Here is a 72089-nt window from a genome sequence, read left to right as displayed (position 1 = left end):
ACTTTTAAAAATTTAAAAAGGCTATTTTATGCAGAGGCTCAATCATTTTAAAAATTTTAAAAGCTCTTTTAAGTAGAGACTTAACAACTTGAAAAAGTTTCTTTAAGCAAATGCTCAATAACTTTAAAACTTTCATCTTGGAAAAGCTCTTTTAAGTAGAGGCTCAATGACATTAAAAATTTTATTTTAAAAAAGCTCCTTTAAGCAGAGGCTTAACCACTTTAAAAATTTCTTCTTGGAAAAACTCTTCTAAGCAGAGACTCAACAACTTAAAAAAAAGTCTCATATTGAAAAAAGGCTTCTTTAGGTAGAGGCTAAACAACTTTAAAAATTTTATCTCAAAAAAATTCTTCGAAGCAGAAGCTCAACCACTTTAAAAATTTTTTTCTTGAAACAAGCTCCTCTAAGTTGAGACTCAACAATTTTAAAAAGTTTCATCTTGAGAAAGGTTCCTCTAGGTAAAGGCTCAACAACTTAAAACAAAAATCTTATATTTTTTCAAAATCAAGTTCTTATATTTGAATAAGTAAATTTCTCTCTTTTGAAATCTCTTGTTTGATTATTATTTTTACTAGAAAATCTTATTTTTATTAAGGAATGGTAAGTCCCTATCCTTGTAATAACTGTTAATGGATACATATACTGAGTGCTCTAGATACAATGTATATAATGCAATCAAAATCATTCATGTTCAATTGTGAAAAAAGGCTCTTTATAACTCTCGTCTTTTTATTTTTTTTTATTAGAATTTTCAACAATTTCCATAAGACCAATCTATTTTTAACCATTGTATTCTTTCTCAATAATATTTTTCTTTTTCAAAAGTTTACAACATCAATGTCTTGTCATGTTTTTCTCGTTATTCTTCATCTGCCTTTATCAACTTTTTTTTTTTAAAAAGTAATGCTGAAATACTCTGTGTTATTATTTTTCATCATTATAAGTTCAAGACAAACAAAATACAATCACACATTCCTCTTATTCATTTGTAAGGTGAACAAAGGTGACAAATTAAGATAAAAGAATGGGTAAGAATTAAAACATATTTCATTAAACTAATAATAAGTGCATGACAACAAAAGTGTTTAGTTAGGAACAAAGGTACCTAAGTAATGATTACAAAATAATCATGAACAAAATATTCTTGGTTTCTTTCTCAAAACTGAACCAATTGACCTTTTTTTATCCTTCAGAGCTCATCAAACCATGTTTATCCTTGTGTTATGAGGTCTTCTTATGATCCTGCATCTTTTTTATATCTAAGCTACCTTTTCAAGTTTTTAACTTAGACATTTTTTTTTTTAAGCAAAGTATTTTTTTACAGAATCTAAGTTTATTGGATTAGGCAAATCATTTTTGTCTATCTCTGCCAAAATCAATGCCCTATCACAAAAAGTTTTTATCACCGTATATGGATTTTCCCAATTTGGTGCCTATTTTTCTCAATTGTCATGTTAACTTGAAAGGATCATTTTCAACACTATGTCTTCTTATTGAAAGCAACGAGGGTAAATTTTCTTATCATGTGCTCTCATCATCCTTTTCTGATATAGTTGGCCATAGTAAAGTGCTGTAAGCCTCTTCTTTTCAATGAAGTTTAACTATTTATAGTGATTTCGAACCCATTTTGCTTCATCTAGCTCTACTTCTATTACAACTCTCAATGAAGGAATTTTCACTTCAATCAATAACATAACTTCCATTCCATAGACTAACGAAAATGGAATGGCCCAGTAGAGGTTCTGATTGATGTTCTGTATGTATGCAAGGCAAAAGGTAATTTCTCATGTCAATTTTTATAAGTATTAGTCATTTTTTCTAATATTATCTTGATATTTTTATTACAGCTTATACTACTCCATTCATCTTCGGACGATATGATGCCAAATTATGGTGATAGATTTTGAACTGAGTGCACACTTTTTTCATCATTTTGCTATTCAAGTTTTTGGCATTGTTAGAAACAATCCTCTTTAAAAACTTATATATGCCTTTTATTTCCTTTTTTATAAACTTACATACCATCAATCGGGTCACATTAGCATATGATGTGGCTTCTACACATTTTGTGAAATAATCAATTATCATAAAGATGAATCTATGCCCCATATAGAGAATGGCCATGAAGGAGCCAAAACGTGCAAAGCTGACAGAGGAGCATAAATCTTGTCAGCATAAATCTGACACTTATAACATCTTCTAGCATAATCAATACAATCACTTTCCATTGTGAATCAATAATAGCCAGTCCTTATAATTTGTTTAGCTATCATATGACCATATGCATGTGTCATACAAATCCAATCATGTATTTTTTAAAAATTTTTTTTGCTTCAACTGTATCTACTCTTTTTAGAAGTACTTGATCTCAATTTCTTTTGTAAAAGATATCTTCATCAAGGTAGAAACTCATATCCAACTTTCTGATAATCTTTTTATCATTTTTTATTGCATACTTCGGGTATTGCTAACTTTTGATATATTGAAGAATATCATGATACCATGACTTCCTATCAACTTTTTTTTCGACACCTATGCAATATGCTAGTGCATTTTTCACATCCAGCTTGATGGGTTAGATCTTGGTATTTGCATCTACTCTGATCATTGTAGGTAAAATAGCCAATCCATCATCAATCTGATTTTTCTCTATAAACAGATGCTCAAAGTGAACTTTTTTAAATTGCTTTACTGACTTAGATGTATATTTATGGTATTGGATCAACTTGAAATCTTTCATTTCCCATTCACTTTGTAACTGATTACTAGCATTGAATTTTCAAACACATTCAACACTTTGATTTTCCTTTTAACTGCTGCTTGCAAACTCATAACATAAGCCTTGTATTTAGCCACATTGTTTGTACAATTAAAATTCAATCTAGTCGTAATGGGATAATAGTGTCCGTTGGGAGATATTAAAATTGTCCCAATACCATAACCTAAAGCATTAGCAGCTCCATCAAAATACATCTTCTAAGACTTCTTAATAGGTTCATTTTCTTTAATGATTATCATATTTTCATCAAGAAAATTTAGCTTCATTGGTTCATAATTTTGGTTGCACGATCAGTAAAAAACTCAGCTATTACACTTCTTTTAATTACCTTTTGAGTTACATAGATAATATCATATTTTGAAAACATAACTAGCCATTGCATTATTCTCCCTGTCAATAAAGGCTTTTTAAAGATATACTTGATAGGATCTAACTTTTCTATAAGCTAAGAAGTGTGATAAAGCATGTATTGCCTGAGGTTTTGATTTATCCAAGCTAGTGCATAACATATCTTCTCTAATGGTGAATACTTGAACTCATAATCAATGAACTTTTTACTTAAATAGTAGATTGCTCGCTTTTCATGTTTATTTCATCTTTTTGCCCTAGTACACATCCCATTGAATTTTTATGTACTGTTAGGTATGAAATCAAAGGCTTTTCCAAAACAGACGGCACCAACAAAAGTGGATTTGACAAGTATTTTTTGACTTTATCAAAAGCTTTATGGCATTCATCATTCCATTATCATGGATCATATTTTCTAAGAAGTTTAAAAATTAGATCACACTTGTAGGTGGGTTGAGAGATGAAATGAGCAACAAAGTTCAATTTTCCCAAAAAACCTTGCCCTTCTTTTGGAGTACGAGGAAGGAATAAATTATGAATAGCTTGTATCTTATCTGAATCAATTTCAATTCTTTTTTCACTAATCACAAAGCCTAATAGTTTTTCTAATTTAGCACCGAATGTATATTTAGTAGGATTCAATTTTAGTTGAAATTTTTTCAACCTATCAAACAACTTTATGAGATTGACTACATGATTTTCTCTTTTGTGAGACTTTGCGATCATATCATCCACATATCTTCTATCTCTTTATTCATTATATCATGAAAGAAAGTCATTATTACTCTTTGATAAGTAGCACTAGTATTTTTTAACCTAAAAGGTATGACTTTGTAATAGAATGTTTCCCATATGGTCATAAATATTATTTTTTCCATATCCTTTCGAGCCATCTTAATCTAATTGTAGCTTGATAAGCCATCCATAAAGAAACATGCAGAATGCCTAGTAGTGTTATCTACTAAGATATTGATATGGGGTAGAGAAAAATTATCCTTGGGACTTACCTTATTAAGATCTTGATAATCGTCACACATTCTTATCTTTTCATCCTCTTTAAGAATAGGTACTATATTGGTTACCCATTCATGATATTTTACTACCTCAAAAAATCTAGCATCTATTTGCTTTTTCACTTCTTCTTTAATTTTTAGCAACATCTCTGGCTTTATGTACCTTAGCTTTTGTTATACTGATTTACATTTCAGTTTCAAAGGTAATTTATGCTCTAAAATATTAGTACTAAGTCTTAGCATATCTTGGTAAGCCCATGCGAACATATCAATGTATTCTTGGAGTAATTCTTTTAGCCTTTTCTTATCAGCTGGTGAAAGAGACATACCAATTTTAACTTTCTTCTATTTTCATCATCCTCTAAATTCACTAATTCGATAATTTCCTAGTGGGGCTCAATTGACATATCTTCATGTTTTATTAATTTTAACAAATTAAGAGGCAATGTGTAATTATCTGAATCTTTTTCATTATCAAGTTCATCAACATGAATTGGGTTTTTGAAATTAAATCCAAGATTATTGACATAATTATCATTGTGTTCATTACTTGAGACCCTGCAAAGGGTGAGATGAAGAGAATATTGGCATTTAAAAATGGAATGGCAAGAGAATGATAAAGGTATAATGAATGGATTAAATGAAAGTGAAAACAAATAGAAGAAATGCATATGTATTTTTTAAGTTTTTTATTAAAATGATAAACATAAATACACCACAAAAGATCTTTTAATGCTCATAGAGAGTAATTAGGGATTTAAAGTTTTATAGTACATTACTTTTTAAAAGTTTTAAAGACAACAGGCAGTTTTATGACATTTTAATTATTTAGCTTGAAGTCTAGAGGGTAAGGATGTACGGATAATTCTTCTTCTTGGATCTTTTTTTCCTCATCCACCATTTAAATGGTTAGCTCAAAAAAAGCTTCCATCAATTTTGCACTTGGGACTTCAAACGAATCTGGGTAAATATATCCTTTCGAATGAAAAAAAAATTTAAAGATACAAAATGACCATTGGCTCTGACTCTTGCTCATATCCTTTGAGATTAGTCATTCTCTTTTTTATTTTCTTGTTCACCATTTTCATTTTGTCTCGTTTTGTTGGTTTATAACCTAAATCAACCCTATCTTTTTTGTTATATAATTTTGGTGGCTTTATGATTCTTTATAGATTTTTCCTAAGTCTAGCTCCAGGTTACCATCCTATCTTTGTAAGTTGCTTGATGACCATTTTTGTGGTCGTAGATAGGTGGGATGAATATAGTTTTGATTTTTCAATCACATATGTTATGTTGGCAATCTCAAAAGATCTATAAAAGCATTCAAAGGCATCGTTTGCCACTTTTATATATAGAGTATTTATTGGTCTGATTATCAGTAAATCTTTTTCTCTGGCCACACATGTAAGTATTTCATCAACAATGAATTTGATTTTCTAGTGTAATAAGGATGGAACAGCACTTGCCATATGAATCCATGACTTACACAATAAGTAACTATATGAGGGAAAAATATCCATAACTTGAAATTCTACATTAAAAGTGCAAGGATCAATCTGTAATGGCATTTTTATATCTCTCAACACCTCTCTTTGGGTCCCATTAGAGGCTTGAACTATCATATGATTAGGTTTCATGTAAGATCCATCAATAGGTAGTTTTACCAAAGTAGTTATAGGCATAACATTGATCGATAAGCCATTGTCAATTAGAACCTTAGCCATTATATGACTCTTGTACTTTACAGTAATGTGAAGAGCTTTAGTACTTTCTCGTCTCTCAATAAAAATATTTTCATCATTGAAAGAGATGTAGTTTGAGATCATCAGATTACCCACAAGCTGTTTCACATACTTAACAGATATATTATAGGATACATATGCTCAATTAAGCACTTTTAGTCAAGTGTTATAGTGCGACTTTGAGCTTACCAATAATGATAATAGCGAAATTGTAACTGGCACTTGCTATATTTTATTAACTTTAAATATTCACAAGCTTCATTCTTAAAGACTAGATTTTAACATTCTTTATCAGGGACTGCCATAAGATTACTTTGAATTTTTTCTTATTTTTTGACCTTTACTTTTTCTTTCCTAACTTTGTTTAACATTTTTGGAGCGCAACATCTCCCACTCTGAGTCATACCTCTTACGTTCATTACGTTTATAGTATCTGGATTGACTATGACATCACAATTATACTTCTATAGTATTGCATTATCATTTTAATATAAAAAAGGGCTAGAGATTTTAATTATCACTACTGATCCGAAAATAGACTTTTTTGTCCTTAGAATTAGCTTTTTATCATAATAGATAGTTATCAGTCTACGTACAAACCTATTTTTGGAATCAATGTAGAGAAGGTAATTTAACTCGAAACTGGTGGATTCCAAATTGACCCGACATTTTAGGATTGATTTAAAAAAAAATCGAGTATCGGGTCAAGTCGGAGTCGGGTTTTAGGCAAATCCAACTCGATATATATAAATTATTTTTTAATTAATTATTTAATTTTATATATTTTTATATATATAATTTTTTATTTATATTAAAAAATAATATTTTATATTAAAAAAATATTTTATTAATTTCGGGTCGGGTCGGGTATAATTTTATACAATATCGGGTCGGGTCAGATTCGGGTATAAAAAAAATTGTCAGGTTGGGTCGGGTTCAGGGCGAGCAAAAACTCGCTCCGACTAGACCTGGTGCCATCACTAAATCAATGGTAGACATTTTAGCTTTTACTAAATTTTTTTTTTTGTAAAACTCTATTTGACCCATATCCATCAATTTCTATACCTCTTAATGGAATTGGTCACAACTCTTGATAGAATACCCTAAAATGCCTTTATGATAGTCACAGCTTTCAGCTGAGTTAATTGTTCTGGAGCATTTTTTAGGGTTTATTGACTTTAACATATCAGCCTCGACTAAGGCTTCAAACACTTTAACCATCAGAGTCTTGACTTCATCTATCCCTCTTTTCACATGACATGTTTGTCGATCAATCAATGCATTTATTGATGGTCTAGTATGATTTGATGAGGGATTTCTATTAATATTTGGAATCTTTCTTTGACTGGTATCAAAGTTTAACATATCTTCATTGATTAACCTTTACACTTTATGCTTCAAAGCAGTACAATTTTTCATAGAATGGCCTAAATTTCCATAATGATAATCACAGTATACGTTAAGTCATACCATTTGAAAAATGAAAGTTTTAATAGTTCAACAATAATAAGAGCCAGTAAATGTTTCTCAACAAGTCGAGGGTATAAATTTGTGTATATCATGGGGATAGGGTCGAAAATGATTTTTTTTTATGTTTCTTAAGGCTCTCAGATCACTACTTAGATTGGGTCTCCATTCTGATTTGGTAAGTGTAGCAAGATGGTTGTATGAATAGCTAGGTATCCAAAAGAATGGCTAAAAATTGGGTGGATAAGTTGGTCATTGTAATGGCTGAAATGATTGATATGGATGAGGGATGGATATAACATTATTTATGAAAGGATAATGGGTTTAGTAGACTAGTGCGGGGTATAGAGTGAAACCTTTGAATTGTTGCCCCACATAGTTCATTGGTTAAGTTTCATTTTTTTTCTTTTAGGCAGTCCACCTCTTTTTACGCCACTTGTCTCTCCTGCATCGAGCTTGTCATTTTTTATGGTATTTTCAATAATTTCGCCTAATATCACCATATCTGTAAAGTTTTTAGTTGCATTACCTATTAGTCTTTCATAATATGATGCTTTCAAAGTATTCATAAACAAGACGATTATCTCTTTTACAATGAAAGAAGTTTGTACTTATGCAACCATATATCTCCATCTCTATGTATACTCTTTAAAGTTTTTTATTGTCTTTTTCTTCATGCTCAGTAAATATAGATGATATGAGCTAGATCTATGGCATATCGATATTGTGTAAAGAATGCCCTTATGAGCTTTTATTAGAAATAAATATGAGTCTTGTCTAGTTGAACATATCATTTAGCTATAAAGCGTATAAGGTTATCCTAAAATATATGCATCAATATTTTTTCATCATGAGCATATACCGCTATCTTATAATAATACATGTGACATGAATGATTAGGCATTTTGTGCCATCATGCTTTTCAAATTCAGAGACCTTGAATTTAAGTGGAATGACCACGTCTGGAACCAAACAAAGCTTGGCTACATTCGTGGAGCCATAAAAGTCCATTCCCTCTATGGCCTTAAGTCTTTTTTCTAATAATTTCATCTTCTGTTGGGCATTGGTATCTTTTACTTTCTCAAATGTCTTCATCCCTAGCTTTTCTCTCTTTTTGGGATCATCCAAGTTAGGAACCAAGATTAGCTTGGATGGTTTTTTTATCATGATAGGATTAACAAAATTTTGAAACTATCTTGGAACAGGTGTGGATGTCATTGCAGGATAAGGATAAAAATATCCTCCGAGAGTAGGGATTTGCACTTTGACAATTTAAGAAGGTTGGGTTAGTTATGGCTCAAACCCTAAAGGATATATAAGATTCACTATGTCTGAAAATTGCTCTTGAAAGCTAAGATTTTTTTTCATTGTTTTTTTTTTTGTCAAGATTCTTGAGCATGTCCATTATCTTACTAAAATCTTTTTTTAGCTCCTATTGGGCCTTTTCAAGCCTTTCAAATTGACTAGCTTGTTCTTGTTTAATGATTTTTGTTTAAGCTCTGGTGTTGTATGAATGACGAATAGGTTGAGTCAAAATTTTTAGTGGACAAGCTATTCTTGAACATTTATTACCATAAATTCAAAAATAAAAATGCCATATGTTGAAAATTTTATTTTTTGCTTCTTTTTGTGGTTTTTTTGAAAAAAAATATGGTTATTAAAATAATGGTGCACATGATGCATGAATACAAGTGAGAGATATTTACTTTTAGATGAATTTCAACACTAAAATTTTTCATTGATTCCATACAACTTTTGTTACATGAGACTTATCATCCTAGAATTACATCCATAAATGAATTTGACTTGCTTATAATGATCATTAGCTTTATCTAAAAAGTTCACTAAGTGCTATCCATATTCTCCTACTGGATTGACTTCCCTTTTTAACACCTCTACCATCTTTCATAACTTCCTCACTGCCTTACAAAGTTGATTGGTTAGATGCTTTATGTGTTATTGCCTCTCTAAGCTTTTTACTCTCTATCTTATGTGGGCATCTCTTTCTGAATCATATGTGAAGATCTAATCTTTTTTCCTTCTCTATCATTTATCTATTATAGATGAAATATGATTTTTATGGTCTTACAGTTACAGCTTCAACCCTTGGATCACCTAGTGAAGTGATTTTTTTTTTGTTTAGTTCTTCAAGGTATTTTTTTCTCTCTCTTACGAGCACAGCCTTCAACTGTTTCTTTTTTTTTTTGGCATTTAACCAATCTTGCTAAAGCTATAGAGTATAATCCCTTCCAATTTTAATATTCTTGAGAAATTTTGGTGACCTCTTCTTACTTTTCTTGAGCTTTGCTTTTCTATTGATTTATTTCTTCTTGAAGCTTATCCATTTCACGTTTTCGACTAAAGTAGGACTTGGTGACTTTTTCAATCTTGAATTAGACTCGTAATCTTTTAATTTTTTAATATAGATATTGTTGGCCACATCTTCTTTTTTTATGACCTTCTTCAATTTGCTCCCTTATACTTCTGTTTCGTATTTCAACTATCTCATCTTTTCATGAAGTTTTAAATTTTCTCTTCTTATTTCTTTTTTTTTGTTTTTAATTATTTTTTAACAAGCTCAACTTTTGATAATTGTTTTTTTATTAAAAAGTTAACTGATTAATGTAAGCCATCATCAGGAGGGAGCAATATATCTTTGAGTTATTTCACTTTTCAAATTTGGTAATCAGGAGTGACTTCATCAATGAAAGGCCTTATTCTTATTCTTCGTGTTTTTTTCCATGCTTGGATTAACGTTTTTGATGTTTTTAGTGGATTGGTTTCCCCGTAAGTAAATTATACTTGAACCAGACCATGAATGGCAAAATGAACTGTTTTGTGCCGAATTGCCTCAATACCATCAACAGAGTGTAATTTACCACACCTTATAATCTTAATAATGGTATCTACGGTTCATTTCCTTCTTAATACAACATGGGCACATAGGGTATATATGGTGTCATCCATTTTATTTTATCCTCGATAAGCCTTCACAAGAATAATCCATTCTTCTTTAGTCTTCAATGTCGACCATTGGCTTTTGCAAAATTTTTTGATTGGTGTATTGTTTCAAATATATGACTTTGAGAATGCACTATTACCATACTTAGAATAACTTTTAACCCACGCATATAGTGGCGATGCACACCTTATGAACCATTTTTTTTCATTTTATCGACAAAAATTCAATGACCTAATGGTTTTAACTATGACTACTGGTACATGATTAATTGCTTGTGTTTTAATTTATTCAAAAAAGTCCACCAGCATTACCTTGATATAGCCCAAGGTCTTCAAGAAGATCACCATGCCATATAATGCTAAAGTAAACATAGCTATATCTTGGTCATCATCTAGATGCCCTTAAATAAAATTATGAAAGAAGTCTTAACAGATACTGAGATGTTCACCTTTTGGCTTTGCGGAAGAATCTATGGTTTCCACTTTAACCTTCATAAGCTTGGCTAACTTTTTACAATAACCTAATTTTGACTTTCGTGTTAACACTTTATTCGAATGTTATAGTTTTATCTCGAATAAAATTGAGTACTTCTTAATGGTTGGCACCAAATCTTCCTAATTAAAAGTGAAGCATCTATAGGATAGGTTCCAAAATTGTATAGTTGCTCTGACCAATTGTTCCTCAATTACTACTAAAATGAGGGATGTAATCTGCCCACACTTCTTACAAAAGCTTTCATTTTTTTTTTCACTTAATTGACCCTAAATGATGGCTAACTCTTCTAAATTATCCTATGTGAGATCCAAATGTACCTTTTTGGATAACTCAAACACATAACCAATGGGCAAATAATCTCTATTCTATTGTTGGGCTTTTTTTTACCAGATGTGTACTTCATTATACAACTCGCATTGGACATTAATAAAAGATGAATAAATCTATAGCTCTATGGGATCTATGAAAAACTTTTTAGAAGAAAGATGTTTTAAAGTAAATACCTTGATGCAAAACTATATGATATGATTTATGTAAAGAAAAAAAAAAGAAAAGAAACTGAGTTAGTGTAGGGATGTGGTTTGAGATTAAAAAATATTTTTTTGAGATTTTTGTTGAGATTTTTTGTTTTGTTTTGTTTTGTTTTGTTTTCAACTTTTATTTTTACACATTTTGGACTTTGGTATTTTCTAAAAAAAAGGTGAGCGAAACCCTACCTAAGGTTAGTTTCCTACAGCTTATTACATAATTGGTTTGGATTGATATACATCTAGAGATTCTTAAATTATCCCTCATTGTTGTCCATGCTGGAGTAGTAAGACACCCTGATCTTTATCCATTAGAAGCTACGAAAGGAAATGATTTAATTTGAGTGAAAGTATTTCGCTTGTCATTGCAAAGCTTATTACCTCACGAGAGTATAGGTACTTTACTTCCTCTTATAAGGGACGAAGCTCATGTATAGAGCTTATGCATGAAATACAACGCAGCTGCTGTACGAAACTCAAATCGATTTAGTTAAAAATTAAAAATTAAAAATATTATAATAATCATTTAAAAAAAAGAAAAAAGAAACAGAAAACAGAGGGCTGGTGTACGGCGCAGCTGCTACCCCTATCCAGCCCTTTGCCTGATCCAATCAAGTTAGCCACCCTATAACCCACTCTACTCCTACATCCAGTTACCCTGCAGCTACCCCCTACAGTCGCCATCTGCTCTACCCTTCATCACCACCTAACCTCTTATAAAGAACCTAACTCACTCCTCACACATCTCTCTCGAACACATTTTCGAAAGACCAGAGAACCTAAGGAGCTCTCCCTTCAGTCATACTACCTTCGAATACCCAGAGATCCTCACGTACCAAACACTCAAACTTTAAACCCATACCCAAACACCCAAATAGAAAAACAAAAACAAAAAAAGACAAACACAGTCTTCTCTGCAGGGAAGAACCCAGCATCAAGATACCTGCAAAAGTAAAAAAAATCACATTAGTCTCACTTCAAAAAAAAAAAACAGAAAACTTCAAGCCCCGATCTGTGACGATCGGGGTTGTTTCTGACAAAAAAAAAGTCAGATCTGAAAAGAGGACATTGAAGAGAGCTTTCAAAAAAATTTTGACATTTTTCGACAATCAAAAACCACTGGCAGTTACCGTCGGTGATGACCGAGAAGGCGATCGACGCAGTGGTCCAATGCCAGATTCTGGCCCAAGCTATAAAGGATTTCTGGAGCTCTGGACCTTTTTTTTTTTTTAAAGTGGTTTGAAATAAGCTAAAAAGAATTTTTGGTTTTACATAGAAAACTACAGCCCAAAACAACGTCGTTTAGGCCAAAGAGATCCGCGCGGTGACCCGGATCCAACCCGGGATCCACGCAACCTGACCCACGACCCGTTCCAGCCAACCTTGAACTGGTCCAGATGAACCGTTAGTGAGCCGGTCGAACTGGTTTGAACCTCTGGACCACCCAAACCGCTGATTGAACAGTCGAATCAATCAAACCGATCCAAACCAGCATTGATCGGACTGATCAAGTAAAAAAAACTTTTTTTTTAATTTTTTAATTTTTTATATATTATTATTTTTGGTGTTTTGAGTTTTTTTTTATATTCATGCATGATAAATTTTTAAATTTGTTAGAATAAAATATTTTATTATTTTTAATAAGAATAAAATGAAAATAAAATAGAATAAATATATTAAAAATGCTAACATAATAATAATAATAAACTAAAAATTATAATAAGAATAAAATAAATTTTTTATTTTTCCTACCTAGATGTTAGAGGGAATAAAAATATATTTTTAAAAATAATTTCACCTAAATGTTGGACAATTATTATATAAAAAATTAATTAAAATTAAAAAGTATAAAACATATTAAATAATAAATTACTATTATTTTAACAATAAATTTTCATTAAAAAAATATGAAAACTTTTAATTAATTTTTAAAATCATAAAAATCGAACTTGCTCCGAAACTCCGCCTAGATGTTGAGGATTTTTAGAGACATTCATGTTTTTCTAAAAGAAATTAAAAAATCTAAACCTTAAACCCTCTAAACATAAAATTCAAAACCTTAACCCTAAAATCCAAACATTTAAATTCAAAATCCTAAAATCCAAACCCCAAAACTTTCAAAACCAAAACCCAAAATTTTAAAACCCTAAAAATCCAAACCCTTAAATCCAAATCCTAAAATCCAAAACCTTAAAATCCAAAATTCTAAAAACCCCAAATTCAGTATGCATTCCCGAATCATTACCAAAAAATCATTCAAACTTTAAAACCTTGACCCATACCCAGGTTAAAAACCATCAAAAAATCCTAAAGACATGTGCGAAAATTTCACTTGGAGTAATTTATTCTCGAATGTCGCCTAGATAATAGGGTGTTTAAGAAACTTTATTTCATTAAGTTTTTCATACCTGTCTTTAATTCATTAATAATGGGATTAATAAATAAAAAGTATAATGGTATAATGGGATCTTAAATATAAAAAATTGCACCAAAGCTCCATCTAAATGTTGGAGAGTAAACGTGGTCTCATTATATTTAAGAATTCAATTTCAAATTTACACTTCATTATCATGCACAGCATTTATTGGCTTACATACATTTATTTGTTACTGTTTGCACTTGTTTGCATTTCTTTTTCTTTAATTGTTACTTGCTATATGATAATACCATCATTTTCTTTTTTGCATAAAAATGTTTTTTAATTTACTTACTTTTAAAATTATGATATTATAAAATAAAACAAAAATAACATTCTAAAGGAAATAATTCTTGATACTCTATCTAAATGTTGGAGAGTCACCAACAATTATCTTTCACAAAGAGTGTTATTTTCATTTTAAGGAGTATTTTGTTTAATCTTAAGAGAAAAGAGTTATTTTAAATTCTGTCTAGATGTTGAAGAATTTTAAGATAATTCTTCAACTAAAAGATTTCTTCAATATTCCTAAAAAAGAATTTTAACCAAATTTTTTTAAAAAAAGTGAAGAGAATTAGTGTTAAATTTCAAATTGAAACCATTTTTATCCAACACCAAAAATAACATGCAATTAAACGGTATCAATTTATGGGCGTTGTGGGGGTACTAATCCTTTCCCACACATAACCGACTCTCGGATCTAACATGATTTTCGTAGATCAAAATTTATCTTTTTGATAAAATTTAAATCCACTTTTATAGTTTTATTAAAAAGATAAATTTTTGGGTGGCCAATCATACCCTAACAAAAATTGGTGGTGGCTCTTCTAATTTTTTTTTCAATTTAAAAATTCTTTACGTCTCATTGTCCCAAAATCATTTTGGGCCTTTCTATCTTTTTTTTTTGCTACCATGAATCTTAACCTACGTTACAACTTTTGAAAGGTCCATATTAGATTAAGTATAAAGGCTTAAACTTGAAGAGTTTCTCTTGAAAAAATGAACATGAATATTTTGAGTTCTCTTTTATTACCTAATTTTCTGTTTGAACCGTTAAACCTCTTTTAGAAAAATTCTTTTCCTCTTTCGAATTAGGTTTGAATTTTTTTAAAGTGTATGGTGTGTAAAAAAAAATCAAAAAAAGAAAAAATAGAAATAAAAGCAGCTCTAAGGTGAAAATCCTCAAAAGGGTAGTCTAGAGCAAACCCTGAAAGGTCATTCTTAATGCTAAATATGATGGATGTTGAACAAAGGTAAAGCCAAACATTTTTGAAAGATCTAAAATATCAAAGCCATAGAAGTTTGAGATGGGTTGATTTTGAAAATCTCAATTTTTGTTCATTCCCAAATAACCTTTTAAAATCTCAAGCCCTTACAGCTGACCTTGATATATATCAAAATGTTACATTTGGAGACTAGGAAAAATGTTGAATATGTTTGATTTTCAAAGAATTCATGTTTTTAGAAAAGCTTATGTTTCATCTATGAACTTGCATGAAAAATTATATGCCTCTTCCATTCCCTCAAATGTTGGAACCTTTTGAATAAACATCTCTATCTACAGAACCATTACATCCATTTGGAAAGAAAATTCTCACCTTTTCATTTTTGATAAAGATTGTCAAATTCTAAAAAAAATATCAAGCCTAATTTAGCAGGCATCAATGAAGTCTTAAGCCCAGATGATTTGGCATCAATGAAGTTTAAGCCCAGTTTAGTTGGCACCAATGAAGTTTAAAGCCCAATGTAGCTGGCCCTCAATTTTAAGCCCAGTATTAGCTAGCCCTCAATTTTAAGCCCAGTTTACTTGACCATCAAAAAAGATTTAAGCCTAGTTTATCTTGCCATCAATAAAGTTTTAAATCCAGTTTAGCTGGCCCTTAAGGAAATCTTAAGCCCAGTTTAGCTGGCCCTTAAGAAAATCTTAAGTCCAGTTTATCTAGCCCCCCTAAGAAAATCTTATGCCCATTTTATTTGGCCTCTAATCTTTAAGCCCAATTTATTTGGCCTTCAAAAAAAATTTAAGCCCATTTTATCGAGTCATTAATGAAGTTTGAAGCCCAGTTTATCTAGTCCCAATTGAGGTTTTAAGCCTAGTTTAGCTGGCCCTTAATAAAATTAAAGCCCAATTTATCGACCTCAAAAAAGTTTTAGAGTTTCAAGGTTCTATCTAGAATAAAAAAAATATCTCGATGCAAAACCTTTTGAAAGATCTTGCAATTGCGTTACTTGTATCATGAGAAAGGCATTTGACTTGAAAAAAAAATAAAAAAGAGATATTCGAAGTTGCATCACCTATCTGTGTATCATGAAAGGGACATTTATATTTACATCACTTGTATCTGCACCACAAGAAGGACATTTGCATTTGCATCATTTGCATTTGTATCACAAGAAAGACATTCGTATTTGCATCACTTGCATTTGCACTTGTATAAGACATTTACATTCACACCATAAGAAGAATTTGCATTTACATTATGACATCTGCATCCTAAGAAAAGGTATTTGTAAGGGCATCTACATGAAAAGAACATTGTCATTTGTATTGTGAAAAAGTCAAATGTATTTGCATCAACCATTCGCATTCTTGCATTGGCATTGACATTTGCATCGACATTTTCATTAGCATCATTTGATGAGAATAGACATTTGTATCATGATTCCATTTATCAACTTTGTAAATATTAAAAACAAAAAAAGAAAAGAAAAAAGGGGCATGTTTTTAAAGTTTTAAAGTCTATGTTTAAGAGGAACCATTTTCAATCAAGATTTCAAAGCCTCTGTTTAAGAGGAACCAATTTCAATCAAGATTTCAAAGCCTCTGTTTAGAAGGAACCTTCTTCAGATAAGACCTTTAAAGTCTAAAAAAGCTCTGATTAGGCGAAAGCCATGTTTAAAAAGATTTTCAAATTTTTAAAGTTTCATTGCCTCTGATTAGAGGCGTATTCAAAGATTTTGAGATTCGTAAGGCCTCTGGGCATAATCTCTAAGACCTTCGAGATGATTTCTAAGACCTCCAGGCATGATTTCTAAGACTTTCAAGCATGATTTCTAAGACCTCTGAGCATAATCTCTAAAACCTTCGAGCATGATCTCTAAGAACTTCGAGCATAATTTCGACTAGCTGTTCAATCTCGATCTCTTTAATTCAAAATCGTGATTTAATCTCGATTGTTGTTATTCTTTGACTCATGGTTTAATCTCGATCTCCTTATTTTTTGACTTGTGATTTAATCCAAGTTAATGTTATTCTTTGACTTACGATTTAATCCCGATCTCTTATTCTCTGATTCACGATTTAATCTCGATCCTCAAAATTTCTCTAACTTGTGGTTTAATCCTGATCTTTTTATGTTTTGACTCACAGTTCAATCTCAATCTTTTTACTCTTAAATCACGGTTTAGTCTCGACTGTTGATATTTTTTGACTTACGATTTAATTCCGATCTTTTTATGTTTCAACTCGTGGTTCAATCCCGATCTCTTTACTCCTAATCACGATTTTGTCTCGATTGTTGTTATTCTCAGACTCGTGGTTTAATCTCAGTCTCTTCATTTTTTGACTTGTGATTCAATCCAAGTTAACATTTTCTCTGACTTGCGATTTAATCATGGTCTCTTTATTCTCTGATTCACGGTTTAATCTTGATCTTCATTCTTTCTCTGACTTACGGTTTAATGCCAGTCTCTTTTTTTTTTACTCACGATTTAATCTCAATCTTTTTAATTTAAAATCATGATTTAATCCCGATCGTTGTTATTCTCTGACTCGTGATTTAATCCTGATCTCTTTATTTTCTGACTTGTGATTCAATCCAAGTTAACGTTATTCTCTGACTTATGGTTTAATCTTGGTCTTTTATTCTCTGATTCGTGATTTATTTCCGATCTTCAGTATTTTTCTGACTTGTGATTTAATTTCAGTCTCTTTATGTTTCGACTCATGATTCAATCTCGATCTCTTTAATTCAAAATCGCAGTTTAATCCCAATTGTTGTTATTCTCTGACTCATGGTTTAATCCTGGTCTATTTATTTTTTAAGTCACAATTTAATCTCGATCTTCAGTATTTCTTTGACTTGCGGTTTAATCTCAATTTTTTTTTATTTTTTCTGACTCACGGTTCAATCTCGATCTCTTTACTTCTAAGTTACGATTTAATCCGATCATTGTTATTCTTTGACTCATGGTTTAATCTCGATCTCCTTATTTTTTTAACTTATGATTCAACTAAGTTCAATCCCGATCTTGTTATTCCTTGACTCGCGGTGTTATCTCGATCATTTTTTTTATTATTCAACTTACGTTGTTACCTTAATCGATTTTTTATTTTTTAACTCGCGATGTCATCTCGATCATTTTCTTTATCACCTGACCTATGGTTTAAAAAAAAAACTTTTGAAAAATCCACGATTTGCTTTCAGACAAAATCGTTGTCTTTGTTTTTGCCCTATTCTTGATTCTCAGTAATGTGCAAAGAGGGGTAACTATAGACACTGATTTTATCCGGGTCTACTATCTTTAGTTTTAGTTTAATATTAATAGTAATAATTTTAATAATAATATTAATAATAATATCGATTTAATTAAAAATTAAAAATATTATAATAATCATTTTAAAAAAGAAAAAAAAGGAAAAAGATAAAAGAAACAAAAAATAGAGGGCTGGTGTACGACGCAGCTGTCGCCCCTATCCAGCCCTCCGCCTGATCCCATCAAGCCAGCCACCCTACAGCCCACTTTACTCCTACATCCAACCACCCTGCAGCCACCCCCTATAGCTGCATCTGCTCTACCCTTCATCACCACCCAACCTCTTATAAAGAACCATGCTCTCTCCCCACACATCTCTCTCGGACACATCTTCAAAAGACCAGAGAATCCAAGGAGCTCTCCCCTTAGTCATACTACCATCGAAAACCCAGAGATCCCCACGCATCAAAAACTCAAACTTCAAACCCATACCCAAACACTCAAATAGAAAAACAGAAACAAAAAAAAAAGATAAACACAGTCTTCCCTGCAGGGAAAAGCTAGTGTCAAGCTACCTGTAAAAGCAAAAAAAAATCACATCAATCTCATTTCAAAAAAAGAAAAGGCAAAAAACTTCAAACTCTGATCTACGACGATCAGAGCTGTTTCTGGTGAAAAGAAAGCTAGATCTAGAAAGAGGACATTGAATAGAGCTTTCAAAAGAATTTTGACATTTTTTGACAATTGAAAACCACCAACAGCGACTGTCGGCTGTGACCCAGACGACAACCGATGCGATTGTCCGGCACCGGATTCTAGCCTAAGCTAGAGAGAATTTTGTGGAGCTCTAGACCCTTTTTTTTTTTTTTAAAGTGGTTTGAAATGAGCTAAAAAATTTTTTTTGGTTTTATATAGAAAGCTATAGTCCAAAACGACGTCGTTTAGGCCAAGGAGGATCCGAACGTTGACCCGGATCTGACCTAGGATCTGTGCAACCTGACCCACGACTCGCTCCAACTAGCCTTGAACCGGTTGAAACAAACCGCTAGTGAACCGGTCGAACCGGTTTGAACCTATGGACCACCCGAATCGCTGATTGAATAGTCAAACTGGTCTAGACCAGCGTTGATCAAACCATTGACCGATCTGGTTCAGATAAAAAAACTTTTTTTTATTTTTTTATTTTTATATATTATTATTTTTGTTATTTTAAGTTTTTTTTATATTCATGCATGATAAATTTTTAAATTTGTTAGAATAAATATTTGATTATTTTTAATAATAATAAATAAAAAATATTAAAATAAATATATATTAAAATAAATATATTAAAAATGCTAAAATAATAATAATAAAAAACTAAAAATTATAATAAGAATTAAATAATTTTTTTTATTTTTTCTACCTAGATGTTGGAGGGAATAAAAATATATTTTTAAAAATAATTTCACTTAGATGTTGCGAAATTATTATATAAAAAATTAATTAAAATTAAAAAGTATAAAAAGATATTAAATAATAAATTAATAATATTTTTAACAATAAATTTTCATTAAAAAAATATATGAAATCTTTTAATTAATTTTAAAATCATAAAAATTGAACTTGCTCTAAAAATTCTCCTAGATGTTAGGAATTTTTAAAGATATTCATTTTTTTAAAAAAAAAATTAAAAAATCTAAACCTTAAACCCTCCAAACCTAAAATTCAAAACCTTAACCCTAAAATCAAAACCTTTAAATTCAAAACCCTAAAATCCAAACTTCAAAACTTTTGAAATCTAAACCCAAAATTTTAAAACCCTAAAAATCCAAAACCTCTAAAATCCAAACCCCTAAATCCAAATCCTAAAATCTAAAACCTTAAAATCCAAAATTCTAAAAACCCTGAATCATTACCAAAAAATCATTCAAACTTTAAAACCTCAACCCATACCCAAGTTAAAAACCATCAAAAAATCTTAAAGACATGTGTAAAAATTTCACTTAAAGTAATTTATTCTCGAATACCGCCTAGATGATGAGTTGTTTAAGAAACTTTATTTCATTAAGCTTTTCATACTTGTCCTTAATTCATTAATAATGGGATTAATAATTAAAAAGTATAATGGTATAATGGGATCTTAAATATAAATAATCGCACCAAAGCTCCGCCTAGATGTTGGGGAGTCAAGGTGGTTTCATTATATTTAAGATTCAATTTTAAATTTGCACTTCATTATCATACACAACATTTATTGGCTTACATACATTTATTTGTTACTGTTTGCACTTGCTTGCATTTCTTTTTCTTTAATTGTTACTTGCTATCTGATAATACCATCATTTTCTTTTTTGCACAAAAATGTTTTTTAATTTACTTACTTTTTAAATTATGATATTATAAAATAAAACAAAAATAACATTCTAAAGAAAATAATTCTTGATACTTTGCCTAGATGTTGGAGAGTCACCAACAATTATCTTTCACAAAGAGTGTTATTTTTATTTTAAAGAGTATTTTGTTTAATTTTGAAAGAAAAGAGTTATTTTAAATTTTGCATAGATGTTGGAGAATTTTAAGATAATTCTTTAACTTAAAGATTTCTCCAATATTCCTAAAAAAGAATTTTAACCAATTTTTTTTTTTTTAAAAGTGAATGGAATTAGTGTTAAAATTCAAATTGAAATCATTTTTATCTAACACCGAAAATAGCACGTAATTAAATGGTACTAATTTATGAGCGTTGTGGGGGTGCTAATCTTTCTTCACACGTAACTGACTTTCGAACCTAACATAATTTTTATAGATCAAATTTTATCTTTTTGATAAACTATAAACTCATTTTTATAGTTTTATTAAAAAAATAAATTTTTGAGTGACCAATTATACCTTAACAAAGATTGATGATGACTCTTTTAATTTTTTTTTAATTTAAAAATTTTTTATGTTTGACGATCTCAAAACCGTTACGACATAATCCTACCTTAATTCAACTGACAAAAGCATCAGGGTTCAACTTCAACATTGATTAAGTGCAACTTCAACTAGAGATCTTAAAAATAAAATAGAAACAAAACGATGTAGTATAAAAAGTGCAAAGTTTCATCAATTTGACATGAATTGATTCAATTTCTGGAGACGGTGACCCCATATTTCTTGAGAATTTAAAACTCATAACAAAAGCACATGAAGTTCAATAACTCCATAGAAGTAGCAGAACAGCTGCACAGAGCCATTGGGAATTGAAAATTGAATCGCACTCTTTGTTCAAAGCAGAAAGGTAAGAATTTAATCATGGCGTGTTAACCCTGGGAGCTCTCTCATCTCTGAGTTTCCAACAGTCTATCAATTCCGAAGTTTCAAAGGCATCGATAGACAGAACAGAAACATAAAACCAGTGAACAAAATCATCACAAAATGATTGCAAAAAAGAACCCATCTTTTCAAAATTTTAATAATATTATCTCTTTTAGTATTTTAGTGAGTAATTTTTGGTTTTTCCTTTTTTTTTTTTTTTTGTTCAATGTCATGATTATCACCCCTCACGTGAAATATTAATCTTGGTTTCTTCACTGCTTTGCGTTCTCTAGATACTTCAATAGTCTACTGATATTTTTTCGCGAGTTGGTATAATAATATCCTTGAACAGACAACTATTGGAGATTTAAACTTTTTTTTTTTTTTTTTTTTGCCTTTTTTTCTACTTTCACTTAAATATTCAATTTGCAGAACCATTTCTCATGTTCCTTTGCTAATAACAAGTTTTATGTTTCTATATATAAGATGATTTATTTATCCATTGATAATAGATTTTTTAAACTTCATAAGCAGGATTAATAAATTGACATATATTTTTAAAATATATTTAAAAAATAAAAAATTAGTTTAAAAATAAGACATGTATTAATTTTTAATCTCACTTATAAAATTAAAAAATTACATCATAATATAAATGCTAATTCATATATATTTAAGAGCAAAATGGCTGAGTCATGTGCAGCTTTTGCTTCTGTCTAATGCTTGTGTGCATCAGCTTCTATTTTTTTTTTGACAATGGCTTGAGTCGTTTGACAATGGCTGGATTTGAAATTTTGATGCTATTAACCGTCCAAGTAAACTAAATATAGTATTTTGCTAGTGTTTTTAGAATAATATTTAGGATTAATTTATTATTTATAATAATAACTTAGATTCATAATTTCAATGTATTGTATTGCATAAAGATATTATCAATTTTAAAAAATATCTTAAAAATGCTGGTCCGCAAAATCCTTATATATATTTATTTATTTTCTTTTATAGTAAACAAAAGTTATCATTATAATTAAACAGTTGCACTAGCAATTATGACAAGGATTATTTATTTAGGTCTAACCAGCCACAGTTCTGTGCACCGAAATTCAGAAAATCTGTTCAGCATTTCCATCCAAATTGAAAACAAATGAGAAAATTGAGGCGTTTAAAGATTTTAACGTTATATTTTAAAGCTGGTATATTTTAAGTTCAATGAATCCCAATTTAAACAATTTGCTACTTAAAAAGAAATTTCCCTTTCTTTTTTTTTTTTTCACTGGGTGAGACCTTTAAGGTAAAGTAAATAAGAAAAGGTTTGATAAAATACAAAGGGCAAAGTACATATAATGAATGGTTTTTGTCTGATATGCAAATGGCCACATGAAAATGCAATCTCTGAATTCTCTCTCCTCTCTATTTTTCTCCTTTTTTATGCCAAAAGATAGGGAAAAAAAATACAATGTAATAATCTGTAGACACTGATGCTGATCCTTTGCCAGAGAAATTAACGAAAACTATAAAATTAAATAAGCAAGAGAAAACAGAAATGAGTGGTTGAGGCAAGAGCCACTTGTACCTATGGATTGATACGGCCAAAAGGAGGGTAGGGATCGCGACGGTGCCGCTGTGCCAGGCTGCCTATCAGAGACCCAAGACAGCTCAGAAGTGATTTTTCAGTTCACTACACGCACAACCAACTTGCATCTGCATATGTATAATGTAATCTAATATTTGTAGGCTGAAATTATATGACTTAATGAACAGCGACAACGGCTAGCTGCGCATGTACGACCCTTCTTTTTTATCAATTGCTCAGATTGCCTATCTGCCCTCTTTTCAAGATGCTTTTGGTCCCTTCCTCTCCCATTTACTTGAACATGTCACTACCAGCTGATGCTCCCTCCATGCATGAACTTCCCAATTATTTCTGCCTCTGGTATCCTTGCTTCGATTCCTATAAACCTCGATGCATGCTGGGCCTTGAGTCAGCCTTACGTTTGAGAGATTTGCCGAAAGTTGCGTTGACAATTGACCGGTGGGATTAATATGGCTCATAGTCACACTACTCATTTTGATGCAAAATCTTCTCATGATGATTAATTTAATACACTAATCATAACCTTTTAGTTCAACGATCTTGTCAATGCTCCACAAGTCAAATATCGAACAGTGACCATGGATGGGACCACAAAATCAATATGATGGCCTGAGCCCATGCTCATGACAACTAAATTAGACTTGGGGGCATTGTGATTGAGGTGGGTCCTGACACCAAACGATGAAAAAGGGCCCAATACACGAACAGGTAATGAACATGTGAAATTTGTATGGGACCTCTGGTGACCACTCTGTTTAAATAATAATGATATCCTATGAGATCCAATTAGTTATTGGCCTTTCGATATGACTGTATAATTAAGGGCCGTTAGATTTTAAATTTTTTTTAACTTTCTTTTAATTAGTTATGATCATGGCGGCTAACTTTCAATAATTTAGATTTATTACCCTGTTTAAAAATCTCTCCTACTTTTTCAAATCATCCCCGTCGATTGCCCATAGGATCTAGTCAAGGCAGATTCACCTTTCGAAGTAAAATGTTTATTTATATTCTTAAAGATTAAAAGATAATAAAATTTAAATTAAGTGTTTTGAATTTTTAAATATTTTAATATTTTTTATTAATAAAATTGATAAAATCCTCTGTAAGGTTATCACCGTTGACCACAATGAACTTTTTTGTTGTAGTTATTAATAAGGTTATAAATAATACATTAATATTCATAAATTATTCGAATTCAATTCAAATAAAATTTAAATTTAATTTAATTATTATCGAGTTGAGTTCAATTAATTTGACTTATTGATCAAGTTAAGTTTAAGTATTTTTATATTTAATTTAAGTAACTGTGAACCTAATCAAATTTTTATATTTAAATATATTTTTATTATTTTAATTAATAAAATATTTTAAACTCGAATTCGAGTTTTAACACAAATAATTAAACTTTTATCGAATATAAAAATTAAATTTATTTTTATATGTTAATCAAGCAAGCTTGAATAACTCGTTTTTTTATCTCGAATCAAGTTTGAATTAAAAAAATAAAATTCGATCGAATTCGAATTAAATTTTGAACCTCAAATTTTAAATTGAATTCGAATTTAAATTTGATATTATATTAACTCAAATTCGATCTATTACACCTCTAATCGTTAGGACGTTGCCTAAATTGCGGTCCCATCAAGTTTTTGTTTTCTTCTTCTTATTATTATATCCACGTGGCTATAATGATCAAGTCTCAACTGGACCAATCATGAGAAACGTGGCATTGACACATTCAATGATACTAATATTTACCTACACCAGACCACAAGGGTTGCAGAGGGTCACTCGTTCAGACCCATAAGAGAAAAGAAAATCAATGGCATCAAAGTGTTTGGTCATACCTTTCACGTCCCGACAATAATAAGGTTATGGCTGGGAAATTTGACAATCTTATAAAGTTGAAATAAAAGGGGATGTTTGCAATTAGCAGCTACATTTACCCATTGAGTTGATATTTTGATTTTATTATCTTTGTTTTGGCTTGCATGTGAGAACCCTATAAGTTTCAAATGAAGAATAATTTCTTTCTTCCAGTCTAACTAACTAATGAAGTACTACAGACAATGACATGGATTTTGTTTCCATATGTTTAAATAAATGAAAAAAATAAGATAGAAAATTTTTAAAAAGAAAAAATCTCTATGCTCTAGTGTGGATTGTGATAATTCACGTTTTAAAAAAGTTTTTGATCCAAGCTTTTTGAAACTTTTAACAAAATCAAACTTTGACCAGCATAAACTAACTTTTATCTCATGCTAATGTGGGAATAGGTTTTTTTTTTTTATTGAATTTGTCAAATTTTAAATTTTGATTATCAAAATTAAAAGTTGAAGATTAGCTGTTGATTGAAATAATAGACTTATATATATATATATATATATAAATTAGCTAAGTATAAAGATTTATTTAAATAAATTAATAAAGTTTAAATTTTTTATTATTTTAGCTTTTTTTTTCAATTTACTTTTTGTAAGTCTAAATTGACCTATTACCTCAAATTGGTTTGACATTTTGGCACCGAAAACACAGGATCTCATGTCCCACCTCAGATTATACAAAGATTACAAAGAGGAAGCAGAGTTAGACAAAAAAAAAGAAGGATGTTTTCATCTTGTCTTCTAATCCTCCAAATGGGAAAATCCGTTTAATTTGTGCTTTAAATGGAGCTTTTGAGTCATTCATCCAATAAGAAGTCAAAGAAAGTGTTTAGATGCAGCTGCTGCAAATTATAGGGTTAATCATGTGTTCAAACTTTAACTTTATGGGGTTTCTGCCAACTAAAAGCTTCATCGAAAGCCCTAAACGAAGCTAAACTTTCCGACATTCTTTGCAATGATGGTTTTGTAATTTGTCATCATTCTTCCATTACGTGACGAAACGTCTTCTTTTTATTTTTATTTTCCTGTTTAATCTTTTATAGACATTTTCCCCGTAATGGAGTGGGAATGAATCTTTTATATTGGAATTGAATTGGATAAAATATTCATAGAATACTTCACCTCAAGCAAATCCAACACTAAAGGCCAATGGCCGTGGGGAACATACCAACTTTCTTTTATTACCTTTGTTGGAATTAAAGAGGGAAAAGATTAAAAAAACAAGTTAGAAAGAAATATCTGAAACATGAAAAGCATGCTGACCAGATATTGAAACCTGGCCCATGAATTAGTGTCAGATTGATCTTAGTATGCTGAAGAGATTATGGTGCAGGTCGTTGGGCTGACAATTGACTCAAACAAGCTCTGACAAGTGGGAAGAAAGAAGACTAGAAAAATATAATAAAAGAAAAGAAATGGAGAAAAGAAAACTTTTAGCAAGCCTGGGTGGGGATGAGAATTGAGAATTTGAGATGGTGATTCAAGGTTGCTGGGCCAAAGAAAAGCCAGACTTGCTGGGTAAATTTTATATGGGTCTTTACAATGACAACTGGTCGCCCATCAACAATCAATTTGTCATTAAAAAAAAGTTTTTTCTGGACCCAGACCACTGGCATTTAAGACAGTTGGGCCAACAACTACTATGGGTCATTACTCATAGTAATTAGTAAATAGAAAGTGAAGTAAGTTGGCAAAAATCAAACAATTCTAAAATATTTTTAAGCTTTCTTTGGTAGGATAGATAAAAAAATGTAAAGATTAAAAATTAAAAGAGAAAAAATAAAAAGTTGAAAAATATATATTTTTATTGGTGTGTTAGATTGGAAGGTTGAAATTTTGAAAAAAAAAAATTTTATTTCCATTCATTACTTGATAAAGTCAAAAAATAAAAAGAAAAAAATATAAATTTATATAAATTTATTATTACAACCTTTATTAAATTACGATAAATTTTTTTTTTTTAAATTTATATATGATAGACAACCTTATAAATATACAATTTTACTCAAATCACTCATTTTCTTTCTTCTTATCTCCAAATAAAATTTTTTTGTATTTCATAAATAAATAAATAAATAATATTTTTTCATTTTTTATTCTCTCACTTTTTTTTCTTATCAAACCTGTCCAAATTTTATTTTTAATTTTTCATTCTTCCCTATTCATCCTTCACCAAGCATTTAATGTCTTGTCACTTTACCGTAAATTTAATTAAGACGAAGACCATTAACCTTAGGACAACAAAATACGAAATCCACTACTGTCATTAGATATTCCAGGATCTAAAAGACCATTAGAACTCAACGCTGTCTATAAGAAATTGGTCAGAAATATTTGCCAAAACATTACCAAAGGTTGCAAAGATTTCCAATAATTTCAGGACTAATGTAAATCTATTGTTCCATTTGTTATAATAGGATGAATTTCTAGAGCAAACATAAATCATAAATTAAGGTGGAAAAGAAACACGAAAGAGAGACTTTAAGAAGAATAATTGGTAAAAATAAGTAGTAAGATTAGACAGGCATATACGTACAAAACATCATTTAATAATAGGGATATACACAGAATTGTGTAGGTAAGGAAAAGATATACTCTGTAAACTGGGATTACCTGCTTCACTATCATTTGTAACAGGAATATGCCTCAACAACGATACCAGCAAGAGCGCTCAACATTTTGACAACAGCTCCTACTAAGACAGTATCTAAAAAAGGGACCAATTCTTTGCTAACATACTCAGCGAAAATCTTGAAACTCCTGTGGAGAGAAACTGAAAGACAGCAAAGTTTCTTCAAATTTGAAAAACAGCACGGCCTCCCATGTTTAAAAAACTTCTAACCAAATTTTTTGTCTTCATCTTAACCCCGGGCCAAAAACACGTCTAAGTGGCTCAAATGATCATAGGATGAAGCCCCTTCCAGTTGAGAATTCTTTCTCACATTTCTGAGGCCGTTGATATGATCTTGTCTCTCTGGATGTTCTGTAAAAGCAACCTTATGCAGATGCAGCATTGCTATCATGCTAACCGCGAATAAAGCTGCATTGGTTAGTATCCCACCCATATGATCAAATTTCATGGATTTCTTTGCAAAGTTGAAGCTAGAAACAAGAACTTGGATTAGCATTTTAGAGCAATTCCCTTCATGTGACACAGGATTTTCTCCAGTTGGACTAACTGGTGTACCATAAAGGTTTTCAGGTGAAACAAAATGGCTAGCATCATGTACATCTCCCACAAAAGCTAGAGCTTCATCAATTACTTTGTATTTCTTCCCATGGTGCTCAGCCAATCTCAACGCAAGAATTATCCTGCTTTGTTCTAATCGTGCAATGGCAGCATCTCTCTCAGCCCGCTGCTGTATATGTACCGTCTGTAAAAAGATATATATATTTATATAAGAGATCCATGTGCCATGCTAATTATTTATATCCAAAAAATTGTCACAAAATAAAATGTAAAAGCAAACAGGAAAGATCAGAAACAAAGAAGTAAATAAAAAATGAACACCACAGCACCTTAAAGAAACCAATGAATCTGAACCTGGTGTTTTTTCGCTAGGGGTTTTGAAGCAAGGTATTAGGATTCAAGTATTCAACCCATTCATTGGTGCAAACACAGTGCTTTTCTTACATTTCCTAGCATTAAATCTCATACCCAATTCCTTCTCTTACATATTTTTTGCTGTTATAATACCTTCAATGAAGTTCATACAATGCTTCTGCAAGCCAATGCGGTCACTAGGCATGGCATAAAGCCATCTCAACCAAGTTTTGTGCATCTTGCGATGCCACTCCATAATCCTAATATATCTCCTCACCATCTCACCATTCGCTATAGAATACAGGATCCACAACTAAATCAACTTCATTTCAGATAAAGCTCATTTCTGAACAAGCTATATCACACATATCATAGAGTTTTTGCTTGGTAGGAAGGATGGAAAGGGGTAAGGATAGAAAATTTGTTAATTCAATGATTAGGTTTCATAACCACCTTCTTACATTGTAACTTACCCATTGGATTAACAAATTTTTCATCCTTACCACTTTCCATCATTCCTAGCAAAACCAAAAATCCTAATATCTCTTCATCATCTCACCATCTTCTCAGACTCCAGAATCCACAAAAGCAAAGCAACTTCATTTCAGATAAAGCTCATTTCTATACAAGCTATATCACACATTATAAGCTCCCTCATGTTGTAGCAAAGCTTGAAGGTGCAACTATAGAACAACTGCCTAGATGATTCATTTTTCGCTTTGTTCCTTTGAAATCCATGCGACTTAACAATCACATCTATACCATCTTATCAAATAGTAGGTTCTCAGTTCCCTATATAAAGATAACAACTTGATTTTCGCTGCTCATTTTTCAACAATCCATTCTGTATATTATATCTTGGAAAATAAGATTCTCCAATTAACAAACACATCCATAATGCAATAACTAGATAATTTAAAACAACCTAAGAATCGAATTTTTTTCCGGAATTCCCTTCAATTCTCAACAACCAAACAAAACTTTAAAACTTACAAAACTAGAAACACACTTTAGAAATTCACTTCACACTAAAAGAAATAGAGCTCCTTTCATTTAGTTATATTGAGCCATTTTCATAATCACTCGTATATTGATTTTACTTTAGAATTAAAGGAAAAAAACAAGCCATAAGCAACCAAAACCAGTCAAAAACCGCAATCGAAAGGAAAGGAGGAGTTAAACTGACGTGGAAAAACTCGAGCTGGTCCTCGAGATTCTCCAGCGCGGTTCTGATAGCATTAAGACTCTTGGCCTCTTGAATTGCGGAGACACCATCGTCGATTCGAAAGTCCTTGACGAACACAAAGCCTGACCTGTTATCGTCGCCGACGACGCTGTTGTCAAGCTTCTTGTTGTCGGATTTTCTGAGGGCTTTGATGGAGTTAAGGAAGTGAGCTCGCGAAATTGAGTGAATGGCGTCGCTGAGCTTGTCGTGTAAGTCCCAGATTTTCTCTAGAACCGCCTCGATTTCCTCGATCTCCATATCCCATTTCATTTCTGAGGCGAAGGTAAAGCAAAAGGGAATTTTGGCCTTTATGGGAGGAAATGTTAAATTTGTTTTTTTTCCCTTGGTCAAATTATGGAAATGGGTTATTTTATTCAAAAATTAAAATGGAGTGAAATCTTCTTATTTATTTAAATACAAAAACATAACTGATCAGAGTTATTGAGGTTAAATACAAAAGCATAACTGATCACGTTCTATTTATAGAATTAAATTAAGTTTTCTAAAAAGCATCTTAATTAAATGAAAATTTTTAAATGAAATTTGTATTAAAATGGTTAAATAAAATTAAAAATAAAAATTCAAATCATACATTAAAAAAATTTTATTACATAGATAAATGTATAAATTTAAAACTATCTATATATTTTTATTTAAAATTTTTACCATTAATAAATATAGATCAAAAATTGAAAGTAAATAATATTTTTAATAATTATTTGTACACGTTATTAATTTTTATATCATTTTATTAATTTATAAATTTCACAATAAATGTTAAAAACCAAGGTTCAATTTTTTTTAATTTCAAAAACAAATTTTTTTAAAAAATAAAAAGCAAAATTAACTTTCCATTTTTTCCTAATCAGAAAAGAACTTTGACGTTTTTACTGATGCTACATCAGGGTTTACCATTCTGATTTTTACCGCTATGACGTTAGGTTTTTACCACTCGCCGTTTTGAGCGCCTGACTCACCCGGGAGTCGCGCTTCGTTTCAAGCGCGGAATAGAAAGCACTACAACACCCAACAGCAAACCTGCTTTCATCAACAAAAATATAAGGTCCTGTTTGTCTCTCGCTTTTATTCTGGTAAGCATTTTTGGCTCCATTTTTAGCTTTTTATATTTCCTTCTTCCCCAAGGAACTTGGAAAATCGCTTCGATTTCCTTCTTTCCCTCAAAAAGTCAATGAAAATGTCCTTATAGTTGATTGTCTCGGAATCAATCCGTCGTTGATTTTGTTTTCACACTTTATTTTTTATCGATTTTCTAGAGAGAAGAGGAAAGAAACAAAGATGGCGGAAACAGAGCGACTAACACAGAATCCATGGATGAGTTCAGAGCAATCTTCAAGATTTGAAATCGACAGTCATGCTTTGTCGATCGCGGAACCAATGATAATCGATAGAGATGGGAGCGAATTAGGTGCTCCTCTGGATCAGCACAATGACAATCCGTTCGATTCGAATCTAGGGATTGGAGAGCGAGCTTTCTCTGCCGCTGGTGGCGCCTTTTTATCCACCATCATTGCTAATCCTCTCGATGTTGTCAAAGTAATGATATTTAACACAGTTCCTTTTTGTTAATGATTATTTTACATGTTGGTTGCCGGATTGTTTGGTGTTTGAATTTTCGTTATATCGCTTGCTCCTTGCTGTTTAAATGTGCTTTGAAAACATTGCTATGTTTTCTATTGTAATTAACAGACAAATTTGCAAGCTCAGGCTGCGGGAGTACCTTTACTCGCATCCGCTAAGTAATCTTATTGGTCGAATGGCATATTTTGGACCAAACACGGTACGAGTGCAATGCTATTCCCTCGCTTTTGATTTTTTCAGAAAGGAACTTTAATGTCCTGTGTTTTAATGTCTGGTTTGTGGTGATAGACTAGTGCTTACTTTTGCCTTCCTTGAATGTTTTGGGTTAGATGCTTGCTGATTTAAGATGTTCACCATCATGCACACGAGCTGGGGTTCATGGTACAGTAGCAATCCGTCCTCCTGATTGTTTTAAGTACAAAGGAACATTAGATGTCTTCAACAAGATAATACGCCAGGTTGGTGTTGCAATGCAGTCATCTTGTAGCTTGTAGATACTATTGTCTATTGTTGTAATAACCTAAAGTAGCAGTGCTTTATCTTTGCAATGGATGTCACTGAGTATGGTTTTTTATGTCCTTTTGTTTGTGTTTTCTACTGGTTTCAACTGCCTAACAGGAAATGTTCGGCAGGAGGGATTTTCTAGGTTGTGGCGAGGGACTAATGCAGGTCTGGCTTTGGCTGTACCAATGGTGAGTTCCTCTTTTGATTTGTGATCCTTTTAGCAGTCAGAGAAAGTACTTTTGGATATAGACATGTTGTACTAAACAATAATAAAGCTTTTCTGACAGTCACTCACATTGCTATACAGGTGGGAATCTATTTACCTTGCCATGACATATTCCGCAACTGGATGGAGGGGCTCGCTGCACAATATATGCCAGGTGCAACACCAATGTTGGTTGCTGACTCTTTGGCATGGTCATTAGCTTGTGCGTCTTGCTACCCTATTGAACTTGCTAGAACACGCATGCAGGTAATTTTGATATTAATCCATTAGGATAGAAGAAATATGGTGATGGCTGCAGATTTGTAACTATGTCGTGAAAAATGTTAAATATGGTTGACAAATTAATAATTAATCTGAAAGAATAGCCAAAAGATAATACAAATCAAATGATAACCACAATCAAAATAGAGAATATTATTGCAGAAAATTTTTCTAACATAAACCAGAAGAAGTTAAAATGAAATCTTCTCCATTCCTCCAACCAGAAAACTTTTTACTGCGTCGGTAAATGTGACTGATTAAGGCAACCTGATGGCAAATTAGTGAATAAGATGAGTGAGCACCAAAGCCACAAACATTAGAACATGTGCTATTCCTTGGTCAATTGCGATGCCCGCAAGCAAATAGGAATGCAAAATCAATGTTAATAATCATCAATATTTTTATATATATGAGCCCTTTTCAGAAAGTATCTTCTTTGGTTTAGATTTGGATAATGAATTTAAGGAAACCCAAAAAAAAAAAAATGATATGCTAGAAATTATGTTTATGTGTAGTTTTTCTAGAAAGGTTTTTTTCTTTGTTGTGCCGTTTAATTCTAAGTTTCAGGAATAATTGCTTTTATGGATACATAATGTTTTGCTTTTATCTTCGATGAAGAACTAACATAGAGATGATTTGAAAAATCAGTTGATCTGTCTAATGATTTACTATGCAATTACACAGATGAGAAGGGTTTATACTAGCATGATATGTGTTTTTGTCAATTACATATGTATGCAACACTAGAAGATACCAGATTAGTACCTAGTAGAAGCATTCCCCGGCTTTTGAGTTCAGATATCTTTGAATTACTTTCTTGCAGGGAAACCTAAATAAGGATCCTCTTTGCTGTTGTAGATCTCAAACAGTTGCTCAGAATAGTTGGTTGCCAAATTTCTGCACTGCTCAACTGCATTAGAGCCATATGCTTGCAACTCCTTCACAGATTTCTTCAGATCACCTTGTGGGTCACCTTCGGTTAGAAACTCTGCCAAAGGAGAGCCCCTGTAACACGCAACAGAAATTCCAGCAAATACAAATCAGCAGCAGCAAAGTACACCTAATTTGAAACTCTATACAACATGGGGACCTATTGCCTCAGCCATGGTGAATGTGAATGCTATAAGCAGAGATTTTTACTTATTTTATTTTGGTTTTACATCATCTTACCAATTTGCTTAGGATAGAACAGGAACAAAAACTCAATGAAAGAGAAAACCCTACAAGAAATAGTCAAACAACTAAAGGAAAAAAAGAATGCATCTTATATAATTAAAATAACAAAACTTAAAGCATTATGCAACAACATCCTGAAGTGAACATGCAAATGACAGTGGTCCAATTATACCTCAACTAAGAAGTGAACATTTCAAACCCCTGTCAACAGATAAAAAATTATTAATGACCATAAGCATTCAAATCCACACCTGTTAGCATCAAATTTACTAAAACTTTGCCTTGCAAAGCTTCTTCCCCGATGTTTGCTGCCAGTAGAGAGCACGGTTCCAGATCCTTGCCAAAGTAAGCAAGCAGATCTTCCTCAAACTTTCAATCCTATTTATGATCTTTGATCCTTTTAAGTTGAGAGAGAATCACATCAAATTCCACTTCATAATCTGAAACATCTTTGGATTCACTACATGCATTGCTGCCATTTGAAACATGTTCTTGCCCACTATCAGCATTATTGCAATCAGAACCATCTTGTGACTCACCATATTCATTCTCACCATCATCAATCAAAGTCATTAACAATAAAACCATTCAGACCATCAATCTCACTGTCTGAACCAATCTCTTCTGAATTGTCATCTTTAACATCCTCAATTGTAGGGATTCCCTTGCGCATTTACTTTCGCTGGTCTTCTTTGAAGAGGAATTTTGGACTTCTCCTTCAGATTGTATAAGTGATACTAATCTCCGCTTTGGAGGAGTTAAAGTACCTCTGACATTGTCAATCCCAGGGGTTGTAGCAGCCACCAGGCAACCTTTGGATTTGATGCTTGTTTGATCAGGAACCACTTCCTCACACTGCAACCTCCCGAGTTTACCAATCGGAACATTATCATCATCATAACTCTCTGCGTCACTAGTAACAATATTAGAGGCACGTTTTCTTTTCAGTACTGAAATAAATGGAACATCATCTGCACAACTACCCACTTTTTGCTCTCGGTTCTGATCACCAGTCCTGGTTTCATTTTCACTACCCACAGTTCCTTCTAATTCATTCTTGGCTGAAATGTTACCATCCACATTTTCCTCCTTACTCATAGAAGTATTTGGTTGTGGGCCAAATCAGGTTCATCATCACTATCATGAATATTAATTATGCTGACTGAAGCAGGTTTAGCACCAGCTAGAGTGGATGGAGCCATCGGTTTACTAGGGCTTCTTTCCTCTTTAAATGCCAAATGCCTTTTAGGTCGTTTACTAATCTGCACTCTGTATTCTCCCTCATCAGAAGCGAGATGCTTGTAAGGTGTGTCACTAAAAGGAGTCCCTACCACAAAATCAAACACACACATAGTGCTTCCTAAATATTGGAAACAAAATATCACTATGATACACATAGAATCTAGCCTTTTCAAAGTAAATTCTTAGAATCTAATCCCTCAAAGTGCAAATAAGTCTCCTATTCTAAAGAATGATGATGTCAATGTGTGTACAGATTTAATAGATATAAACAGGCGAATCCATTCTATTTGTTGATGATTGAAATGTGCTTGGGCCTCCTAATGCTAGCATGACTTGGAAGAGAAAATATAAAACATAGAATAGGAAGAAAAGAATCATCATTACCTGCTGCTTGTAGATTTCCGGTATCTTTTCCCGGCGAAATCAGAATAGATCCAGAATCCACGAAACTCACTGCTTTGTCTATGGCCGGCATGTCATTTAAAGTGGTTCTAACTCGTGATCCATCTTTTGGTTTAACTGCTCCACTTGTTCACACAAGCTACGGCATAACAAATTGCATCAGATGTCTTCCCATCAAATGGCTGTTCTGCACTTCTCAAAACCAAGCTCTTTTGCAGCTGCAACGTCAATGATTCCAGTTCTTTGAACTTTTGCTTCCAACCCTCAGAATCATTTTCAGCCTTACACTTCTGATATTCCAAAATCCTCTTCTCAGTCATCAGCTGAAAAACTTTGTCTTCCTCATCATTCGCCTCAGTCAAATCCACAACTCCCTCCATCACCTCTTTTCCTCCATAACCAACTACCTCTTCATAATCACTATGACTAATCAGATCACCAACTTCATAATTCCGACTCTCTAAAACCTTAATTTCTTCCTCAAGTGCCAGCTTTTCCACTTCTGACACCCTAAATTTAGTCTCAAGTACTTCATACTCGCTCTTCCACTTTCGAATTCCAGCTCCTTACATCTTACTTTGGATTTCTTGCTCCTCTCTTCCAATTCACTACATCTACAATTTACCACCTCTGTGTCATAAAAAAGCTCACTTTTTTTTAAAACTTTTTCCTCCACTTCCTTCATCTTGATCATCAATCTCAACTACCTAAACCCAAAGACAACTACTTTTCAAATCTTTTCAACAATTAGCAGTCAGTAGAGCATAAATCCTGGATACGTTCACGAAAATTTTCCCGACAAACCACTTTGGGTTGAAAGAATCAGTCTTAAAAGTCATTTAAATTTCTTTTCTTGAGAAAAGAAATAGTAATATTAAACGACAAGAAAAAGCCTAACATTTTTCCATTTATTGGGTTTGTCGGAAAGCTAAAATTCCCATCCTTTTAATATTTTGAACCAAAAACACTAATGTTCGAATTCTTGCCTATAATTTCTTTTTTTTTCTTTTTTTGGTGGAACTCAGAGCTTAAAACCAAACTTAAGTAAACATTTGTTTTTTACTTGTAATTTTCTTTTGCTCTAATTTCTTGGGAACCAAACAGATAGAGATTACGATTTAAGAAAGAATAAGCCGGAAGTAAGAATAATAATGGCACAACTTACAATAAAAGGTTTTTTTTTTTTTCCAAACATCGGGAATTCTTTGGCTCCCAAGATTACAGAGTTTGTTTTTTTTTTGACAATTTTCAAGTTACTAGGAATTAGGGGAAGAGTACCAGATACAAGTCCAAGATGGGACAGAAAGTGGCTACGGCAATTAATTACGTAAGAAGCCAGTCTAAAACGACGCGTTTTGCCTTGTGTAAACAGTAACCACTCACCGTTCATCTCGAATGACTCGAGCTAATCTGCAAGTTAATCTGCAGCAATCTTTCCCGGGAAGCAAACGGAAAAAAGGAAAAAAGAAATGAAAATCCTAAAGCTTATCAGCCAATACTCCACTCTCACTCACAGAAGACCCTTGAAAAAGTTTCAGTTGGAATCCAAACAATGGTTCTCCACATACAGAGAGGAACCGGAGCTCACGGATCTCATCCAATACATCGATTCTCTCAAAAACTACGAGAAGTTGGGCGTCCCTAAAGACTCCGGTACCGACTCCGATGATGGGTTCGATTTGCGCCGGATGCGACGCCTAATGGACCGCCTTGGTAATCCGCAGTCTAACTTCAAGGCCCGTCCTCTACTTCTCTTCCTTTTCCTTTTCCTTTTCTAAATTGTTTTTTTTTCTTCCATTTTTTTCCATTTCTGATTTTTTTTTTTAATTATAGAGTGTTCACATTGCTGGGACAAAGGGGAAAGGATCCACAGCAGCTTATCTATCCAACATTTTACGGTCGGAAGGCTATTCTGTTGGTTGTTATACTAGGTAGGTGAAAACAAAAAAAAAAAAATTACATTTTTTATTTGCCTTTTCACATTTGGTTGTCATTTTTGGAGATTGTAATTATATATATAATATATATTTGTTAGAGCAGTCCACATATACTGAGTATAAGGGAACGTATGTCAGTTGGAAGAGTGGGGAAGCCGGTGTCTTCCAAGACATTGAATTGCCTTTTCCATAGGATTAAGCAAAGTCTTGATGACGCTATTTTGCTTGAACATGGGTGTCTTACTCACTTTGAGGTAGGTATTAATTTTCCTTATATGAGTTTGTTTTTTTCTTTTGATGTCATTTTAGTGGATAAGCTACATTGCTTGACTTATTTTCAGGTTCTTACTGCTGTGGCATTCACTTTATTTGCTCAAGAGAATGTTGACATTGCAATCATAGAGGTCATTTGATTTCTTCAAATCTTCTTTTTGTGTGTGTGCATGCGCATGCAAGTTTGCTTGCACATTAGACTTACCGTTCCTTTTTTCTTTCTTTATTAAATTGTAATATGACAGGCTGGGTTAGGTGGTGCTAGGGATGCTACCAACATTGTTTCTAGTTCTGAACTTGCAGCATCCATCATCACAACAATAGGCGAGGAGCATTTAGCTGCTCTTGGGGGTTCTTTGGAAAGTATTGCAATGGCAAAGGCTGGAATCATTAAATATGGTTGTCCAGTTAGGTGATTTTCCCTGCACAAGTTGTTTTATTCTGTGTGTGCTTTGAGCTGATTGGATTCAATCATTGTGGTTGTCATTTAGTACCTTTTTTTACTCGGAATGGCATGGATTCAAATAACAATTATCCTTAGTATATGATGTTCTTTTTCTTCTTAAGAGTATGTATGTGCTTCTGTTATGCTGTATTTTATCTAATGAGGTCATAAAGACTTTTGTGCACATTGTATTAGTGCAGCTGCTTGAGATATGTGCTTTACTGAAACCACCTTGATATATATGACTCATTTAGACCAACAAAATGTCTCTTGATAAGTTGATTTGCAGGCTGTTTATATGCCAGTGATGATAACTTTTGCACACAATTATCCAACCTTTTCATCAAGTGTGTCATATTCTCTGGTTTTCTTAAATAATTATTGGCATACATTTATGCATCTTTACTATTCAAATTGGTTATGAGATATAACACCTGTTTAATGGTTCAAATTTTCAGTTGATTTTAGGTGGGCCTTTTCTTCCACACATTGATTGCATTCTTCGTGATAGAGCATCACTAATGTCTTCACGTATAATATCAGCATCTGATGCTGGAATTAGAATAGCCATAAAAGGAATCAGTGCATTCAAGGGTCGACCTTCACAAACTTGTGACTTGATTATACAACTTGACCATGACTTTCAGCTGGTATGTTCTTCCAAGCATTACGTTGGGAATAACTTGCAGTGTTTTGTACTTAATTCCATCAATAAAGACCCTCTTTAGTTAAGTATAATTGTGTATGCCTTGACTTGGTTTTTAATGAAAATAAGAGATCTTGCTTAGTTCTTTTTAATTTTGAAGAACTGTGATGAACTTATTATTGTTTAATCTACACAGTCCATTGAGTTATGTGATCTAAACCTGTCCATGCTTGGAACTCATCAACTTCAAAATGCAGTGACCGCAACATGCACAGCGCTTTGCCTTCGGAATCAAGGTGGGTGCTTAGTCTTTGTTATTTCTGGTTGCTGGATTTCTATTCAGCATCATTGAAACTCATCAATAGGATGGCAAGCTAAACTTTAGGTAATGGTGAAGTGAATACTATATGCAAATAACAAAATAAGTGGTTAAGGTTTTGTTGAGTCCTGTTAAGTTTTTTTTTTTTTTTTTTCCCTCTCTTTTATTATTTCTCACTGTTTCTTTGGATGCTTTCATGGATACTTTAGGATGGAGAATCTCAGATGGATCTATTAGGGCTGGCTTGGAGAATACATGCTTGCAAGGAAGAAGCCAATTTCTTACATCCAAAGAAGCTGAGACATTAGGATTACCAGGATCAACAGTATTGCTCGATGGAGGTTAATACTCTTATTCTCTTTGTTAGTTATTTCTTCTCTTAGATTTGCAGAGATGCTACTTCAACTTTTTCTGGTAACTACTTATTCTTGAAAGCATTTATGAATTCCAAGATATATTCTTCATTGTGTTTTCATTTGACCATGGAGTGCTTTTTCCCTTCTTATTTTTATTTCTGCATAACTATTTCTTTGTTCCCATTGCATAATTGCCACTTCTATAAAATTAGTTCTGACTGCACACTTCTGTTTTTAGCCCACACAAAGGAATCTGCTAAAGCTTTATTGGAAACAATACAAATGACATTTCCGGATTCACGATTGGCTATTGTGGTTGCAATGGCTAGTGATAAAGACCACTTAGCTTTTGCTAAAGAGTTTCTTTCAGGTATAGACCAACTTATGTTTGTTCTATGATGTGTTTTGTTAATCTTATCATTGCTGAAGTGTATAATAGTGGACAACACCAGAATGTGGAGATAACTTGGGACTGGGGTGTCATCCGTACACAATAAACCTTTCTCCTAGGGTTGTACCTTGAGAAATGTCATTTTTCAGTTTTTCATTGCTTTAATATGTTTGGTAGTTAACAGGAGGCAACATGTATTTCTTGGATGGATTTAACTGCAACCTTACCGTATTCTCTCTCAGGTAGACAATTAGAGGCTGTCTTCCTAACAGAAGCTGACATTGCTGGTGGCACATCTCGAACCACTTCAGCGACTGTTTTAAGAGACCGTTGGATGCAAGCTTCCAGAGAATTGGGCATCAAAATTCTTCATGATAGAATGGCAGAATGTAGAGAATTGTTTGAGGACAAATTTATTTGCTCAACAAGGGACTCAGAACGTGAAATCATAGTGGCCGCCGAGTATTCACTATCAGATTCACTAAGGTTTGCTAATCAAATTCTTAGAGAAAGAACACAGAATGGGCCAGGTATTCTTGTGGTCACAGGATCTCTGCATATTGTTTCACTTCTATTAACTTCTCTTAACATGTAATGTTGTTTTTGTCACGATGAACTCAGTAGTCACATTGTGCTATCTCATGCATGTCAGAATCAGAGATTTGTTTGTGATTCACTTGCCAAGTAATTTTTTGAAAAAGAGTTTCATGCCATGATGAACTTTTCTGCCATACTCCCCTAAATTTGGTGTACAACGAACAATGCAAATTTGACCCATGATGTTACAGGTTTAGACATCATTATCAGAGCCCAATAGTATTCGACAGGCCTGAGCCTAACCATGTCAGGTAAGAGTCTGGACGTTGAAATTTTGCTGGAACTAATTGTTGGGTTTAGCCTAAGCGAAATAGATGCAATCGTCTAGCCTAAATAGGCCCCGCTGAAACCCTTATAATTATATCATTTTAAGATAAGAATTTTTTACTGAAAGCTAAAAAACAACTTGAGAAGAGATTAAATCTGTTGGATTAGGTAATCAGAATAGCGATCAATAAATTTGAAATTCAAATTTCAGTAATTTATATTTTTATCTTTAAAACTGAAAGTCATATCAACAACAATGAGCATTTTAAGCAAGGAAATAAAACAAATCCTGTTACTTAAACGGCTGTTCAAGTAAACATAACAAAACAAAAGCACTAGCTAAGGCCCCATGTGTTCCAGACATTCCTGCAGCAAATGGAGTGGTCCTTAAAAACTCTCAAACCAATTTCCCATTTCCCCTGCTAATAATACTCCTTTATGATCGATATCACGAGTCACCATCACCCCTGCATGAAACCTAATTCTAAATTTGTTTTTTTTCTTTTTAATGTTTTTTGTTTGCGAGTTGGGATTGTGGGTGGTGACAGGCCAACAGGGCGCGCCAACCATGGGCATTGAAAGCTGTCTTTTGAGCCATCTCAATCCCATATTTACCAAATCTCCCTGAAAGCTCTTGAAGCTAAAGAAACATGTCAATACAAAATTTTTGGAAACAAATTTGTTTTCTTTGCCCCACTTCTTAAAATCACCTTGCAAACTTATTCAAAATAAATTATGATCATAGTCCCTACATTCTAATGAAATTTAAAATTTAATCTTTCTACTATAATTTATAAAAATATAATCTTTATATTATTTTGATTTGATAATTTTAGTCTATCACTCATTCCATCAAATTTTTATCATTAAAAATGTTAATGTGATCATTGACTTGATAATGTAAACGTTAACTTTGCTGATATGATATTAATTTTATTGACGTGATAATATGGATTAATTAAATAAGTTATTAAATTATGCAAATGGTTTTTATACTCACATGAAATTTAAATTTTAGTCTCTCTAGTATAATTTATAAAAATTTGACCCTTGTACAAGTTGAATTTGATAATATTGATCTAATTACTAATGGGATCAATTACCATTCATTAATTTTATTGATGTAACCATTTTTAAAAAAATCTGAATATTAAAAAGTCTTATAAAGTTCAAAAAAATATATAAGAAAATTTAAAAAATGATAAAAAAAAATAAAGAAAAACTGATTTTCTAGGCTTTTCAAAATTTTTAAAAACATTAAATTAAATTTTCTAATTTTTTTAATTTTTAAAAAATAATATTTCTTGAATTTTTTAGAAAAGTAATGTTTTAATTTTAAAATATTAAATTTAATACATTAAAAATATTGGTAATATTAAAAATTATAAAAATTAAAAATTATTTTTAAAAAATGAAATTTGATTTTTCATAAAAATTCTAAAATATTATTTTAAAAAATTAAAATTATATTAATATTTTAAAATAAAAAAATTGTATATAATTCAATTTTTTTTTAATTAAAGTCTGATTGCTAAAAAAATTCAAGAAATATGGTTTTCAAAAAATTACAATGTTTGAAAATAATTAAATTTAATTTTTTAAAATTCTAAAAAATCATAAAACTAATTTTTTAATTTTGTGGGTTTTTTTTTTTAACTTTTTCAAATTTAAACAAATTAAAATGTTTTTTAATTTTCAAATAATTTTTAAAAAGGATAACAATTACATCAGCAAAAATAATGGAAAGTAATTAATCGTATTAGTAATTATATCAAAACTATTAAATTTAATTTCTACAAAGACAAAATTTTTATGAATTATATTAAAATGACTAAAATTCAAAATTTGTGTGAATAAAGGAATCATTTGAGCAATTTCACAACTAATTTCAATCATATTATCATGTCAACAAAATCAATATCATGTTAATAAAGTCAATGCCACGATTATGTTATTAAGTCAATAGTTATATTAATATATTTAACGACAAAATTTTAATGAGATTAATGATTTGATTAAAATTATTAAATAAAAAAAACATGATAATTATATTTTTATAAATTATAGTAAAAAGGTTAAATTTCAAATTTCGTTAAACTATAAAAACAATTATCATAATTTGACCACAGACAAATTTTTATAGAGAAAAGGCTAAGTGGTGAACACATGCAAATTGTTATACTTATTTATTGTGTCAACAAAATCAACATCATGTTTAGCAGAGTCAATGCCACAGTTATGTCATCAAGTCAACAATTATATTAATATATTTAACAACCAAAATTTAATGAGATTAGTAATTTGATTAAAATTATTAAATAAAAAAAATATGAGAATTATATTTTTATAAATTATAATAGAAGGATTAAATTTTAAATTTCGTTAAACAATAGAAACTATTATCGTAATTTGACCAAAGACAAATTTTTATAGAGAAAAGGCTGAGAGGTGAACATATGCAAATTGTTATACCTATTTATTGTGTCAACAAAATCAACTCTCTTTACCACTAGCAAGGGTCAACATCCATAACCCTCCCTTCAGAACTAGTTCGCCTCTCATCAAAAAAAAGGCTCGCCTGACACATCTACTTTCCATCAAAATATCATTTTAAAATTAAATTTTTAATTTTTAATTTACATAAAATTATTAAATGTAATTCATATTTATTTGAGATTATTAAATATATTTTATTGATAATTACATCAATTTTTTTTAATTTTGTAGACTCATCATCAATTGTTAACTATATTAATTAAATAACCATCATTCATCTTATATATAAAATAAAAAAAAAGTCCAGATACATTAAATTTAAACATTTTCCCCATCATAACTTTCTCCATAGTCAATACACTTCACCTTCTTCTTCATTAAACCTTAGATACTTTATTAATTTGAACGTCGAAGCGCATCCAAAGAATCTACTACGTACCCCTTAACTGTGCCTTTTAACTACATATTTAAGTTTATCACCTTCAATCTCCAACCAGCTCCCGTCCAACTAAAACAATCAAAAATACCATTATCACAAATAAAAGGGCCGACCCCTGAATGTACTGTATACAAAGACAAAACCAGTGCCAAATGAGAGATATACAGTCACCAACTTGTTTTTTAGCTGCTCAATTTCATTTTATTGTTTTTTTTTCTTTTTTTTTTTTTGGTATCCTACATCCAATGTACAACGCCCTCACCATGATCTCTGAATCCGATGGGAGGTAACAATATATACTAGTACTAGTACTATTAATGTCTCAGCAATTGCCCGTTCCATTGCAGTTTGCTTTTTCAAACTTCTCTATTTGTTCAATGTCTTTATGTTTTTTCTTTCTTTTTTCTTTGAAAAGTTCCAATCAGAAATTAATATTGATATATGCCCCACATACTGTAGGTATACAAAGGTTATTTATTTCAATACTGATCAACATTAATTTGAATTTCAAACTATCCAAACTTAAATATAAAAGTTTAGATTTTTGTAAATATAATTTTAAAGTTTGGAAAATCACCCAAATCATCCATATCTTGCATAGAAGTATTTTCTACCATTATTTAGATTCATGTATAAAACTCATTAATCAGGACAGTGAACTCCTTTAAAAACGGATTCAGTAAAGTCCTGCTGCCATTTTGAGGACGCCAAAAACAGGAAATTTGGCTGCTGTTTCTTCAACTTTCAAGTTTAATTCCTGAACGAAAATGGGCACTGTGAAAGGACCCTGTATGGTTTACACTTTGTATAGTAAAAAAAAAAAATCTCATTAGGTAGGTAGACGGAGCATTTAGTTTCCCAAAGTTTTAACTATTACTATACAAGTATATATACATATATATATATATATTTATATGGTGTTCTTGCTTCATTCTTTGAGTCTGTTTACAGTGTGAGTAGGGTCCACATTCATGAAATCGACGAGGATACAGCATGGCCATCATTAAATCCACTAGATTACAGGAAAGATTTCCTTCACAATGTAAACACAGAATTGAATTAAATTGAATTTAAAGGACAGCTAAAGGAGGAGCTGACTGCCATCAAGTTTTAGCCTGGGACGGCCATAGCGGTGGGGATGGGGGACATGGAAATCTAAATAAAGATATCAAGGCCTTCTCCATTCAATCTCATCCGCACGATTCCCTTGCTATAACACCCCCCCTCCACCCTTCCCGAGATACAACATCAAGGCTGGTGGTGTCTGGTTATGTGATACAGATTACAGAGAGAGGGAGAGAGAAAAGTGCAGTAATGTGGTGCTCGTATATTTCGTGGGTGCTAGTAAATGGTGTTTCAGATTGGGAAGTAAATGAAGCTGGGGGACGCCCCCACCTTATTTATTTACTTTACTAGTGGAATTTTGTAAAGGCTTTTGGTTTCAAATTTGTCCCATATTCTCTACTTCAATTTTATACGTATGTTGGAGACTTAATTGGTATTAAAAGAGTTGATATTGCTCCATCTGTCTTAAATTATCTGAGTATTATTGATTTTCACTCAATTTAGAAAAAAATGATTTTAATATATTTAATATTAAAATTTAATAGTTTTATAAAATTAAAATTTTTAATTTTTAATATCAAAAAGTAAAAAAAATTATTAAAAAATAATATCAAAATAAGAGTTTTAGATTAAAAAAATAATTTTGAAACATCTAAAAAAAGATTAAAAAAAATGAGACAGAGTGAGTATTATATTATGCAAGTGCTTTTAATTTCTACTAATAATTAACTCTATGTATATATGTTATAGTTATGGACACTGAAGTTGATCATTGAAGCTCCAACGAAGCCAGCTAGCTAGTTTGGATTTGAACAGTATTTGGTTCTGAGTCTTCTGACCTGCCCTGGCTAAATCTCTGGCTAATTCCAACCTCAAAATGAAGAAGGGAAAAAGAGGAAGATAAACGAGGCAATAGCTCTCCTGTTTGTTTTTTATAGTTACTTTTAAAAGTGGTATTTAATAAATTTGACATTTAAATTCTTATAACTTTAATTTTTTTTCTTATTTTCAAACTATAAATCTCTTATGTTAAATTTAAATTAGGTTGATTTTTTGCTGCATGCAGAGGATGTATATATCATGCTATATATAATAATCCAAGTTAATGACTCATACATACATGGGCTACATGTTAATGATAAATATGGTACTATAAGATGTTTCAATTTGTTTATTTTTACACATGCTTGCCTTTTACCAAAGATGGAATTTGCAGGCATGTTCTATATCCCTACATGATGCTATCCGTTTACCATACATTCATGAATTATCATGTTTGTCCCTATAAGTTAGTACTGTGGAAATTATAATAGATCAAGATGCATATGGATTTCTAAAATAGCTTCATGCATGCATGTATATATTTCAATTTTCAGCATAGTTTTTGCTTATAATATTATTTAAAAAAAAAAAAAAAGAGCTTGGCAAACTTTCACGGCCAAGAAAGTTATGAACTGAGTTTTGCAAGATATATGACAATAATCAAAGGGTCTATATTCTTTTCTTTTTCTTTTTCTTTTCTGTTTGTGGAGGAATTAAAGGTCTTAAATCATGAGTTTGGCACACATTATAAATATATAGTACTCAGTGAGGGAATCAAAATATTTCAATGATGATTCCAATGATTATTTCAGAAAAAGCTTTTACAAGGTACTAAGATGTAAGAATCAAATTTAAAAAACAATTAATAAATAAAGCAGGCAACGCAAAATTTTGATTGGATTTTGCATGTCATGTGAGAGAGAAAGAACTAGGTGGTTGAGGGCGGTTGTTGAGGATGGTAAATGTGAAAATTGACGGATGATGGAAGGAGTTGGATGAATACGAAGTAATTAATTGCGATAAAACCAAAGGAGAAAAAAAAAAGTAATAGTTGTAGCTACTTAAAACTTATATGAAAAGCACTCCCATGCAACCTCGCAATTACTCTCCTGCCTCGTTTGCCTCCGATCCCTCTCTCACTCATGCTGCTCCTCTACACATTCAATCTCTTCTCAAATTTGATAGAAATTTCATATAAAAGAAATGGAAAGAATAAAAACCAATTAAACAAGAACATGGATGAACTCGATCATCGTAGGCACGGAGATACCGTGTCTGCACATTGAAAGCAAGCCAGCGCCCTTCTTTATAGTAATATGTAAACTCTTATTAGAACAGACAACTTGCAGGCTTTCTCCCCAGTACTCATCGTCATCACCTTCGTCTTTTTCTTTTTCTTCTCTCTCTCTCATGTTTATTCACACTTATGTGCACTTTGTCGTGTTTTTAATGCTGTAATAAATCTCCAGCCATCCAAGTTTTCTTCATTCTTTTTTTATTTATTAAATTTTTGTAGCCATTATATATATATATATATATATATATATTCAATGTATTATTATTCTTGTACATTAAAGTTGATTGTATAGGACGTAGTTACCTTCAATACTATCGGACTAACCATGGTTCTGGGCATCAATAGAAACTATCAGCCCGGTTTTGTAGGAATATACTTTTCTGCTTAACCATATATTGTTTCCAAAGCAAAAATTAGCTGGAAAAAAGCGAGTTGAACTTGAATGTAAACGTGTGTTTGCCCCCTATAAAATTTAAGGAATAACGTAAAGGTAAGGACAGCCACTTATTGGGGAATGACGGCCTTCACATCAAATGATCAATGCATAAAGAAGAGACTTCACAATATTATGGCAGTTTCTGTTTCTCGTTCTCATCACTGAAATATTCTCCACTTTTTGCTTTGCAGTTCTTTCCTGTTTCCCCGACCATTAACGTACGACATAAATTCTTCACTTGTTCATCAAATTTCCCACCTTGGCCAAGTCGGTGTTAAGGGGAGAGGGACAACCTATGAACTATCCCCGTCCTATTTTACCTAACTTAAATATGAAATACCAAAAGTTTTAAGTTAGAATTTATTTTGGTTAAAGTTTTTGAAATTGTTAATTAGTCACTCATCAATCATTGTTGCCATAACGAGTAAATGGATTTATAGCTAAACACAATTTAAAGAGTTGTTATCAATTTTTTTTTAAAAGTGTGATAAATCATTTAAGTGAATTTATCATTTTAAGAAAATCTTAAACTTGACTAAAAGTTCGTAAAGAATAGATTTTGATATATATTTTAGAATAAGATTCAAGAGTTCTATTATGAAAAAAGTTATAGTACCCACACGTGTCCATCCAAAGGACAATACTATTTTATTTTAAATTATCCTAAAGATTTATGGTTATAATGGTCTTAAATTTTAATATGTAAATATTAAAAATCATTTTTAATATTTTTTCATCAATATGACAGAATTCTTAAAAATACTTTATCATTTCAAAAGTATTCAAGAACTCATTTATTTTTTTTAGGAGACTTTATCGTCGGAAAAATTTAATCAATTATTTTTATCAAATTTTTTTTATCAAAAATATATCTAATTCTTCCACCATTTGAGTCAAAATTAGAAATATTTTCTTACCTAAAAATATCTTAGATAATCATCTATTTACAATTACTAAAAATTTCATCTTCAAAATTTATATTTTATTTTATAAGTTTTATTTCTAAATTTTTCATCATTAGGCCTAATTTAGAAATATTTTCCTAAATTCGATTTCTATTTATTCATCATTTTACAAGAAAATATTATAACAATCATTTTTCTAAAGTCTCATCTAAATTCTTCTATCATTTTGGTTGAATTTAGAAAAAAAAAACTTTTCACCTAAAAATCTTATAGAAGTTCAACCATTTATGATTTTTCTTGAGATTTTATTTTGGATAATTGTCAAATATTTTCATACAAATTTTGATTAATTTTTATTTTTAATTTGAAAAAGAATATAATTTCTTTTATTGAAATTTCATTTAAATTATTCTACCGTTTAAGTCAAATTTAGAGAAATTCCTTACTTAGAGATTTTTTAAAAAAATTTTCATTTGAAATTTTTAAAAATATCATTATTAGATAATGTCAATTCATTCCCAAAAATTTATTAAACTTGTTTATGTATTTTTTATTTTTTATTTTTTATTTTTAAAAAAAGATGAAAATAAATATTAAAGTTTTTATTTTATACTTTTATAATTATTTCTTTAAAATAACTTCTCTTAATTTTTCTAAAAGTTTAATCATGCAAGAATATTTCAAAAATAAATAAATAATAAAATAACATAAAATAAAATAAATAAAACAAATGAACAAATATAAAAAAGAATGGGCTTGGCTCGGCTTGGCTTGCTTTGATCAAACGGCTTTAGAAACAAAAACAAGTTGGTGTGGCTTAGGAGACAGCTTGGCTTGGCTAGGTGCTGGTTGCCAAAAACGAGTCACTAGTCTAGGTTGAGATTGGATCGGGTTGAGTGGATGAAAAAACGTTGATCCTTAAGGTGTTTTAATGACCAAAACAACACCGTATAAGTAAAGTATAAAAGACTGAAATTTTATTTTCTGTTTTAGAATCTGCTTATCTCTCTGTCTTCCCTCTTGTTCTCTGGTCTCTTCTCTCTCTAGAAGATAAGAACACCGATGACTGGCTGTCCAAGCTTCATCGAGTTCTGGGCTGTGCCGTCGGGCTTGCGCTGAAGTTTGGCCTGAATTTGGGTCTCATCGTCGGATTTTGAAATTTGTTGTTGAGAATTGAGATTTTTGTCAGAAAGTCGCCAAAAAACTGGAACTCGTCGAAAAATTCAAATGAAATCTAAAAATTCCAAAAAATTTTCATAAATTCCAAAAAATTCAAAACAATAATTTAACTTCCTCTAGCTTTTGAAATCTCCCAAAACACAATCTAAACCTAATCAAACTCAGAACCTTATATTTTCAAAAAAAACTTTTTTGCTGGACTTAATTTTTTTCTTGATTGTTTTTGCAATTTTTCCTTTTTTTTTTTTTTTTTCTATCTTTCTCTACTAACTCGTATATGAGTTGTTGTACTTTTCTTATCATTTTTTTCTTTTTTGTTGATTATTGTTTGAGGTTTATTTATACTTGTGAGTTTAGGTTTGACTAGTGTTTCAATTTAAGATGGATTCTTCAAAAAACGATCTGGATTGAAACCAACTCTTTTTAAAATCTCAAATTTAAACAATTATCACCTAAAGATAAACTTAATTCCAATTTTCATAACTCAACCTGTCCTGTTAAACAATTTCAGCCCTTGATTCTTTAATTATCTCTATTTTCTTTTAATAGATAAGATAAATCCGACCTAAAAAAAATGATAAACAAAGATAATCAATCCATAAAATAAATAATCAAAAAAAATATATTAAAGTAGATAAAAAAATAATCAAAAAATTATATTAAAGTAGATAAAGTAAAAAGAAAGATAGACAAATAAATAAGTAACAAGATGTCTTTCGTTTTTTGACCTAGTAACCACAGAAGTCTTTAGGAAAACGTAAAGGCTTGATTTCAAACCAAGCCCTCCCCCTTTTGTAATAGGGCTTTGCCCCTCCCTTAAAACCAAAAAAAAAAAAAAAAGATAAATATATACATATATATATATATATACAGAGATAAATACCTTAAAGTAAAACATCCAAAATGTAAAAGATAGTGATAAAAATATGATAATCTGATAATTAGGCTTAATCGATTTAGGTTTAATTGAATCAAATAGAGTATCTACAATTGTTATCTTCTTAAAACATGTATCAAGTTATTCTAATAGGACACTAGATAGTTTGGTTTATTTTATTATAGTACAATCTATTAATATACCTTGTGATGTAGGAAATATGTGTATAGTTTATTAAATTGATAATAATGATGATGATGGTAGCTAAATGAATATTGCAAAAGTCAGAGCCAGAAACCGAAGACAGCAACCTGACAGGCAGCACATTCGGAATTGAAGAACCTCCTTTAATTTGAACCTAACGATTACTTTGTGTATCTTTGTCATTTTGCATTAATCTGTCTCCGCATGCATTAATGAATCAAAATATTGCATGTTCCTTTTGAGAGATTCTCATGCTCTTAACAAAAAGATAATTTTTTTCAAAAAGTTATAGAAAAAGATAATATTAACTAATTATAAACAAACAATACAACTTCTCCTAAGTAATTAAAATGATTTAACTTCGTAAGAATCGTGGTGCAAAACAAATACTTACTACACTAGTAGTAAATTTTGTACAACATAACAAGCAAAAGTTGTATTAAAAGAAAAAAAAAAATTAATTAAGGACCATCCAAGGAATATTAACGATACAGTCATAAAATGCATACTGCAACACGGTCGAAGGGTTCTGAACACATATCGGAACCAGGTCTTAAAAAATTTTCAATACTTACGCTTTAGTTATGATTGATAAGATAGGTGTTATTTAATCTTTAATCTTAACCTTGTAGGATTTATCCATTCTATTTCGTTTCTTTTCTCTTGTATAAGCTTAAAAATTAGACTACCAAATTATTTTCTTGTTTGATTGATATCACGTTGAAGATGTCATACTAATTTTAACTACAAAAAACTTTTCTATAATTTTATCTGAGTTACGTAACATAATGATTTAGAGTTCACCCATCATGAAATGAAATAAATACTAGCAGTAAATAAAGTTGAAGGGAAATCCAGCATCATCATATCGAGTATTATTTAATTCCAATTAATTTCCGTTATAAGCACCAATTTATATAGCATATTTATCACTCTCTGAGTGCTTATCCTGTTTTTCGTTTTTGAGTTTGAATGCTGCTACAGCCTAGCAGCTTGAGTTTGGTTTTCCGGTTCCCATTTAGCTTCGAAATCTTCGTTCTTATTCTCTGTGAGATCCCCAACATATTACGGCAGCAGATATTCAAACCCCAAAAGATTTTTGATACCCGTCCAAGAGAAGGAGAGAATACTTGATGGTGATAGTTTGGTCCCTCTTACTCACAGCAGCTCTTATATTTACTCCTTTTTAAAGCAGCCTTTTTTGTTCTTGATCTTGACAATTTTCGCATCTCAGTTTCACTCTTTTCCACTCTATTCTCTTCCTACTATACTCTCTTTGGTTGTTTTCTGATTCAATTCCTTGAAAAGGCCAAAACCAATTGCAGACTAACGGTTTTCTTCCAAGAAAAAGCAAATACTACTAGTTGTAGTAGTTGAAGAAGAACAACAAGATACTTGGAACACTTTCCAATGGATGATATTGTATGTGAGTTTTTTGAAGAACCTGAATTTGGAGAAACCTACCTTGCTGGAGATGACCTGTTTGCCATTTTTGAGAGTTTAGATGGTCTCCCTAAATTTCCACCCTTCACTCCATTGGAAGCAACCGCCGCTGGTAGCACCCAAAAGGATGGTGAAGAAGCTACAAGGTTGGTGTCTCAGAAGTCTACTTCTTCCTGTGCTCAACAGGAGTCAGAGACTGAGCCTGAGCCCGAAACTTCACCCAAAAGCAAGAGGCAGAAGCTAGCTTCTTTAGAGGAAACAAACCCAGATGGGCAACAAAGAATGTCTCATATTACGGTTGAGCGCAACAGGAGGAAGCAAATGAATGAGCATTTATCGGTGCTGAGGGCGTTGATGCCTAGTTTCTATGTCAAAAGAGTAAGGCAGTTTGTTTTAATTTCTTGTTTTACTAAGTATCCATTTAAGCCTTTTTTTTTTCTGTTTGTCTGTTTGAAAGCTTTTATTGAGGTTGTTGCTTGCTTTTTTTGAGGTTCTTTCTTTCTTTCTTTTTTTTTCTTATGTATAATCTTTGTATTGAATTATGTCTTAGGGAGATCAAGCATCGATTATTGAGGGCGTTGTGGATTACATCAATGAGTTGCAACAAGTTCTGCAATCGCTGGAGGCCAAGAAACAAAGAAAAGTTTACAGTGAAGTGTTAAGCCCTAGGATAGTTTCAAGTCCAAGACCCTTACCTCTCAGCCCTAGAAAACCACCTCTAAGTCCAAGACTTAACTTGCCGATAAGCCCAAGAACCCCTCAACCAGGTAGCCCTTACAAGCCAAGGTTGCAGCAGCAAGGTTGCCTCTCTCCAACCATGACTAGTTCGCTCGAGCCATCTCCTACTTCTTCCACTTCCTCCATGGACAACGTTAACGAGCTCGTTGCAAACTCAAAATCTCCGATTGCTCATGTGGAAGTGAAGTTTTCAGGCCCCAATCTTCTTTTAAAGACGTTATCTCCTCGGATTCCTGGTCAAGCTGTGAAAATAATCTCTGCTCTTGAGGACCTCTCACTTGAAATTCTCCATGTCAACATCACCACCATTGATGAAACCATACTTAATTCCTTCACCATCAAGGTAAAAACTCTCTAGCCCCATTTTACCATTTTAAGTGAGCATATTGTAAAACATAAATATTGGTGTGTCTAAAAGAATTAAATAATGTTTTGAATTTTGTAAAGATGTTTGCATTTGTCTCACTTTCTTATGTTTTAGAATTTGATTAAAAACTCAAATAATGCATTAAAAAAAAAAAGCAAAGGGAAGGGAAGGGGCCAAGGGTATCCAATTTCTCATTTATATTCTGAACTACTAACAGACAAGGCAAATGCCCTGAATTCTTTTTAGGTGTCAATTTTGTGCAATGATATTGTTTTCTCAAAGTTTTAACATTTGTTTGCAATATTTTTGCTCTATATGTCTCAGTCTGTTCTCTTGATTTTGTTGTTTTTCTCTTTAAACCCCATCTTTGATTTTGAATGATTTCTTTCATCATTGAGAAAAACATTACCCACCGTTAAATTGCACCGGTGCAGGATCATTTTAATATTAAATTTTAAGAGACAACAGTAAAATCAATCAGGTTCAGTAGTTTTCACACAAACGTAGAGCTGACGTTGGTGTAATGCAACGGTACTGACTGTAAAAACGTCACTAACTTCATAACTCTTGAAAAACAGGATCGCTGAAAACTAGGGTTTCTTTTCTTTGCAGTCAGTTTTTTATTTGACCATAATTATGATATGAATGTTGCAGTTACTTTTTTTTATTTTTAAAACAGATTGGAATTGAATGCCAACTGAGTGCAGAAGAACTCGCCCACCAAATCCAGCAAACGTTCTGCTAAGTTTTACTCATCATAGTTTTCAGCCTTCATTAACGGACTCAAAGAAAAGAAGAATGGAAAGGCATATGGCATGCATTTACCTTCATTTCTATTTTAACAAATTAATGTGTAATCGTAGATTAGTGATCATGACATGCATTAGCTAGCTATAGTGTAACACACCCTTGTAATTTTGCAGTCTCAAAGTTCAATTGATTTGCATATTTGCATGTATGGATATACAATATATATATATATATATATATATCCATTTGTTTAAGGTAATTTATTATTCTCTTTTTGGGAATTCTAGCCTCTTGTATTTACTTACAAAAATTATGAAATAAATAATAACGATAACATTTAAGAATAATACAATCAAGTCAGGAGATATATAAGTAGACTACACCTACCCTCTGAAGAATTGAAGAAATACGTAGGTGAAGTGAAGACTGGAGATTCTCAAGCCCCTTTATAATTTCTTCCGGTGTTTTTAATCCAAATTGGTAGCCAGGGTAGGTGCCTATAACTTTAGAAAATGACAATAAAAATTTGATATATAAGTTTTTGATTAATTAGAATTACCAAACTCGGGGCCAAGAAAATTGATGTCTTGTTGTACTTCACAACGGATGGAGTGGACCAAAGTATTTTGGTAACTCCTAGTTTGGTAAAGATTCTGTCCTGGAATTAAAGGGAACTCTTAATTTCATTTTTCGATTTTAATTTTTTTGCAATCATTTTTAGTTGAAATTTTATGAATTTTATTTAAAAAATTTCATCTAAATATTTTTCGAAATTAAATAAGTTGTATGCTGGAGAGATATAAAACTATGGCTTAATTCAATTAATTTATAGGTGGTATTCAATAATTTTAATTTTTAAATTACGTTTTTTTTTTTTTTTTTGTAAATAAAGTTATATGTGGATTCATAACTTGCTCGAACTAAGCCAACGGTCGATAATTTTGTTTTAATGATATAAGAATATTTTCTTTTTGGAAATGCCAAGCCTTCTACACATTATAGTAATAATATCGATTAAGTGATTGTTATGCAAATCACAACAAATTCAAAAACTTCTGAATGGTAATGCTCCGAGACGAAGAACGACCAACTCAAAACCATTTGAGATCAAAACACATGATTCTTCAAAATTTAAACTTGATAATAAATTGGGTATAAACTTTTTTGTCATATTCATCGAAAAACAACTATTTTTATAGGGTATTGCATAATCATTGTTTATGAATTGATATAGTTCAAACTTTCTATTATATAAAAGAAAAATCAACTATGGGACAAAATTTTAAAATGGCATTTAATTTGAAGTTTTGAATGCAATGCTTTACATATTATTGTGCAAAAAGTTATGTGACATGTCTTCAAAACTGACGAGGATCTTCAGGCTTCATGCATGTAATTAAAATTAGCTCAACCATATACAGTAATCTTGTATTCTTGTGTTAGAATTTTCTTTAATAAAAAAAGAACATTCAGCTTAGGTGTAATTAACAATGGTCCTATGCATTGCAATCCTAAACAAGATTGCTCAGCAGCAGGCTCAAATTTTGCATGTGACTGCCTAAATGAGACTTAAAATGGACCGTTGAGAAACCAAATTCCAATTTCTTATTTTTGTCTCTTTTTTTTTTATTTTTAACTCAACAGCTCAAATTCAGAAGAGGAATCATAGTTCTGGTTCAGATTGGAATTCTAAAAATAAACATATGAAAATGGTGGCTCATCACGTTGTTATATTCACACTATTTTCAGGGGCCTGGGCTCTGAAATTTCCCCTGCACTGGGACAAAAATAAACATATGGTGGCTCATCAGGTTATTATATTCACACTTTGCTCATGGGCCTGGGCTCTGAAATTTCTCCGGGACGTGATATATATGTCGGGCTACATCAGAAAACCTGATCATAGCTTCACGTTGTTCTAGTTTTTGGTATTGAATTCAACTTTTGCCTCTTGGGTTACTATTTGCAATCTTTCTGGGCCTACGCCAATTCTCCGTGCGATTTCTCCATTTGATAAAAAAATAAGAAAGAAAAAAAATATTTGAATGTAATTGAGTTATAGAAAAGCATACGTTTATTACGTACATTATGAAAATTTTTATTCAACTTTTGCGATACAAAGAGAGTGGTAGGTGCAATTGAGCAATATACGACTTGAGCTCTATTCGAAAAAGGGTCTGAGCTATATAACTAGTGCTCTAGGTAATCCATTGTATATGGATTCGATCACTGCGAATAAGCAAAGACTAGCACATGCAAAATTTGTATTGAGATGAAGGCAAATATAGAAGTGCCAAAGTTCATTGATATGGAAAGGAGGGATGGTTCAGTTATGTCTGTTTCAGTAGAAATTCCATGGATGACACATAAATACAAGCACTATTGTATATTTGGGATTATAAAACTTGTACCAAGAAAGTAAAGACAGAAGCAATGGTCTGGGTGCCTAAGGATAAGGGTAATGTGGCTACGTAGGAGGCAAAGATGACTGAAGTGGATAAGATACAACGATACAGTGCCATAAGAAAAAATGAGGTTTCAATTGCACTCCCAACTGCTAAAGCAAGCTCTGTTAACAGATTTTCGATCTTAGAAGCTGTGTAGGAATCCAAACTGGTAGTTGACGAAAGCAGTGTAGATCAGAGTTCTGCAAATGAGGTTAAAGAGATAATTCCATTCTTGCTAACGAAACAGATAGCAGCTGCTGCAGGTGTTGCTAATTTGATGAAGGCCCTGAAAAGCAAGAAGAAAGGTCCAATTGATAAGAGGAAAAAGGTTAAAACAAGATTCACTGCCTCCGGAGGTAAGCCTAGTTGTTCTTCAACATGAAACTGATAGTATGGAATACTAAAGGACTCAATGATGCTCAAAAACAAAAGAATGTTGTAGATAGAATAAATAGAATAAGGGCAAATATTGTGTGCTTGTTAGAAACTAGTATAAAGCATCATAAAATACAGCCTGTGCTGGAAAAGCATTTTCTTGGTTGGGGTATTCATCACAATTATGCAACATCTCCAAACAGAGGGATATGGATATTATGGAGAGATCATGCGCAAGTAGATCTACTAGAGTTTTTTGAGCAAAATATTACTTGAACGTTACAATATGAAAATAGGAAAGTTTATTTTTCTGCCATTTATGGGACTAACGATGGAGTTCAAAGAAGGAACTTATGGTTGAACTTATATTAGTGGCATAGTGTAAGATAACCCTTGGATTTTGGCAGGGGATTTTAACATCATAGTCCATCCTTCTAAAAAGTAATTTTAGAATTGCTTACTCGACTAGGCTTGTTTGATTAGGCTTATTTTGGACATCAATTTACTTGGTCTAACCACTAGTTAGGAAGTTACTTAGCAATGAAGTTGCTTAGAGTTTTGATAAATGACTATTGGCTTTCAGCTCTCCCACAGTCGGATGTTGAGTACTTAGCCCCATAAGTCTCTGATCATTATGCTGCACTTGTCAAACTCAGCATGACAACCCAATGCCCTTCAAAGCCTTTTAAGTTTTTTTAACTATTGGACAGGGAATCTGAAGTTCAAGTTAATCTTGGAAAGATCTTGGAAAGACCCTATCAAAGGTATCACAATACTAATATTGCATAAGAAGTTAAAGAGGTTGAAATTGAAGCACAGAAATTTCAATCTTCAAAGTTATAGAAATCTGCCTAGTAAAATGCAGGCAAAGAGGGAAGAGTTGGAACCAATGTAGAGAGCCATTCTAACTCAAAACTCTCCAAAGGAACTAGTTATGATTGAAAGAAGTCTATATAAAGAACTCAAAGACCTAATGAAGGCTAAAGAGAGTTATTATAAGCAGAAATCAAAAATCAGATGGCCACAGAAAAGTGATCATAATACAAATTTTTTCCACAAACTAGTAAAGTAAAGCATAAAAAGAATACCATACAAATTTTAATGGATTCAAAAAGGAGGAAATTTGATATGTTTGATCGGATTTCATAAAAAGCAATCTCCTTCTTTCAGAAGTTAATTGGAACTACTGATCAAAATGTTATAGGATGCAAACATGAGTTTTTGGTAGAGCTCTTTCGAGGGACTTTATCTACAGAGGCTCAAAACTTTACTTACTTTATCTAGTGATGTTTTACTAGATAGGCTCAAAACCAGTAACTAAAAAGGAAATTCAAAAGACAATGTTCTTATTGAAAGGAGAGAAGTCCCCAAGATCTAATGGTTTTGTCGTACATTTCTTCAAACAAAGTTGGAGCATTGTGGGAGATGAGGTTACTAAAGCTATATAGCATTTTTTTCAAACTTTGAATATACCATATGCTTTCACCTCTGCAATAGTAGCATTAGTTCCTAAATGCACCAATCCTAGTAGTATAAAATATTTCAAGCCAATCTCTTGTTGCACCATAATCTACAAATATATCACAAGGATTCTGGCTAATCGATTAAAGATATATCTACCTAAGATGATAAGTAGTATTTAAAATGCATTTATAGAAGGTAGAAGCATTATGGATAATGTATTGCTAGCTCAAGAAATGGTTTTAGGTTATGGCAGATCCACTTTATCTCCAAGGTGCGCAATCAAGATTGATCTTCAAAAGACTTTTGATTCAATGGACTGGAGCATCATACTTTTCGTCTTGCACGCAATGAAATTACCAAATCAGTTTGTAGCATGGATAAGAAATTGCATTATTACTTCTTTCTTCTTTTTATCATTTAATGGTGGACCGGTAGGCTATTTCAAAGAAGCAAAAGGAATGTGACAGAGAGATCCACTTTTCCCTTACTTGTTTAATCTAACTATTAATGTTCTTTCCAGATTATTGGATGCTATTGCCGTAGCTAGTGTCTTTGATTATCATCCTAAATGTAAGAGAATTAAATTAACTCACTTTTGCTTTGCTGATGACTTGTTGATTTTTGCAAAGGGAACATTGGACTCCGTGGCAGGGATAAAGGTGGTGTTAGAGGCATTTTATAATATGTCTGGTCTATAGTTGAATTGTGAGAAAAGTGAGCTCTATTAAGCAAGGGTTAGTAAGGTAGAACTTGTCAGAATCCAGCAAGCTTATGGGTTTAAGATTGGTTCATTACCAGTTAGGTACCTTAAAGTCCCATTGGTAACTAGAAGGCTTGCAGAGAAGATTGTACACACTTGGTCGATAAGATAATAGCAAGGATTAATAGTTGGGCTACAAGACACTTATCATATGTTGGCAGGTTACAACTAGTGTAGCTAATGCTTTTTAGTATACAAAACTACTGGTTTAGACATTACATTCTCTCAAAACATGTGCTAAAGAGGATTAACAAGTTGTGGTATGGATTCTTTTGGAAAGGAAAAGAAGGATCAGCATAAGGAGTTCGAGTAAGCTGACAGACAATATGCTATCCTAAATTTGAGGGAAGGCTAGGAGTTAAAGATATCTTAACCTGGAATTTGGCTTAGGTCTTGTAAAACATCTGGTTGATAATTGCTAAAGCTGGTTCTTTGTGGATCACTTAGATCGAAACTTATGAATTGAAAAGGAGAAACATATGGCAAGCAGCATCGAAGCAAACTAGGAGTTGGAATTGGAGGAAATTGTTTCAAATAAGGCAAATTGAATGAAAATTCATAAATAAAGAAAATGGAGTGGAGGAATGACTATTTCTAAAAAGACATTATGATGCTATCATAATATTGAAAGAAATCAAATCACAACAATGAAAAGTAAGGTGACGGAAACTAATATGGTTCAAGTATTAAACTTCTAATAAATGATGAATTACGATCATGAGAAATAAAAATTGATAATAGATATAATTTATACTACAATGAAGATAAAATAAAAAATTATATTTATTTTATGGAGAGAAAGGGAATTGTAAGGTATAGGTTGCATAATTTGAAACATACTGCAGGAACCTCAATGTAAATTTTTTAGAATAAATTGTTTATTAATTATTTTCTTTGATTGTTAGGTTATAAAATAGTTATATTGTAATAGTTTCGGCTTAGGATAAATAAAAATTCAACTTATTAAAAAAAATAACAAATAGTGGGGCTAAATTTACTTTGTGAAGCGATTGTGTTCATTTGTATTTGTTTAAATAGTTCAAAAAATTTGAAGTATTTAAACATTTTGAGCTAATAATTTCAAAATCAAATACTATAATTTTCAATTTTCTAATGGATATAATCAGCCGCCCCGAAAGATCCGGGCCACCACGCGTACTGGGTCCCGCAAACTGAAAATAAATCTTTCCTCTAATAACAACCACCCACGTGTATCACACGTCATTCATTAAATCCCGTAAAAAACCTACTCTTCCACTCTTCTCTCCCCACGCCATTTCCAGTTTCTTCTTCCTGTAGCCACGTCATCACACCCTCCCATTTCTCTCCCCTCTTTAATCTTACTTGTCGCTTTCACATACCGTTGGATTTGAGACCAGCCTCTCTTTGGCCGTTGATTTTTACGACCGATGTAATTTGTGGGTACCGTGATTTACATATTTATGATTCTTATATTTAAGACTTTCAAAAATCTTTCATCGTTTAGGATTCTCTGTAGCTTTTGGCAACCAAGAAAAAAGCGCCAGTTGCTCAATACCACGTCCGTTTCAACTCAACAGCTCGCTTTTGCTCTGTTCCGACAGGTATGTTTCTGTTTGCATGAACTTTTTAACGTCGTTAATTGCTTATGGATGATGTCAGTTCCTGCTAGAAATGTAACAGAGACAAGATCATGTTTCTAAATGTCTTTGCTAAATGTCAAATATGAGTGACCCTTAGGGGGGACTTAATGCATTGATTTGCTGCAATACTTACAAAATTTTGAAGATAATCGAGTTAATTGATTTGTAGAATGTTATTGACCAGTTTAATGAAAGCTTGGTAATGAAATTTTGCGTGATCAACGCTTGATATAGCTGCAGAGCTCAAATACTAATGCTTTTGAGTCGGAAAACTAGTTTAATTGTGTTGAATAGATGAATCTGTGCTTGTACTAACAAGAAAAAACCCAGTCACTTAACCTTAAGATCTTAATTTCTTATCTCTATTTCTTTTGTGTATTGTACCATTACTGTTGCTGATGCATATCCCTTGTTGCAGTTTTTGTACAGCCAGAAAGCTTTTGTCTTTTGCTTAAATTTTGCTCAGACAATTTCGTATGGAGTCTAGCTCAGCTGCTCGAAACCACTAGGATAAGCACAAAGTTTCCTACTCGAAGATGTACATTGAGAAGGCCTTTGGTTGTTGCATTTAAAGCAGATAAATACAATAATATAGCACTAGTTACGCCTCAAGAGCATGTTCTTTTATCAATAGAAACAGCTAAGGAGCACCCGAAGAGACGAGGAAAAGCTAAAAAGGCTTCCAAAACTGCAAATAGTGTCTTGACTGATGAAGGTTCTCCATGTACCTTGGACGTGGATTACAATGAAGCTGCTGCCAAGCTTGAAAACATTTATAAGCTTAGCCTTTCAACTAGAACATCTGATGTAGAAGAGGGAGAAGGCGAGATAAAAGAACGCAGTCACCAGCAAAGGTGAAAGAGGTGTAAAGAAAGTGATGAGAAAGCAGATAACGCTAATAAGCAAATAGTGGTTAGGACTTAGGAACCAGACTAAGAAGACTAGATTGAGTCTTGATAAAGGGATTGAAATGAAAAAGAACAAAGAAGAAAAGCCTGTTGCTTCTGTTTGGAGGAAAAAGAGTACTGAGAATGAAAGCGAGAAGATTGATAGGCTTGTCAGGGACTATTCAGCTTCAACTGATTTCGTCAGCCTCGACTGGCAAAAGATGAAGATACCTCCGGTTCTTCCAAGTACTGAACATACTTGGTTGTTTAAACTAAAGCAGCAAATGAAGGTGCGCACCTTTTCAATTTAAAGGAAGGTAAAAAGAGACAGCAAACCTTCACTTCAGTGTCTCTCATTTTTGAAACTATGATTGTTTCTGCCACTAAAAGATTTTGCTAAAACTGTGAGCACTTTTTCAGGCAAAAGAGCAATTGCGAAAGGATTTGGGCAGAGATCCAACTGAAGATGAATTAGCTGAGGCAACAAATATGAGTGCAGCTCATGTGAGAAAACATTTAGAGGTTGGTCGAGCTGCTAGAAATAAGCTCATTAAGGTGATTCCTCTTCCACCGCCACTGATTTTAGGGTGGTTTTTCAGTTGGTTTAGCAAAATATACATTATTCATTTTATGCTACTGATGTTGATGTACCACTAAAATTCCTCAGTAAAAATTTTCTGTGATAAAGCTTGAAAGTCATTTGACCAATTTTTTTAAATATGCAACAGTTCAACGAGTACCTTATAATTAATTTCAAATAGACACATCTTCTCATTTTCATATGAAGCCTGTATCAAAGGATATTCGTTTTACACTGATTTTTGCTGAAGAACTAAAACCAAAGTTTACTTATGAGGGTATCTTTTGTGTTGTTCTACACCAACAATCCCTCCCCCCTCCCCCCCAAAAAAAAACCACTCTGGCACAATCAAATTCAACTTTTTTAAGGAAGATTGATGTTTTGATATTCCCATTTTAAAAGTGGTAGCCTAGTTTGTGTCTAAAGAAATTGTGAGTATTTTGGCATTGGCTGACAATAATAACTCCTGAGAGGTATTGTTTTATTTGATGCAGCATAATCTCCGGCTTGTTTTGTTTGTGATAAACAAATATTTTCAAGATTTTGCAAATGGCCCAAGATTTCAAGACCTTTGTCAGGCAGGAGTCAAAGGACTTATTACAGCCATTGATCGCTTTGAACCAAGAAGGAGATTCCGGCTCTCCGCATACAGTCGTTTTTGGATTAGGCATTCACTTATACGTTCCACGACACTATCAAGCTTCACATGTGTTTCATTTGGACTTGGATGGGTATGCTCTCTCTCTCAATGAAGCATGCTTATTTCCTGTTTCTTATCTTTAAAACTCCATGTTGATTTACATGAATCCTTGTAATTTTCATTCTAAACAAGCACCAATCTTGAGTATTGACACTTGACAGCCTTTAGATTTGGTGAAAGGGCCTAAGCAGGAAAGATTATTAGCCTTTTCCCAAGTGGTTCTCCATATTGAGGGTGAAATTCATTACTGAAAACTTATATAGTGACAATTAATTTGATGCTTTGTAACAAAGCAGTTTTCGTATAATAAGCTAACTGCAAGTAAATGATAGCATCACGCATGGAATGTTTGAGACACAAATAAGTTATAGGGAAATAGTGGTGCGTGGATCTATATGCATATTCTGTTTGTCGTTTATGTCTGTGACTTTTTGACTGCTGTCTTATGCTGCTTATTCTTTGCTCAAGATCTTTGCCTGATAGACTGAGCAATAGAAGCCATGGCTGCTTCTTTTAGTAGAGATATGCTAAACCATTAACCTGTTTACTTGATGCAGGTTAGAGTAGAAATCCAAAGAGCCAAACTTGAATTATCGTTTGAACTTCATAAAGAACCTACAGAGCAAGAAATAAGTGGAAAAAAGTTGGGATCTCTCCTGAGAGGTACCAAGAAGTGATGAGGGCCTCAAAACGTGTTGCTTCTCTTCATTCAAGGCTTTCTGTCACACAAGAAGAGTTAATTAATGGAATTACTGATGTCGATGGTGTTGGAGGTGATCACCGTAGGCAACCTGCTTTACTCAGGCTTGCACTTGATGATGTGGTATGCGTCCATTCTCTCTGAATTTGCGTTCTATACACATCTACTGGTTACTATTTTTTCATTTTTGTTGGGAATAATGATCCAAATCACATAAAAGATATGTTTAAGAGTGACTAGATATTGCTTGATGAAAAATAAGACCTACAAAAAAAGAATTCTAAGATAAAATGGATTTTTAATAGGCAAGTTTTATTTGAAAAAGAAGAATTCTAAGAGAAAAGAGATTCTTAATAGGCAAATTTGTATTCTTATAAATAGGTTAAATCTCTATAGCGTTAGTTATGAGAAAAATATGTAAGAAAGTTGTGGGGTTTTATGGGATAAATACCCCATAAGACTATTGGAGATTTATGTCATATGGATGTGTATGTTTGTATGTTTATGAGTGGACTAGATGAGACTGAGAGGGTTTACATAGGTATAGTACATGTGAGTGCATTAGATGAGACTGAGAAGGTCCATGTAGCTATTAATGCATAGGTGCATATGGGTATGTATTTATTTAGGTTGAGAATACTCTATAGGACTATAGGAGATTGAGAGGATTTATGGGTATTGATTGTTGAAGGGTTGATATGATTTGATGTATGTTTGTAATTCTCTATAATTAGTAGATCTTGTTTCTCATCCGTAGACGTAAGTCGATTGGACCAAACTACGTTAAATTGTTGTCTTGTTTGATTATACTTTCGCTGGCTTGATTAGGTTGAAGCTTTTTTGCCCAACAAGTCGTATTAGAGCATAGTTCGAGCCATGGGAAGAGGCAAGCTCAAAGAAACTAGATTCAACAGAAGAGTTTCATGTGAAGGCACATAAGAGAAGATGATTGTGAGATTTTCATTGCAGGTAGAGTCAAACATGTCTAGTATGAAGACAAATGATTTGATAGAATTTGAGTCAAGGTAGAAATTATTGAGAATAATGACTCAAATCACATAAGAGATTTGTTTGAGATTGATTAGATTGATGGACAAAAAAACTTGCAAAAGAAAAATTTTAAGAGAAAATGGATTTTTAATAAGCAAGTTTGATTTGTAAAAAGAAAAATTCTAAGAGTAAAGAGATTCTTAATAAGTAAGTTTGTATGCTTATAAATAGGTAAAGTTTTTATAGGATTAAGTATAATAAAAAGATGTAAGAGAGCTGTAGGGTTTTATAGGATAGACATCTCATAAGATTATTGGAGATTTACGTTTTATGAGTGTGTATGTTTGTATGTTTGTGAGTGAACTAAAAGAGACTGAGAGAGTTTACATAAGTATAATGCATTGGTGCATATGGTGTATGTTTGTTTGTGTTAAAAGAATGCACATAGGTATGTGTGTATGTGTTTGTTTAGGTTGAGAATACACTATAAGACTAGAAGAGATTGAGATGGTATATGGTTATTGGTTGTTGAGTGGTTGATATGATTTGTTATATGTTTGTAATTCTTTACAACTAATGGATCTTGTTTCTCATCCATGGACGTAGGTCGATTGAACTGAATCATGTTAAATTATTATCTCTTATGTGTTTGATTGATTGTTTGATTATGCTTTTATTGGCTTAATTGGGTTTGAGTTTTTTTGCCTAACAATTTTAAGTGCCACTAGAAGAAAACTTGTATCTTTAGGTCTTTTTAGTAATGATACTCCTAGATGATTACTTTTCTTTTGAAAAAATTTAAGATTGTTTTTTTCTAATTTCAAATTCTGGCCAATTAGTAGCAATGCTTACATTTGACAAGCTGTAGATTAATAATCACCAAGTTATTGGGACTGTGTTTTGCCATTTTTCTGTATTCTAAAAGCTCAGGCTCACAGTGTGTAACTAAAAATCCTGTCTTTCAGCTTGATTATCTGAAGCCCAAGGAGAGCCTGGTGGTCAGGCAGAGACATGGACTGGATGGTAAAGGTTATAGAACATTAGGAGAAATTGCCGGAAACTTGAATATTTCGAGAGAAATGGTTCAAAAACATGAAGTAAAGGCGCTATTGAAGCTCAAGCATCCAGCCCAAGTGGATTACCTTCGTGGTTACGTTGTTTGAATGAAATAAAATCCTCGGCTTCATCTACATAATTCCCCCCAATATCCTTCTCTTGGCTCATGACCAAGTCGTTTCTGTATTCCAATGACCTGTGTCATAGTCATTTAACTACATAAGCATAGAATCCCATACCATGTAATATATAAATTCAATTACTTAAAAGATTGTAAATTACCCATTATACTTGACGTGATATTTTTCTCACCCTGATAATAATTTTTATTTTTTGTACAAAAGAGATCACACGGGAATTGAGAAAGAGGTTGTAGATATTAAATTTTGAACTTTGAATGTCATCTTTTAATGATATTATACGATCCCATTGAAATAAACTCAAATTCTTCGTAATATTAATTTGATTATAGGTAGATAGCATTGACTCTATTTTTCTTACATCTACCAATCTACGCCAGCTGACCTGCTATATAATGCTAAAACCTCTGCTCCTCAGCCCTCGGTTCCAGTGCATACTCCCCTCTTCCGAACTGTAAAACTTTATCTTATGTCATGTTACCAATCAAAGTGGCAGCTTAAATAAATGACTCCAAAGAAGTAGCAGTTGTTAAGTTTGGAAGGTCCAGGTTCAGAAATGCCTTGAGACTTTTCCCCCGAGTTTTATATAGCTGAAAATTTTGACATCAATGTTTCTTTTTGTTTCAAAGTCAGAACTTACACCATGATTGGAAGATCTAATCTTTATAAAGGGAACTAACACCAACTATTAAGTGACAGAAGGTATACCAGATTAAGAAAGCAAAAGTGCAAAACATAAGCAGTTAAGTACTGTTCACTTTAATCGGTATGTGCAATAAAAGGGGTTTCATTTTATTCAGAAACCAACACGGATGAAGATCAAATTTGAGAGTTTTCATTGAATAATTTGCCTGCCTGCCTTGTGCTATTAGGATCTAGGGCAAACAAGAAAGGCTATTTATAGAACAAGTGCAAGAAGGAGAAACAAGAAGGATAAGTATTTTAAAATCTGTTGTACAAGATATGGGTAAAAAATGGAGAAGAATCGCATAAATAAGAAGCTATTTACAGCCATCAAAGGCAAAAGACCAAATTCTTTTAGAACTCTTTTCCATTGTACTCTTTTCTTTTCTGGGCGAATCCTTCACTGTGTCTCATTATCCAAAACCTCTCTATTTCCTCAGCTCTCCTCCCTGGAATCCTGCCAGCTATTAAATCCCACCTGAAAATACGAATCCTACAGGTTAGAATTTTATTACCATCGCTAATATGAATGCCTTTCTTTATATATCAACCAAGTCAATCTATTTGTCTGTAGAATGCTAATTCTTTAGTTTCAGTTATTAAGATTCAAATCTTACAACTTCAATTAAAAAAATTATTCAAAAGAAAAAATTCAAAGCTAATTAATCAGTAAAACTAAATTGTAGTATGAATAGTAAACAGTTATGAAAGAAAATTTGGTTATCGTTTAATCAGAGAAAGCACACTTTGTTTTTCTCATAAAACTAAATTGTAGTATGAATAGTAGTTAAATTCATATATTCCACCTTATATAAATAAATACCATGTACTTCTAAAAAAGATTGGCCTGCAACAGGATAGAAAATATTACTGCTGTTTCTTGATCAAACCCATAACTAAAGATAACTACCTAAAGCCTTACCTATCAAATACTCATCAAATCTAGGAGGCATTAACATTTGATTTGCATGCTGGATTTAATGCAAGTTTTCATGTCAGCTCACCTGTCTCCAACAAGCCTGCGCATTCTGTAGATGAGATCCTCTTCCTGTTCAGTCATTTTAATAAACTCCCACTCAATACTACTAACCTCTGCACAAAAATTTTAAAAAAACAACAACCAATCTTAGAAACTTATGTTACACAAGCTAAAAGGAGAAAGAAAAACCCCATCAGAGATAACAGAACAAGAAAAAGAAGATCAAAGTGGATGACAAAATTAAGATCAGAAAACTAAAACCCTGACCTTCACTTCCAAGAGTGGTGATTTTGGCTTGCCCCTGGCGGTGTTGTCTGTCCATAATCTTTCACAGGAAAGAGAGTAAAGGATTAATGGAAGAAATCAAGTAAATTTCCCAGTTAAGTGAGATATGAAATAATGTGGCTTGAGGAATTTGATGACCAAAAAGAGTAAGGTATGTTTCAGTGTAATTGATGCGCATATTTTATCCAACCAGCCTAGAAAGTCGGCCTGTTGTTTGTTGATTCGTTGGCTTTGTACGTTGTGGGACTTACAGTTAATAAGTTGACAGCATTGATCAGAGTGGGAGAGAGGTAAATATGTAATAACAAAACAGTTAAAATGCTTCATTGTTCCACCAAAATTGAAGGTTTCTTCGGTTATTTAAATGATTTCTTTAATATCTATGATAAACTCACTTGCAAACTCCTTTTTGTCAGTTGCCAGTATGATGGCAGGGATATTCTTTTACCATAACCAAAATTTGCAAGTTATAAGTGATCATCAAAAAAATCAAAAATAACTTATCATACTAAAGTAATCATTTCTCAGTATCTACCATAAGTTCAAATATAGGAAACCTAAAGTTCAGCTCAATTATTCATTAAGTTAATTTTAAGAGATGTCGTCATTCTCAGTAAATGTCAAATTCAAATTCCAACGCATATAACCCAATTTTCTAACGTTTGGTGAGGAGCAGCTCCAAAGAAGTAGGTACAGAAAGTGAAAATCTTCGGGCCAATTACAATATGCATCCAATCTTGACAGAAAAAAAAATAGTGCGGTGCTTCCAGGAGTAGTCCCTACGTTGGCCCGTTTGACAGCCTGTAGGGTTGTACCGTTCAAGGCATCGCTTTCCCAATCAACATTTGAGAAAGACAGAAAAAAATGAAAGTCCAAATGAGGTAATAAAATATGGATAGTGAAAAATTGGCTTTCCTCCCATTTTCGGATCACAGATGGAGTAGCAATTAATTGGCTTTTAAATGTTAGATTTAGGCTTAGTTTAACATTGTGTTTGCGTTTTAAAATGTGATTTTTAAATGTAAAAAAAAAATAAATATGTTATGATTTGTGTCAAATATTAGATATATTCAAAACTTCAGGGAATTACTAACACAAATTTAATTAGAACTGAAACTGCTCCAATGTGGATTAGAGCTAAATTCTACTAAATTTAAAGCCACAAAATTGATGCCTCCGTCACTTACTTTTTAATATCTCCTTTCAAGTTTCAATAGATGATTTGTATGGTAAAAGAAGAGAAAACTACTCTTTGTCTTTCAAATTGAAATTATAAATCTCATCCTGCATAAATTGTTTAATGACGGTGATTTTTGTCTTACAAGCACCGATGCTGCAGTGCGGACACATGAAAGTATTGATTTTTGAGGCGGTGATCCGCCGCAGGCGTACTTTGCAAGCGGTTTCAATCACGCCATCTTAAGATATGTGTCGCGTTGGGTACAGTTGTTATTGATGATGTATATATAATATATCGTTAAAATATATATTTTTAAAATATTTTTTATAAATATGAAAGTTTTAAATCATATAATTTATATTTGGATGTAACGAATAAAATTTAAAAATATAAAAAAAAAAAATTTTAGAATCATTAGTCGTAACCCTCCCCTTCAGTAGAAATTAGTACCCGATGCATTATTACTCTTCTTCCAGTGGATTTAAAAAAAAAATTTTTTTAATTTTTGGCATAGTGGAAAAGAGTTGGAATTTGATATGCAGAAGTACATATATTTATGTATAATTGACAGATATTTTTGGGAATAATAAGAGCTGGTCATTTTCAAACCTACAAAAAGACTTGACTCTGTAAAAAGCTGTGTAGGAAGTAAGCTGCTTCTTGGACTTGGCCATTCAACATCATTAAGAATTTGACGAGGAACGCAAGAACAGAAGAGAAGATAGAAATAGTCATTCAGCAATTCTTAGTGGTTTCACCAACGGACATGAACTTTGCCTCCTTTTTGAAGCACAACGATCTCCACAAAATTTATATAAATAATAAGTACTGGTACTTGCTTTTGCTGGGTTCAGCCGTCATTGAAAAGACCAAATTCTGAATAAAAATCGCCCAGCTACTACACAAATTACTTGTTCTCAGGCAATTAAGAATACGGAAGGGCCCCGCTTTCTCAAACTCTTTGTCCTCATCGTACAGAAAATTTTTTCCCATCGCCACCGAATTTTTTTAGTGGGATTTTCTTTTATTAAATTATTTATTTGATTATTATATTAAAAATTTTTAAGTAGCATTCTCTCATTTGATAAATATATATTATAAAATTATAATATTAAAATATATTATTAAATATTATATATGTAAACATTTCATTTAATTTAAAATTTAAATTTATTAATCTTAAACTCGAGTTTAATTATTTTATATATATTATAAATAATTTTAAAAAAAATAAAATAAAATAAAATAATGATATTTGATTGATGATTGGATTTAATTTAAATTTTTAAGTTTTTTTGATAAATAATTAAAATTTTAATCCAATGATAAACTGAATTTAAAAAAAAAAATCCAATCCCCGTGCAACACTATTTGAATTTAAACTCTTTTTTATAAAACGATTGTAAGCAAAACAGAGAGAAATCACCAGAGAATACCTTCATCCCACTGTCATCTCTGCCAGAACACCACCGAACACCACCTTCATTGCTACAACCTTCACTACTACACGAGAACGATCACCATCAACACAGATCTACTGCTACTGTTATCATCAATATCACACAAGTCTCTAAGCTTCCATAGCACCACCAAATAGTCCATCATTTAAGCCTCTATAATACCAAACACCAACGTTTCAAAAACAAAAAACAGAGCACCAAAAAACAGCCATTGAAATAAAAAAAAAAAAAAAAAGAAGCAATCAGCATAAGCGCCTTGCCATTACTAGCACCATTAGTTGGGAAATATTGTCACCTATCAACCACAACTCCAAGCTCCAATAATGTAGCATAAGTCAGACTTAAAGAAAACTCTCTTGAAATTCGCAAGTATTCCTCAATGAAGACTTGTCTTTCTTTAAAAAATAATAATTTAGAAAAAGAAGCACATGGAGAAAATATCCAATTTGGACAAAAGTCGTGAGGGCCTCTTGCAAATAGGTACTATTGGCTTTGTTTGGGAGGCTTGTACAAAGCCATTTGCATTTACGATGGATGGGCACTCGCTGACATTATTAAAGTAGCAATACTTTATTTATAAGATTAAAAGGTACTTTTTACTCATTTATGTGTGTATTTATTTATTTAATTCTTTGTTTGTTTATTTTATTTATTTACTTATTTAATTTTTTTTTGTTTAATGCATGTTTTAATTATTTAATTGACAAAAAGTAAAGATTTAATAACAATAATTAATATTTTTTAAAAATTATAAAAAAATAAATAAACTTTATAAAATTTTGGGATGAATTAATAATTATTCCAATGATGAGATTTTTAAAAAATTTAAATGGTAAATTTTTTAAAAATATCTATGTGAGGAATTTCTTTAAATTTAACTCAAATTGTAGAATAATTTAGATAAAATTTTAATAAAGTAATTATATTTTTTTCCTAATAAAAAAATAAAAACCTTAAAATTTTGTTTGAAAATATATAGTAATTGTACAATAAAGAAATCTCAAGAAAAATCACAAATGGTTGAATTTTTATGATATTTTTAGGTGAAGGGTTTTCTTTTTTTAAAATTAAACCAAAATGGTGAAAAATTTAGAAATAAAACTTGTAAAATAAAAAATAAATTTTAAGAATGAAATTCTTAATAATCGTAAATGGGTGATTATCTAAGACATTTTTAAGTGAAAAATTTTTTTAATTTTAGCCCAAATGGTGAAAGGATTAGATATATTTTCAATAACAAAACAATTAAAAAAAAAAGAAACTAAATGATTAGGTTTTTTTGGATGACAGAGCCTCTTTAAAAAAACAAATGAGATTCTTAAATACTCTCAAAGTGATAAAGTATTTTTAAGAATTCTATAAGATTAATAGAGAGTTTTAAAAGTTTTTTTCAATATTAATTTTAAAACCATTAGAACATAAATTTTTAGGATAATTTAAAATTAATGGTACCATCATTTAAGATAGACATTATAGGAGTGCTATAACTTTTCTTACATGTAATCAAATTCCTAAACCTAGTTTTATTTAGAAGGTTAAAACCTATTTTTTAGGGATCTTTAGTCAAGCTTAGAGGTTTTTTAAAAGAATAAATTCACTTAAGTGATCAATCACACATTGATAAAAGACTAATGGTAACTCCTTAAGTTGTGTCTAGCTATAGATCTACAAATCTATATGTTATGGCAGTTTGGCAACTCCACTGGGGACGCTAAGAGTCAAGCCATTAATTAATTTTGAATTATCATTTTTTTTGTTGCTTGGTCTTAAATTATTGACATTTGTTTGCATTCTTTAACTTGGCTTTTGAAAACTGCAAATAAAGATATATGTATTTTTTCACACACACTATCACATGTATGTGTGTCATATGAGCTTAATATTCGGGTTCTGTCTTTCTTAAGAGGGAGTAAAGTACCTATGTTATTGTGAGATGATAATCATCAAAATGGCTAGCAAAATACTCTTATGCAAATTAAATCTTTTTTGTTTGTAGCTTATGATGGGAAAAGATTAGAGTGTCTTACTAGTCTGTGATGGATAATGATGTGAGAACAATTTAAAAACCTTTAGATTTAACCCAAACCACATGTAATAAACATAAAAAGCCAACCTTAGGTTAGAGCCATATCTACCCATCATTATAATGTAACCCTAATTAGGATATATGAATGGACTTTTTGAGCTTTATTCAATCACTTACATAACAAATGTTATTTGATTATTATTGATTAAGTTGTTGTATGTTGTATGTTGTATTCTTATTCAATATCACTAACATATGTAGTCATCCATGCATCATAATATGACATGTTAGTACATGCATTCATACATTATTTAAGCATTCATTCACTCATGTATATAGGAT

The 72089-nt window shown here is 31.9% G+C and overlaps 4 protein-coding genes and 3 pseudogenes across 13 annotated transcripts; 4 read left to right on the top strand and 3 right to left on the bottom strand.

The window, feature by feature from the left end:
* Positions 1–27448: 27448 nt before the first annotated feature.
* PDV1 (plastid division1) lies at positions 27449–30168 on the bottom strand. The gene is made up of 2 exons (XM_022918210.2): positions 29715–30168; positions 27449–28358 (listed from the first exon to the last, which is right to left on the bottom strand). Exons 1-2 carry the CDS (start codon positions 30021–30023, stop codon positions 27846–27848), a joined length of 822 nt encoding a protein of 273 aa, XP_022773945.2. The 5' UTR covers positions 30024–30168; the 3' UTR covers positions 27449–27845.
* Positions 30169–30747: 579 nt separating this feature from the next.
* LOC111309408 (mitochondrial carrier protein MTM1-like) lies at positions 30748–33507 on the top strand (annotated as a pseudogene). The gene is made up of 7 exons (XR_016345101.1): positions 30748–30844; positions 31028–31307; positions 31461–31551; positions 31682–31810; positions 31985–32044; positions 32164–32328; positions 33167–33507. The product of XR_016345101.1 is annotated as a mitochondrial carrier protein MTM1-like (transcript).
* On the bottom strand, positions 33313–35279 carry LOC149516754 (uncharacterized; annotated as a pseudogene). The gene is made up of 4 exons (XR_016344888.1): positions 35146–35279; positions 33750–34846; positions 33514–33563; positions 33313–33348 (listed from the first exon to the last, which is right to left on the bottom strand). The product of XR_016344888.1 is annotated as an uncharacterized LOC149516754 (transcript).
* A 327-nt stretch (positions 35280–35606) lies between these two features.
* Positions 35607–40261, top strand: GLA1 (Folylpolyglutamate synthetase family protein). 7 transcript variants are annotated; one of them, XM_089765701.1, is made up of 10 exons: positions 35607–36899; positions 36997–37094; positions 37204–37354; positions 37442–37504; positions 37619–37780; positions 38277–38468; positions 38661–38760; positions 38993–39124; positions 39378–39509; positions 39777–40261. In XM_089765701.1, exons 1-10 carry the CDS (start codon positions 36633–36635, stop codon positions 39782–39784), a joined length of 1305 nt encoding a protein of 434 aa, XP_089621827.1. In that variant the 5' UTR covers positions 35607–36632; the 3' UTR covers positions 39785–40261. The 7 variants fall into 7 exon arrangements, with proteins under 7 accessions (XP_089621827.1, XP_022764196.2, XP_089621826.1 ...); XM_022908461.2 differs by having other exon boundaries at positions 35615–36899; positions 39773–40261; XM_089765702.1 differs by having other exon boundaries at positions 35627–36899; positions 37199–37354; positions 39773–40261.
* Positions 40262–51344: 11083 nt separating this feature from the next.
* Positions 51345–53559, top strand: LOC111316187 (transcription factor SPEECHLESS-like). The gene is made up of 3 exons (XM_022918200.2): positions 51345–51935; positions 52108–52638; positions 53342–53559. Exons 1-3 carry the CDS (start codon positions 51525–51527, stop codon positions 53405–53407), a joined length of 1008 nt encoding a protein of 335 aa, XP_022773935.1. The 5' UTR covers positions 51345–51524; the 3' UTR covers positions 53408–53559.
* Positions 53560–55896: 2337 nt separating this feature from the next.
* On the top strand, positions 55897–65389 carry LOC111302879 (RNA polymerase sigma factor sigE, chloroplastic/mitochondrial-like; annotated as a pseudogene). Its single transcript, XR_016344886.1, has 8 exons — positions 55897–56012; positions 56158–56215; positions 59957–60041; positions 60499–61257; positions 61388–61522; positions 62042–62278; positions 62805–63070; positions 64903–65389. The product of XR_016344886.1 is annotated as an RNA polymerase sigma factor sigE, chloroplastic/mitochondrial-like (transcript).
* Positions 65390–65918: 529 nt separating this feature from the next.
* LOC111309381 (transcription factor TRY-like) lies at positions 65919–67285 on the bottom strand. Its single transcript, XM_022908453.2, has 3 exons — positions 67064–67285; positions 66822–66909; positions 65919–66295 (listed from the first exon to the last, which is right to left on the bottom strand). The coding sequence occupies exons 1-3, from the start codon at positions 67116–67118 to the stop codon at positions 66172–66174; spliced, it is 267 nt and encodes an 88-aa protein (XP_022764188.1). The 5' UTR covers positions 67119–67285; the 3' UTR covers positions 65919–66171.
* Between the last annotated feature and the right edge of the window lie 4804 nt (positions 67286–72089).

Source organism: Durio zibethinus, chromosome 9 (assembly GCF_047325235.1).
Source record: "Durio zibethinus cultivar Kanyao isolate XHJ-2024 chromosome 9, ASM4732523v1, whole genome shotgun sequence".
Classification (NCBI taxonomy): domain Eukaryota; kingdom Viridiplantae; phylum Streptophyta; class Magnoliopsida; order Malvales; family Malvaceae; genus Durio; species Durio zibethinus.
This window is presented reverse-complemented; position numbering and strand designations above follow the sequence as displayed.

Bases quoted from the DNA above. Each gene is read 5' to 3' on its own strand.
- PDV1 (XM_022918210.2), bottom strand. From the start codon at position 30,023: ATGAAATGGGATATGGAGATCGAGGAAATCGAGGCGGTTCTAGAGAAA. The intron at 28,359-29,714 runs GTCAGTTTAACT...ATCTTTTTACAG, and splicing joins ACCAGCTCGAGTTTTTCCAC to ACGGTACATATACAGCAGCG.
- GLA1 (XM_022908461.2), top strand. From the start codon at position 36,633: ATGAAAATCCTAAAGCTTATCAGCCAATACTCCACTCTCACTCACAGA. The intron at 37,505-37,618 runs GTCATTTGATTT...GTAATATGACAG, and splicing joins TTGACATTGCAATCATAGAG to GCTGGGTTAGGTGGTGCTAG. The intron at 38,469-38,660 runs GTATGTTCTTCC...TAATCTACACAG, and splicing joins TTGACCATGACTTTCAGCTG to TCCATTGAGTTATGTGATCT.
- LOC111316187 (XM_022918200.2), top strand. From the start codon at position 51,525: ATGGATGATATTGTATGTGAGTTTTTTGAAGAACCTGAATTTGGAGAA. The intron at 51,936-52,107 runs GTAAGGCAGTTT...ATTATGTCTTAG, and splicing joins CTAGTTTCTATGTCAAAAGA to GGAGATCAAGCATCGATTAT. The intron at 52,639-53,341 runs GTAAAAACTCTC...TTTTTAAAACAG, and splicing joins TTAATTCCTTCACCATCAAG to ATTGGAATTGAATGCCAACT.
- LOC111309381 (XM_022908453.2), bottom strand. From the start codon at position 67,118: ATGGACAGACAACACCGCCAGGGGCAAGCCAAAATCACCACTCTTGGA. The intron at 66,910-67,063 runs GTCAGGGTTTTA...ATTTTTGTGCAG, and splicing joins CACCACTCTTGGAAGTGAAG to AGGTTAGTAGTATTGAGTGG. The intron at 66,296-66,821 runs GTGAGCTGACAT...TCGTATTTTCAG, and splicing joins CGCAGGCTTGTTGGAGACAG to GTGGGATTTAATAGCTGGCA.